The sequence below is a fragment of the Jaculus jaculus genome, chromosome 2 (assembly GCF_020740685.1).
Source record: "Jaculus jaculus isolate mJacJac1 chromosome 2, mJacJac1.mat.Y.cur, whole genome shotgun sequence".
Taxonomy (NCBI): domain Eukaryota; kingdom Metazoa; phylum Chordata; class Mammalia; order Rodentia; family Dipodidae; genus Jaculus; species Jaculus jaculus.
Genome location: NC_059103.1, coordinates 93,498,724 through 93,570,812, shown reverse-complemented (window position 1 = coordinate 93,570,812; position 72,089 = coordinate 93,498,724). Strand labels below are relative to the sequence as shown.

General features: G+C 42.0%; 2 protein-coding genes and 1 long non-coding RNA gene across 4 annotated transcripts in view; 1 reads left to right on the top strand and 2 right to left on the bottom strand.

Annotated features, from left to right (window-relative positions):
• Pla2g12a (phospholipase A2 group XIIA) overlaps positions 1-4,285 on the bottom strand; it is a 22,725-nt gene extending 18,440 nt beyond the window's left edge. The window contains exon 1 of the mRNA XM_004658622.2: positions 4,070-4,285. Coding sequence (XP_004658679.2) covers positions 4,070-4,274 — 205 coding nt within the window. The 5' untranslated portion in view covers positions 4,275-4,285. The remainder of the gene's footprint in view (positions 1-4,069) is intronic.
• Positions 4,286-19,790: 15,505 nt separating this feature from the next.
• On the bottom strand, positions 19,791-66,407 carry Cfi (complement factor I). Of its 2 annotated transcripts, XM_045143818.1 has the most exons (14): positions 66,303-66,392; positions 49,441-49,482; positions 47,100-47,379; positions 45,291-45,444; positions 43,495-43,676; positions 41,440-41,553; positions 41,075-41,185; positions 38,822-38,848; positions 34,827-34,862; positions 31,031-31,134; positions 30,750-30,853; positions 26,077-26,354; positions 22,241-22,345; positions 19,791-20,199 (listed from the first exon to the last, which is right to left on the bottom strand). In XM_045143818.1, exons 1-14 carry the CDS (start codon positions 66,357-66,359, stop codon positions 19,982-19,984), a joined length of 1,812 nt encoding a protein of 603 aa, XP_044999753.1. In that variant the 5' UTR covers positions 66,360-66,392; the 3' UTR covers positions 19,791-19,981. The 2 variants fall into 2 exon arrangements, with proteins under 2 accessions (XP_044999753.1, XP_044999754.1); XM_045143819.1 differs by lacking the exon at positions 49,441-49,482 and having other exon boundaries at positions 66,303-66,407.
• Positions 26,636-32,776, top strand: LOC123458737. The gene is made up of 3 exons (XR_006635764.1): positions 26,636-26,730; positions 31,192-31,255; positions 32,726-32,776. It is a non-coding gene; the product is annotated as an uncharacterized LOC123458737 (long non-coding RNA).
• Positions 66,408-72,089: the final 5,682 nt, after the last annotated feature.

The window sequence follows — 72,089 nt, the reverse complement described above, 5'->3', positions numbered from 1 at the left end:
AAGCCCTCTGAAAAGACGGTGCTTGCCAACACATAAGCGGATTTTCACTGAAGCAAATCATTCTTTAAATTCTCTCTCTCTCTCTCTCTTTTTGGTACTTTTTATGATGGAGACTTCATTCTAAACTCTTAAGTGGCAACTTTTTTAGGCTTGTGAAAGAAGGAGAGAGGTTAAGTAAAAGGAAAGGTTAGGGCTCTGCAGTTAAAGGCACTTGCTTCAAAGCCTGATGGCCGGCTGGGGTTCAATTCCCCAGTACCCAAGTAAAACCAGTGCTCAAAGTGGCACAGACATCTGGAGTTTGTCTGCAGTGGCAGGAGGCCCTGGAGTACTCATTCTCTTTTCTCTCTCTCTCTCTCAAATAACTACATATAAAAAATGGAAAGGCCCTTAGGGCTGGAGAGATTAGAGAGATGACTTAGCAGTTAAGGTGCTTGCCTGCAAAACCAAAGGACTCAGGCTTGATTCTGCAGTACACACATAAGACAGATGCACTAGGTGGTTTGCAATGGCTAGAGACCCCAACATGCCCATGCCCATTCTCTCTCCCTCTCTCTCCATCTGCCTCTTTCTTTCTCAAATACACACACACACACACACCTTTTTTTTTTTTTTCTTGCGTTCCTAATCAGGGTCTCACTCTAGCCCAGGCTGACCTAGAATTCACTATGTAGTCACAGGGTGGCCTTGAACTCATGGTGATCCTCCTACCTTTGCTTCCCGAGTGTTGGGATCAAAGGTGTGCACCACCACACTTGGCAAAAAAAAAATATATATATATATATATATATATACACACACACACACACATACATATACATACACACACATATATTTAAGGAAAGGTTAAAGCAGTCTTTTAGTAGGAATTTTTAATACTCAACTTCAGGTATATTTTAAATATAAACAAAATGTTTATATTATATTATATTATATTATATTATATTATATTATATTATATTATATTGGACTTGGGCACATTTTTGAAGACTAGTCCTTCCAAATCTTTCTTATCTTTGTAAATAACAGCTGCATTTTTCCTTTGGCTAAGGTAAAACCCTTGTTCATCCTTATTATTATGTTTTTTTAATGGAAAGAGACAAACAGAGAGACAGAAAGAGGGTCAGACACACATAAAGCAGACTTACTGGGCCAGTGCTCACCTGCCTGCCTTATCTGAGGCAGGCTTTCTCTCTGTGCTGTTCTTTGCTGTGCTGGCTGCAGGCATCGCGGACATTCTCCTGCCTCTGTCTCCCATCTTACAGTGGTGGCATTACAGAAGCCTGCTGTGGATTCTGGCTTTTTAGTCTGAAGATCAACCTCGGGTACCCAGACTTACCCACTGAGCACCTCCCTAACCCTTCATCCTGGATTGGCCTTTCTGGTGCTTTGTACTTGCTACTCCCCCTGCCTGAATGTTCTTTCCCCAGTTAGCATAGTCACCCTGACCACTGCTAGTTTCTTGTCAGATACTCTTTTATTCTCTTATATTTTTGGTTTTTCTAGGTAGGGTCTTGCTCTAACCCAGGCTGGCCAAGAAGCATTCCTCCTACATCAGCCTCCCAAGTGCTGGGATTAAAGGCATGTGTTACCACATCCTGCCTTCTCAGACATATTCTTTTTTTTTTTTTTTAAAGATTTTTTTTTTAAATTTATTTATTTGAGAGAGACAGACACAGAGAGAAAGACAGATAGAGGGAGAGAGAGAGAATGGGCGCGCCAGGGCTTCCAGCCTCTGCAAATGAACTCCAGACGCATGCGCCCCCCTGTGCATCTGGCTAACGTGGGACCTGGGGAACCGAGCCTCGAACCGGGGTCCTTAGGCTTCACAGGCAAGCGCTTAACCGCTAAGCCATCTCTCCAGCCCATATTCTTTTTTTTTTGTTTTATAATTTTAAAAAGAGTTTCCATATGTATTAGTTGAGGTGTAATAAACATCACAAATTGCATTTGTTTAAAGTCTTCAAAGGATAAGTTTTGATGTATAAATATATCCATGAAACCATAAAAATCAAGACAGGCAATATATCTATCCATCATCCCCCCCCCAAAAAAAAATCTCCTGGTGCCCCTTTGTCATCCTTCCCATTGCTTTCTTCCTTTCATCTTCATTCAGGCAAACAGTGACCTGCTTTCTGTGACTATAGGTTAATGTGCATTTCCTTGTGTATGTATATATATATATTGCACATGCATCTGAAGTTCATTTGCAGTGCCTAGAGGCCCTGGAGCATCCACTCTCTCTCTCTCTGCCTCTCTCTTTCAAATTAGTAAATTAAAAAATAAAATATTTTTTAAAAGGACAGACATGATCTAATGTAGCTTCTCCACTAAAATTAATTTTCCTTCAATTTCAGACATATTCTTAGTGAGTCTTCCCTGAGCAGCCTGTACAAAGAACCAACTGGTGGCAGCCACTGCTGTCTTGCTTATGTGAAGAAATTTACTGTTCTCAAAGAGCTGGCACACAGAAGGCCTGCAGACAGTCCATACATGGCTCACACGCTCTCATGCCAGGGATTTTGTCTATCCTAGCTCAGCCTCCGATTAGTGGGTCCACAGCTGACACACGGTCAGCACGAACGTTTGCATAAAGAAAAGACTAAGTTGCAGCTTTTGCCTCAGGAAAGGCTCTCAATGCTTACACTACTCACACATTTCTCCTAAGAAGCTTTACAAGCACAAAAACACTGCTCTTGATGCAGTAGTGGCAACATTTAGGCACCAGTTTCAGAGGCAATGGCCATGTTTAGAAACACTGGAACAAGACACAGTTCATTCCTTGCTTCATTAACACAAATGGTAGAGATAGGAATTGTTTAGACAATCACAAGCAGCAGGTGGCATTAAAGGAACATGATACAGATGCCCTTCAAGTTCACTAACGTCAGGGATTCCCCTGTTATTTTCCAGTTGATACCGTTAGCCAGACCAAGATCTTGGCTAATTTCACTGGGAACACTGATTTCTCAAGTGCTACGGTAGCATTTTGAATTTCCAAACATAAATCTACTTTTCAAAACTGTTGAAATATTTAAGCATTCAAAAAGACAAAAACTCTTAAAAAATATCTTTGGACTGGAGAAATGGCTTAGCGGTTAAGGGGTTTGCCTGCAAAACCAAAGGATCCAGGTTCATTCTCCAGGTCCCACGTAAGCCAGATGCACATGGTAGTGCATGTGTCTGGATTTCGTTTGCAGTAGCTTACAGAGACCCTGGTGCGCCCATTCCCACACTCTCTCTCCCTCTCCCTGTCTCTAATAAATAAATAAAATCTTTTTTAAAAAAAGTATCTTTGCCTGAATTTCTTCTACTATTATCTACACGACCACAGGGCAAGTTCTCGGATTTAAACAGAAAGTTAAAAAGAGAGAGAGAAGAAAATGTGGAAATTATATGAAAGAAAATTGTAAAGCTGTGGTGATGGCTCATGCTCGTAATTCCAGTACCTAGGAGGCTATGGCAGGAAGATCAGGACCTTAGGTCAGCCTCGACGCTATACAGCGAGTTAAAGATCAGACTCAGCTAGTTCAAGGCCAACCTGGGCTACATGGGAACCCCGTCTCTGAAAACTGCAAGTCGCTGATACACCACCAGGACTCCAGGACATCTCTCAACGCCTGGGGACCGCAGAAGTCTGTACAAAGGTCACAATTTATTTTCTGTTGCTTTGCAGGGAGGGGGGAAGAAAACAAATATCAAGTGATGACTTTAAAACCCTCATTTAGCTTTCCGTGTTCAGCTGACTCACTTACCAGCGCCCAAATCCAGAGCGCCAATCAAGTCCGTCCCACTTCATTCCCAGTACGCTAGGGTCAGGAAGGAAGTCCTCAGGCAACTTCGTGCCCGGGGGAGGAAGGAGAGGATGGCGTGAAGAGCCGCGGGGCGCGCACGCACTCGGGCGACCTCCTCTCACAGCCTCACCGGCTGAGGTTGCTCAATCCCCATGGCAAGAAGCTAGCGCTGGTTAATTATTTTTCCGCCCCCGAAGGACACCGTCAAGGTCTGCCCTGCACCTGTCACTCCCACCTCCCGGGGCCGGCGGAGCCCGGCGCCCCCGGGGCGCGCTCACCGTCGCTGCACTTGTACTGGCAGAGCCCGTCCTCGCCGCCCAGCAGGTCCAGGGCGGCGTTCAGGTACGTGTCGATCTTGTGGATGCCGTTCCGGATGGTCTTCAGCGTGGCCCTCCAGTCGGTGGTCTGGTCCTGCTCCTGGCCTCCCACGCCCGCGGCCAGAAGCAGCAGGAGCGCGAGCGCGGGCCGCGCGCTCGGGGCCATCGGCGGGTCCAGGTCCGGGTCGCCGCGCCCTGCCCCGCCCTCCGCGTCCCTAGGCCGCGGTGCCCGCCCGGGACCCCACGGCGGCCCGCTCCATGCCCACGCCTCCTCCCCGGCTCGCACGCCGACTCCCGCCGCGGGCTCAGGGCAGCTTCGGGAGGCGGTGCCTGCGCGGGCACGTGCGCGTCCTCGCCTGGGCGCGCGCACCGCCCACTTCCCCGCCCACGTGGTCGCCTCGGTGCGCGCCCTGAGCCCTCGGTCCTGGCTGGGGAAGAACCACCGGGACTGTTGCTTTGGTTCTGGACTGTATGACATAAATAATATATTTTTAAATTTTTATTTATTAGAGGGAGAGAGAAAAGTGGGCGCGCCGGGGCCTCCAGCCTGTGCGACCGAACACCAGACGCATGCGCCACCTTGTACAGCTGGCTTACGTGGGTCCTGGGGAGTCGATCTATGGTCGTTAGGTTTCGCAGGCTAACTACTAAACCACCTCTCCAGACCGGCATCGATATATATATATTTTTTCTTTTATTTTTGTTTGTTTATTTGAGAGAGAGAAAGAGGCAGAGAGAGGGAGAGAGAATGGACGTACCAGGGCCTCCAGCCACTGCAAACAAACTCCAGATGCATGCGCCACCTTGTGCATCTGGCTTATGTGGGTCCTGGGGAATCGAACGGAGGTCCTTTGGCTTTGCAGGCAAATGCTTTAACCGCTAAGCCATTTCTCCAGCCCCGATATATATGTGTAATTTTAAAGCCCTCCTGCTGTTGTACCTTGTAGTCACAGTGGAAGACGACCCCCAGAGGCATAACGTGATCTGTGGGATTCTGTTCGGCAGCTGTTCTGGGTCGCAGAAAAGAGCAGCAGGTCTCATTCTCCCCCCCCCACCCCCCCGCGCTGCCTGGGTTCCAGTACAGTTCTTGGTTGGAAAACAATGCGACTGTTGCACAGTGATCTGCCAAGTCTGGCTTTGTTATCTGGGTCCTCCTGGGAGCCTCGTGACCTGCTGGGACTCTTGCGACTCCCAGACCCATAGATGTTAACCTGTTGGGTGGCTAGCCAGGTATTAGCAGGCTTGGAAAGGTCATTGAGAATGGACCTCATTGTCTATTAGCTTTGTGCCCCTACTCCTGTTTCCCTGCAAACACTGATTTCAAGGAAGGGGAGGTGTCACACTTGTCCCTCCTTCTAGTTTAAAATTCAGTATGAGGGGCTAGAGAGGTGACTCAGTGTTTAAATGCACTTGCTTTTAAAGTCTGATGGCCTGGGTTCGATTCCACAGTACCCACATAAAGCCAGATATGCTTGTGTCTGGAGTTCATTTGCAGTGAATGACAGTTGGCAGTGTCTGGAGGCCCTGGTGTGCCCATTCATTTTCTGTCTCTGACTCTCAAATAAATAAATACTAAATTTCAGTGGGAAAGGATAAAGGGGAAGAGAATGGCTATAGGAGGGCTATGTTGAGGCCCATTAAGGGAAGGCTAATTCCTCCTGGCAAAGCGTGGTTATGTTTATAGATTTATATTTAACTTTTTAATTTGCTCTGTTATATGCTTTTTGGACAACCCAGAAGGGATCCAAGTTGTATCTGTGGCCCTAGGAGAGACATAACATTCTGAACTAAGAGGAAGATTGTATGAATACCTAGCAAAGGCTTTGTGGTAAAGAACAAGAAGAGAGTGCCCCTCCATTAAGAGCTAATCCAAAAGGGTCTGGCAGTCATTAGACAGGAAACTGTCCCTCATAAAGCTGTTGGTTGAGGAGTGTTTAGAAAATAGCATAAGGCTTCCCGGGCTGCAGAGACAACTAAGTAGTTAAAGGCCCTTGCTTGCAAAGGCTGTGGCCTGAGTTCAGTCCCCCAGTACCTGTGTAAAGTCAGATGCACAAAGCCATGCATGTGTCTGGAGTTTTTTGCAGGGGCAGGAGGCCCTGGTGTGCCTGTTTGTTCTGTGCCTCTTTTATTCTCTCTCTCTCACGCTGTCTCTTTCAAATAACTATATTTTTAAAAAAGCCCTTCTACAGCTGGAGATATGGTGCAGTGGTTAAGACAAAGCCTAAACCACCTGGGTTTGTTCCCCCAGTACCCTTGTAAAGCCAGTTGTACAAAGTGGTGTGCATTCATCTGGAGTTTATTTGCAGCAGCTAGAGGCCCTGACATGACCATTCTCTTTCTCTCTCTCTGTCCTTGCAAATAAATAAATGTTTTGTTTTGTTTTTTAAGCTTCCCTAAACATTTAGGTTGGCACAGTGGTCCCTTTGCCTATTGTCTGTTCTCACTCTGTCATCGTGTTTTCCTCTGTAATGATCCTTTGGCCATTATTCATTCTCAAGGTTGAGGATGCCTTACCTTATTCTGTAATAGACTCTGCCTGTGCATCATGGGTCTTGTCTGAATTCTTTCCACAAGTCTGGAGAGCAGAGGGAAGAACAGAGTGACATCCTGGCAGCAAACACAAGTCCAGGGCAGTTTCCATATTTAACCAGTGGTTTGATGGCAACACCCATCAACATTCAATCAATTCAAGCAGGGGCAGGGAGAGATGGCCCAGTCAGTAAAGTGCTTGCTTTTGCATGCATGAGGACATGAGTTTGTTCCTCAGAGTCCATATAAACAAAGCTAGAGGCAAGGCAGTGCTGGGAAGGTGTCCAGAGGTGTCCCTGGGGCTTGCAGCCCTCCAGCTAACATATATGGGAAATTCCAGGTCAGTGAGAGACTGTGTCTCAAAAAACAGAAAAAAAAGATGGATGGTACGTGAGAGGAATGATACCTTAGATTGTTATCTGGCCTTCACACTCATGCACCCCCCAAACATGTACACAAGCACAAAACTAAAGCAAACTGAGGATGAGGCAGTTTAGGATTAGCAGTCCCCCCACCCCCGCTGGAAGTAAACTCAAGGTGGCTAAAAGCAGGAAATGTCCTTGGGCCTATAAAAGAAATCTGGTTTTTCCTTTTGTTCCCTAAAGGAGTTATAGCCTTGCTGGAGGACAGAAATGTTAGAAGTTACTTCTTTTTCTGGAAGATTATCCCACTCTTAGAAATATAAATGGCACTAGGTATGGTGTCTCACACCGTTAGTTCCAGTACTTGGGAGACAGCCCTGTGAGGATCACCATGGGTTCAAGGCCAGCCTGGGACTACAGAGTGAGTTCTAGGTCAGCCTGCGCTAGAATGAGACCCTACCTTGAAAAACCACAAAAGAAAAAAAGGAATGCAAATGGCATTACTCTTTCTTGGAGAAGCACTTGGACACCTTTGGGGGGGGGGGGCTAGACTGACCAGCTCAGCTCCAGCCAGTAAATTCCCATAAAAGACCCTAGTAAGAGTCACCAGGCAGGCTTTCTTCACCTGAGCCCCTCCCACTTGGAAGCTTTCTCTTTACTTTCCTTAATAGGGTGTTTTTCATTTCCAGAGAGGATCCCCTTCTGCTTTGCAGGAGTTCTGCCTTCCTTCCTTCTCTGAAGCTGTGTAATAAAATCTTTTAAAATTCACCCTCTTTGCTCTGTGGATTTCATTCATTGGATTCATAAGACAAAAACCTGGAGGCTACTGACTCAGTAGAAGTTTTACATGACCATGACCGTGACTCCCCAGAACCCTAACTCCTGGGCTAAAGCCCAACCAAGAGTAGAGGATGGTTCTGTCATTCTCAAAGACACCCCAAATTCCCATATCTGGGGATAGCTTGGCAGGTAGGAGTGCTTGTTACATAGGTAGGAGGGCCTAAGAGGGTCTGATTTGCCATGCGTTCAATTCCCTAGCACCACCTAAGCGGCTGGACATGGCTATGCACACCTTTAACCCCAGTCTTGTGGGGATCAGAAGCCAGGGGATCACTAGGGATTGCTGGCCAGCCATTCTGACTGAAAAAACAAACAAACAAAAACAAAAACAAAAACAAACAAACATAAAAAGGTGTTCTGGGTTCAATGAAAGACTCCATCTCAAGGAAGCAAGTGGATGAGCAATAGAGAACAACTCACGACCTTCTTCTGCAGCCTCTACGCACACATGGGTGTGCATGCCACACACCACACACACACAAATCAGAGAAAGAAATGCCTTACAGAAACCACCATTCCACACACACGTATTTTGTACCTTGTTGGTTCTAGTGACATATCTATTTACATATCTACTGACAATCTCTATTTTTCCTAGGCATCATGCAAGATCCATAAATAACAATTGCAGTGCTTTTTACGAGACCTATAAATATCTGCTGATCTTATTATTGTGGCATTTTCCACGTGTTTTTATATTAGGCTCCAGGGTGACGTTATACAAGTGTTAGGAATTGGGGTGTTGCTTCTGCGAGAATTATGAAACAATTCTGATTTGGTGTTTCATGTTTGTTACACACTTCCTGTGTTTATAAGAAATATGCAGTACAGAATTCACAAGAATTACATCCCTTTGTGTCGGTTCCTGACTCAGGGCCATGTCCTGATCTCTCCTGGCTCTACAAGGAGGCAGCCTTTTGGGTCAGTCAGAAACAAGGAAGGGGTCATTCCACACAGATACATATATAACCAACCCTCGGCTGGGGTACTCAAGAGAGCAGCTAGACTCTCAGAGCCTCAATTTAGCTTTAGATATGATTAGCTTAAAACAGTGAAAGTCAGGTGAGGCTTTATTTACTCTTCACACATGTTAATTAGGTCAAGTTCCCTATTCTCCCATTCTCTCACCTAGTCCCTAGGTGCTCATCTGCTAAGACACTTGGTCCAAGGGTGGGGTTTGGGCCAACCATTCTCCTCCGCTGTCAGCCAGCTCCAACCCCGGGCTCCCAGGGGTTGCTTAGGTCCTGTGGAGAGTGACGTGGAGTCAGCCTCTCTGGGTTGAGTGACGGCTTCTTCAACTTTTTGTGGGTTTTTATACTCTTTTTGTCCAGTCCTTATCCACAGTTCTGATAACCACCTTAGGGTTAGCTTATTTGCATGTCAGTGCACAGCTGGCTGTGTCCCAGGTCTCTGGTTGCCATGGTGATGTCATCATTGCTAGTCCAATGCCTCATTTTATCTACACTAACTAGTTTACTAACTGGAGCTCCTAATAAGCACTTGGAAGGCAGAGGTAGGAGGATCGTCATGAGTTTGAGGCCACCCTACATAGTGAATTCCATGTCAGCCTGAGCTACAGTGGGACCCTACCTCAAAAAAATCAACAACAACAAACCACAATGGAAATGGAAGACTCTTCCCGGGGAGAAATTTTCCTCATTACCCTGTTTGTTTTATAGTGAAAAGTTCAGGGTAAGAAGTCATGTGACTATCCAGCCAAACTGAAGCATTTTCCAGTCTTCCCAAGATTGCCAAAGCTTGAGGGGAATTGTTTGTTTTTAACTTTTTTTATACAGCACCTTTCCATGCATTTAGAAAGAAAGCAATGCATAATTTTCTGTCCTTCGGCATATTAGTGTTTGCATAAAGAAACTGTGGACGTTGGGCTAGATGTCTGAGGTTCTACGCTGCTTCACCACTAGATTTCTTTTCTTTTCTTTTTCTTTTTATTTATTTGACAGAGAAAGAGGGAGAAAGGGAATGGGTGTGCTAGGGCTTCCAGTCACTGCAAACAAACTCCAGATGTGTGCACCCCCTTGTGCATCTGGCTAAGGCGGGTCCTGGGGAATTGAACCAGGGTCCTTTGGCTTTGCAGGAGAACACCTTAACCGCTAAGCCATCGCTCCAGCCCCACCACTAGATTTCTTAAGCAAAGCTTGGTGATTTCAGTGCTATTAGAGAAATTCCCTGGTTTAGAAATACATTTTCCAAAACCAAGGATAATATAGTACAGTAATATGGGGCCAGTTCTCAGTTAAAACCCAAAGCTATTAGGTTTTTTTGTTTGTTTGTTTGTTTGTTAGCGTTTTAGAGACAGGGTCTTACTATGTAGCCCAGGCTACCCTCTAACTCACTATGTATCCCAGGCTGACATTTTTGCTATCCTTCTATAACAGCCTTTCAAGTGTTAGGATTATATGCACAGGTTACCAAGCACAGTGGTTTTGCTTCCTAGTTACTGTAAAACCAAAAGAAGGACAGCCATAAAAGACATAAAAGAGTGGAAAGAGATTTATTGTCTGCAGCAGGCAAGGAGAGTATAGGAGTTGGTTCCAAAGCAAAAGGAGAGAGAGGGTTTTGTTTAGGTGGCCTTTACATATTCATATAGACGTGTGCTTTTTGTTTGTTTGTTTGTTTGTTTTGTTTTGTTTTCTGTTTTTTTCGAGGTAGGGTCTCACTCTGGCCCAGGTTGACCTGGAATTCACTATGTAGTCTCAAGGTGGCCTCGAACTCATGGCTATTCTCCTATCTCTGCTTTCTGAGTGCTGGGATTAAAGGTGTGTGCCATCACGCCTGGCTTTTTAGAAGTGTGCCTTTTTTAAAAATCTTCAAAAAATGTTTTAAAATTTTTATTTATTTATTTGAGAGTGACAGAAAGAGAGAGAAAGAGGCAGATAGATAGAGGATGGGCATGCCAGGGCCTCCAGCCACTGCAAACAAACTCCAGATGCATGCACCACCTTGTGCTTACATGGGTATTGGGGAATCAAACCTTGAACTGAGGTCCTTATGCTTCACAGGCAAGTGCTTAACCACTAAGCCATCTCTCCAGCCACAAAAATCTTTTTTTTAAAAAATTAATTTATGGGCTGGAGAGATGGCTTAGCGGTTAAGCGCTCGCCTATGAAGCCTATGGACCCTGGTTCGAGGCTCGGTTCTCCAGGTCCCACGTTAGCCAGATGCACAGGGGGGCGCATGCGTCTGGAGTTCGTTTGCAGAGGCTGGAAGCCCTGGCGTGCCCATTCTCTCTCTCTCTCTATCTGTCTTTCTCCCTGTGTCTGTCGCTCTCAAATAAATAAATAAAAAATGAACAAAAAAAAATTTAAAAAAAAATTTATTTATTTGAGAGACAGACAGAGGAAGAGGCAGACAGAAAGACAGAATGGGTGCACCGAGGCCTGTAGCCACTGCAGATGAACTCCAGACACATATGCTCCCTTGTGCATCTGGCTTACATGGGTCCTGGGGAGTCAAACCAGGGTCCTTGGGCTTCTCAGGTAAATGCCTTAATGGCTAAGCCATTTCCCCAGCCCCTAAAAATCTTTTTTTAATGGGTTTTATTTATTTATTTATTAGCAGAGATAAGAGAGAAAGAGGCAGAGAGAGAGAGAGAGAGAATGAGGATGCCAGGGCATCCTGCCACTGCAAACGAACTCCAGATGCATGACGCATATTTCATCTTGTGTATCTGGCTTTAAGTGGATATGGGAGAATCAAACCTGAGTCCTCTCCAACCCTTTTTTCTTTAATATCTTTTGTGTGTATGTGTGTGTGTAGTTTTTTGAGGTAAGGTCTTGCACTAGCCCAGGCTGACCTGAAATTCACTCTTCATTCTTAGGCTGGCCTTGAACTCATAGCAGTCCTCCTACCTCTGCTTCCCAAGTGCTGGGATTAAAGGCTTTTGCCACGATGCCCAGCGACATGTGCCATTTTTTAAGCATGCTCGTTTGAGGTTATAATTTTTTTTTTTTTTTTTGAGGTAGGGTCTCACTCTGGTCTAGGTTGACCTGGAATGAACTCTACAGTCTCAGGGTGGCCTCGAACTCACGGTGATCCTCCTACCTCTACCTCTCGAATGCTGGAATTAAAGGCATGTGCCACCACGCCTGGCTTGAGGTTATAATTTTTAAAAAAGATAATAGAAACATTTTTTTGTGTGTACAGCTAGCTCAATGTCATGGAGCACATATGTAAAAATTAAAATGACCAACAGAAATGCATGGTAAATTTGTATCATAAAATTTTAGCTTATTGCTAAAGATTCCACATGCTTGGGCTGCAAGGTCACTGAGAAATTAAGCTGGAGCTGAGCTGAAAACCTCCTCCCTGAGGACCAGCTGACAGAAAGCTATAGAAAGCTATGCTGCATGCAGCTCTAAGGGAGAGAAAAGTCATCAGTAGAGAAAAACAACTGTGGACACTGCAAACCTTCAGTTTGGTCAGCCAGGCCAAATGAATCAATGGATACAACAGTGGCATGTCTGTTATGGGGGAAACCAACCACTCACTAATTGAACTGCAGGCTGCTCCACAGAAGGGAATGGCATGCCTAGTACTAAAAACCTATGACGAGGGAAGTCCTAAGCTCTAGGGGTGTAACACCTGCTGGTTTCTGGTTAAATACATATATTGTGCTTACAAACTGCCCAGTAACCACTTCTCTTAATATTCATACTCATATATTAATGCTACTCTGAGCCTTCGGTTAGAGAAGCTTCTCTTTTCAGATGGTGGTGCCTCCTGGGATGACTCAAAGGGCACCATAGTGCAGAGAAGAAGTGACAGAGGAGTGCTCAGCACTGAAACATCCCTTTCACACCTTCCAAGGCTCAGAGTCCATCGCAGAAGAGGTGATGGAAAGAATGTAAGAGCCAAAGGAAGGGCAGGACTGCTTACAGTGCAGTTCTCCAGACACAAAATGGCCCATGACCTCGCAATGCCTGGTACTACCTACAAAGGATCCTTATAATAGGAGGAAACAATGATGACATCAAAATCAAAGAGAGACTAATTGACAAGGGGAGGGGATATGACAAAGAGTGGATTTGTGAAGGGGAAAGTGGGAGGGAGGGAATTATCATGGTTTATTGCTTTTAATTATGGAAGCTGTCAATTAAAAAAGGTAAAAAAATATTAGCTAACAGCACTGAGACATCTCTGTCACATCTTCCAAGGCTCAGGGACTCTTGTGGAAGAGGTGGCAGAAAGAATGTAAGAGCCAGAGGAAGGGGAGAAGTGCTTACAGTCCTGTATTCCAGAGTGGCATGGTATTCATGTCCTCACAGTGGCTTGAACTATCTACACAAGACCTGCATAATAGAAGGAAAAGAATTTGACATCAAAATAGACCAGTTGGAAAGAAGGAAGTCAATGGGGGGTGGGGGATGGGAGGGGGAACAGAGAGGATGATGGGAGGGGATTATGATCATGGTATATTGTCTATATGTACAGAGATTGTCAATAAAAACTTTAAAAAAAATGATGGTCTTCTCTGTGTGCCTGCCTTCTATCAACATTAGATTCAGGGCCCTACCTAAGTCAGGACAGTCACATCCCAAATTCTCCAGTGGTCTAAATTCTGGCATGAGGCTCTCCTCAGCCTATTCTCCCACACCCCAACTCCCAGCTCCTCAGCTGCTTCCTGGGTTCCAGAGACAATGAACTGTTTTTCTCTTCCACATGTGATTGACTCTCCTGTGCTTTATGACCTTTGAGTTTGCATTTCCCTAGAAAGCTTTCCCATAATCTGATTAATAAATTTGCCTCTTACTGGGGAAGCCCTGTTTGAAACTTTAGGCTGATTTCCTTTCAGTTTCCTTGCCACAGTTCCTGGCAGAGGGCAACTTCATACTTTATTTTCTTTGTGAGCCTCATAAGATGGTAAGCTCCAGGCCAGGGTCAAATGTAAGAGAACTCACATGCAGTGAGTTCTGCCCCTCGGGTGCTTTCAGGGAGGGCTGTGCTAACTGGCAGCTTTCAGGACCCAGCCTCCACCGTACCTGGACACTGCTGCCTGAAGTTGTGGCAGAAATCTCTGATGGAGCAGTCCTCCTGTGATTTTTGTGCATTATTCTTAGGTTTATGGACTCTACTCTAATCCTCAGGCTTTCTTGGAGATTTTGTGAACTCCATGGTATCTTTGAATTCATTTATTGTGTGTATATGCATGCCTATGTAGTTATGTGGTTGGGTGAACACATATGTGTGTATGTATGTCTGTGGAGGTCAGAGGGCAACTGAAATGAGAAGGGGAGGAGTTCAGCCCTCAGTGAGTTGTGCCAGAGCTAGTCTTTGCCTGGAAGGCGATAAAGCATTACAGTTCTGCACCACAAAACAATCACTGGCCAGTAGAATGTGTGTAATAGGTTTTATTAAACAGGATTCAGAAAGTTGAGGAAGAAACATCAGATAAGCAAGAAAGTATCCATTAACATGGACAGGAGCCCCTGAAAGTGGGAAACAAGTTAGGGCTAGATTCAGGAGGATTAAGAATGTTTGGTGGGCTGGAGAGATGGCTTAGCGGTTAAGCGCTTGCCTGTGAAGCCTAAGGACCCCGGTTCGAGGCTCGGTTCCCCAGGTCCCACGTTAGCCAGATGCACAAGGGGGCGCACGCGTCTAGAGTTCATTTGCAGAGGCTGGAAGCCCTGGCGCGCCCATTCTCTCTCTCTCTCTCTCTGTCTTCTGTCTTTCTCTCTGTGTCTGTCTCTCTCAAATAAATAAATAAAATAAAATAAAATAATTAAAGGACCAGGTTGACTTGCTTTAAAAAAAAAAAAAAAAAAGAAAGTTGGGGCTGCCTCTACCTATAATGAAAGTGTCCTAAACTGATTGCCTATTGAACGTTTAGTGGTAACTAGAAGATCTTTAGTGTTGAGAAGGGAACAGGTCAGGCTGATGGTAGAAGTAGTAATTAACTGCTTTGGCCAAACCATAATGCTTTTGGATGAATTCCCAGAATCCCAACCTGTCCCCTGTCCTCCCTGTCGTTTCTCAGTCTCATAACTATGTAATTCCCATGAGTGGATGATTTCTCCCTCACGACCATGGTTTTTCCTTAGATCTCATATGCTTAATTAAAAAAATATTTATTTGCCAGCAGAGAGAGATAGAAGAATAGAGATAGAGAGAATTGGTGTGCCAGGCCTTCTAGCCATTGCACAAAAACTTCGGATGCATGCACCACTTTGTGCATCTGGCTTTACATGGCTACTGGGGAATCAAACTCTGGTTGCTATAGCAAGTCCCAGACCAGAAATGAATAGAAGACCACCTGAATAAAATTAAAAAGAAGAGTCTTTATTAAGCTGGCTGGTGTCTGTCCCCTCACAGCAAGGAGGAGAACATCCCTGTCCTGCTTTTACAGTGAGTTTTTAAAGGCAAAAACTACAGTCCTTTACAATGAACTGCCCCTTACTGTTCAGTCTTCCCCCTGTACCCCAATTATCTTTTACAAGAGCAAGCAAGCATGATTTACAAAAGCAGAACTTGGACAGAGTAAACTCCAGATAAGGGCAAGACCAAACACCAGGTGAAGCTCATATGGCGTACCAGGACACCTTGACCTGGGCAAGACTGACATCAGATGGCTTTACTGGAATCATACCCTCAGGCTTGCAGTTACTGTTCTGTGTTAATCTTCACTCTCTTATGGCTCCTTGAGAATGTCAAGATGGCTGAGTGGCCTAACATGGCTTCTCTTAGGTCTGTTCACCAGAGGTTATTTTATTGCTAGGCTTTGCAGGCAGGTTCCTTAACTGATAAGATATCTCTCTGTTATGGGGTCCAGTGTCGCATAAGTAAAACCATAGACTCACAGAATGTAAGGCAAAGTTTTATTGGGTAATAAAGAAAGAAAGGAAAAAGAAGAAAGTCTGGTATATCAGGTCTGCACCCCAGAGTCGGGATCTCAGGATGCAGCCCAGAACTGTCAGCTTTCACTGGAAATAATCTGATGATGTTTATAGAAAACAAAGCAGGATAGGAGTTAAACCATAAATCACAATTCACATGTTAAGTTACAGCCATAAAAGTGATTTTAAACATAGTGGGGAATTCATTGTGTCTTAGAAGATGATAGGGAAAGGGAAAAAAAGGAACTTGTAAACAGGTCTGTTGGTCAGTTACAGGCAGTGCCTGGGGAATGTGAGGTAGGCTTGTAACCAGGAATCTCCCAATGTCCCACTTTTCTGCCCTTAAGGATTTTGCTGCTATTCAGACCAGCAGAGCCTCCTGTTTATCTACCATCTCCATCTGTTTACACAAGTGTTTCATTCCATTCTTTTATAAGCTCCTACAAGAAAGTGACTTTATTTTTCTCTACATTAGGTATAAAGAAACGTAGAGAAATATAACATTTTGCTCACTTTACACCCTCCAGCCCTCACATACTATTTTTTTTCAAGGTAGAGTCTCACTCTAGCTCAGGCTGACTTGGAATTCACTATGTAGTCTCAGGGTAGTCTCGAACTTGTGGTGATCCTCCAACCTCTGCCTCCCGAGTGCTAGGTTTAAAGGTGGTGCCACCATGCCCGGCTTCATCTTTTTTTAAAATAACCATTGGCCTGGAACTCAATGAGTAGGATAGATTAATTGACTAGTGATCCCCAGGGATCTACCCGTCTACCCACGCCTGGGCGTCAATGTCATGTTACAGGTGTATACACATGAGACAACTGCCTTTGCCTTAAGAATAATGATAGCAATGCTTTCAAAACTAATCATAATATCAGCTAATGCTCATTGAACACCTCTGTGAATGAAGTTCTGGAGAACAGCACCTGTCTTACATTGTAAACAGTGTGGAAAAGAAGAGGGCAAACCAATGAAGACAGGATATTTGAGAAGTACCTAATGTTACAGTGAGATTAAAACAGTGTGTTGTGAGGGAGACTGAGTGAAGAATCTCTGGAAGTGTGGTAGTGAGGCAGTTTAAGGTAAATGGACCCCACAAGTAAAAAATAAGAATGTCCTAGAGCCTGCCCTTGCAATCTGCACTTTGCTAGAGATCAGAGAATGATCTCTCATCTTCTTCTCTCTCTCTCTTTTCCTTTTGGCCTTTTGAGGTAAGGTCTTGCTCTAGCCTAGGCTGACCTGGAATTCACTATGTGCTGCCAGACTGACCCGGGATGGCCTTGAACTCATGGCCTCCCACCTCTGCCACCCTAGTACTGTGATTAAAGGTGTGTACCACCAGCTCTCCTTATCTCTTGACTAAAGGAGATACCTAGATGTTTTTCCATAAGTAACCTGAGCACCTTTGGGAAGGAGTTCCCCTTTCCTAGAAGTAATCTTTAAATCTGATCTTGGCATTGTGGTTGATCAAGCTCAGCCCCCAAATTTGGCACCATTGCTGGCCTCTTCCTGAGCCAGCCTCCCTGAGCCCAGAACAGTCAAGTGCCTCTCAGACTCATCTGAGCCTGAGGATAAGGCACACCACAATAAGATCATAAGTAGATGCTTACCAGGTAGCATTGGCTCTTTTTGACCATTCATTGATCCTGAAACATGAATTCCCAGGTCCCTGCTCTGGTAACACCCATTCTTCTCAGTTCAGCTGTGATGAGGGAGGAGGAAGGGATCCCTACTCCCACATTGGCTCTATACCCCCTCCTTCTACATGGCAAGAGCTCTTTGAACTTTCTTCTCTGTTTTTTTTTTTTTTTTTTTTTAGGTAAACCCAACAGACTGGCCTTTGTATGTGTGTGTGTGAGAGAGAGATAGAGATAGAGAGAGAGAATTGGTGCCAGGGCTTCCAACCACTGTAATTGAACTCTAGAATATATGTGCCACCTTGTGTGCATGTGTAACCTTGCGCATGCATCACCTTTGGAATCTGGGGACTTGAACATGGGTCCTTAGGCTTCACACAGGCAAGTATCTTAACTGCTAAGCCATTTTTTCTCCAGCCCTCTTTTCTTCTCCTAATCTAATAGTCTCTCTTTAGGCCTTACCCTCTGGTCTGTAGATTTTAATTTTTTTAACTCATAAGGAAAAGATCCAGCGATACCCCAACTTTATTGGTGCATTGGTGTATGTTGATGTATTGGCAAGGAACCCCGAGACTCTCATTATAGTAGTATCATTACAGAGGTGGTAGGGAACACATTGGGGGAGGAGAACTCATGAGTTTGGGGCTAGCCAGTTGTCTTTTTAAATTATTTTATTTATTTATTTTCAAGCACACACACACACACAGAGAGAGAGAGAGAGAGAGGAGACAGACAGAGAGAGAATGGGCACGCCAGGGACTCCAGCCACTGTAAACGCACTCCAGATGCTTGTGCCCCTTGTGCATCTGGCTTATGTAGGTACTGGGGAATAGAACCTGGGTCCTTTGGCGTCATAGGCAAGCACCTTAACTGCTAAGCCACCTCTCCAGCCTGCTACAGTTATCTTGAAATGGCATTTTTTTGTTTTGTTTTTTTGAGGTAGGGTCTCACTTTAGCCCAGGCTGATCTGGAATTCACTCTGTATTCTCAGGGTGTCCTCAAACTCACAGCAGTGCTCCTATCTCTGCCTCCCGAGTGCTGGGATTAAAGGCATGCACTACCACGCCCGGCTGAAATGGCAGATGTTTAATGGCACATATGAGTCTGCAGTTTTAGGAAAGACTAGGCTGTAGGTATGGATTTGTGAGTGCTTGGACTATGGGTCTCAATAAGGGCACCAGGGAAAAGGCAGAGCCAAAGAAGCAACAGAGGGGGCTGGACAGCAGTGAGGCTGGGAAGGAGGCTAAGGACACACAGCCAGGGAGACAATCCAGTGCTGTCAGCATGAGAGCAGGTAAGTGACTGTGAGGTTTGACACCATGGAGGGCTATAAAGAAGGATTGGACAAAAGGGTCAAGAACATGAGAATCAAAAAGTTAGAGGGAGCCCGGCGTGGTGGCGCACACCTTTAATCCCAGCACTCGGGAGGCAGAGGTAGGAGGATCGCCGTGAGTTCACGGCCACCCTGAGACTACAGAGTTAATTCCAGGTCAGCCTAGACCAGAGTGAGACCCTACCTCGAAAAAAAAAAAAAAAAATTAGAGGGAGCCAGGTGTGGTGGTGCATGCCTTTAATCCCAGCACTTGGGAAGCAGAGGCAGGAGGATCACTGGATGTTCAAGGCTACCCTGAAACTCCATAGTGAATTCCATGTCATCTTGAGCTAGAGTGAGACCCTACCTCAAAAAACAAAACAAAAAAAAAATTAGAGGAATGGGACAAGAGATATAATGCCAGTTATTACCCAGTGACAGACATTTTACATAAAGATGTGGTTTCATTTTTGTACAATTGCATGAGATGGATTGTATGGCTGTTTCCTCCAAATTAAACTATTTCCTCCTGGAGTGAGGACAGGGACTCATAAGACTCAGGCAGATTCACAAAGCCTATCCTCAAGGTAAGGTAAGCAGTAAGCACTTGCTGGAGAGTAGAAACTTCTCTTCAGTGGAGCTGCCTACAAGGTGTGCTGCAGGGAAGTGATGCCTGTGAGTTGTCACCCATGCTGAGATGGGTGCTCTGGTGATGAAACTTCACTGGAGTCACCCACAATCCTGTTAAATGACCCTGATAAATTCATTAGTTCACTGCTGGACTTGGGTGGAATCGCCTTTTGGTCTATCCTCCATGCCTTCTCAGGGGTAAATACATCTTTGTACATGTCTCCCCAGGAAAAGTCATGCAACTGATGGAAGATGAGACATAAAGAAAATAATAAGTGACGTTGGGTGTAAGATAATAGGTGATAAGAATTGTGATCTGCGCTCAGCTTTATGTGATTCCAATGTTACTTACCTATCTAAACCTTTCATATAGTCAATAATACATCATTCCTGCATGAAGAGATGACTTCATCAAATTTTTTGATAAAACTTATAGGCTGTGGGTATAGCTTAGTGGTGCTGAATACATGTGAGGCCCTGAGTTCAATCCCTAGCACCAAAAAACAATCTAAACAGGTATATATGCTTGGCCAGAATATTTATTTGGGACGTATATGGCAATATTCTTATATGACACAGACTTTGCATAGACCTTTAAGGATATCTAATAAGTTTTGCTTCATTTTTGCTCTAGAGAAATACTAATTATCATTTTATTTCAATTAAAGTGGACTCCTGAAAGACTAAGCACAGAGAGAAGGAGATCACAGTTTCAGACATTATATTGAGAAATAAGAGACCTTCCCACGTGGGAGCTAATCCAGTCAAAATAACTTGCCACTCTGGTGTAAACACCTGGGAACTTTGGTTTTCCACAGTTTTCACCCCAACTCACAATACCCCAAGCATAAGTCACATTGTTGGCATCCATACAGACCAAGGGGCCTCCAGAGTCCCCTTTGCAGGCATCAATGGAACCATCGTCTGTACCTGAGAAAGAGACAATCACGTGTTTTATTCCATTTGTCAGAGCCACCGGGCTTCTTCTTGTCTCCTGCCCCTTTGTGTGTGAGGATTCACATTCTTACACTTTCCTGACAGGAAATAACAGGAGCACTCCCTCCCTACACACCCTCCTGGGTTTTACAGAATTAGAGGAATGCTAGTTAGGAAATAAAGAATGTACTATTTATTCCTCTAAGTTGGGGTGTTCTTCCTGCTGTCCCTTCTACTTTTTTTTTTTTTTTTTTTAGGTAAGGTCTGACTGTAGCCCAGGCTGACCTGGAACTCACTCTGTAGTCCCAAGCTGGCCTTGAACATACAGTGATCCCCCTCCCTCTGCCTCCCGAGTGCTGGGTATATGCCACACATGCCCAGCCTTTTTGAAAGATAAATTTTAGGGTTGGAGAGATGGCTTAGTAGTTAAGGCATTTGCCTGCAAAGCCAAAGGATCCAGATTCAATTCCTCAGGACCCATGTAAACCAGATGCACAAAGTGGCACATGAGTCTGGAGTTCGTTTACAGTGGCTGAAGGCCTTGGGACACCCATTCTCTCTCTCTCAAATAAATAACATAATTAAAAAGAAAGAAAGAAAGGCCTAGTGTGGTGGTGCATGCCTTTAATCCCAGTACTCGGGAGGCAGAGGTAGGAGGATCGCCATGAGTACAAGGCCACCCTGAGACGAATACATAGGAAAACATAGTGAATCCCAGGTCAGCCTAGAGTGAAACCCTACCTCAAAATAAGAAATATATGTATAATTTATTTATTTACTTGAGATATAGAGAGACAGTGGGAAGATTGATATATTTATATATATGTATATGTATGTGTATATATATATATATATATATATTATGTATAATATATACATGGAGAGAGAGAGAGAATGGATGTACCAGAGCCTCGTGCCACTGAAGACAAACTCCACATACATGCACTACTTTGTGCATCTGGCTTTACGTGAAATGGGGAAATGAATCCAGGCCATCAGGCTTGCAAGTAGGTGTCTTTAACTGCTGAGCCATCTCTCTAGCCCTGTCCTTCCTACTTTATACTAGTGTATATGGAGATGAGATTATAACCTGAAAGCAGCAGAGTGGGAAAATAATATCTAAAAGCCAGGTGTGGTGGCACATGCCTTTAATGCCAGAACTCAGGATGCCAAGGTAAGAGGATCTCTGTGAGTTTGAGACCAGCCTGAAATCACATAGTGAATTTCAGGTCAGCTTGGGCTAGAGCAAGACCCTATCTAAAAAACAAAACAAAACAAAACAAAAAAAAACAAAAGAATGTCTTGTTCTCACTGAGGGTTAAATAAGCATTTGCCATTCATGGTTTTAATACTCATGACAGCTCAAAAGAATAAGTGTCTTTATTTCCCTCTTTTTATAAATGAGTCAGATCAGATACAAATGGGTTAACTAACTCATCATAAGTCACATAGCTGCCAAGGGACAGAGCCTACACTTGGATCTAAGCTACCAGATCTCAGAGCTTGTCTTCTTAGCTTGACACTGCTTCCCGGCAGGTTTTTCCCATTTAGTCTTGAGTTCCATTTCCAGATGGGAAGCCACTTTCTCCCCACACTTAGGACTTTCTAGTATGTGAGCTCATGTCGCGTATAGGTCGAGTTTGTTCTCCAAAGGGTTGTGTGCGTATGCTTGTCATCGGTGTGGATGTTACGAGGGAGGCCTCCTGGGAGGTTCTTGCGTCAGTGGAGGTGTGTTCACAGAAGGGTTATGGTGGCTAGTTCTTGAAAGAGGTTGTTATAAAAGGAGCAAGCCCAACCCCTGCCCTGCTCCTTGGCCTCTGTCTTCCCCTGTGATCTCCCACTTCCCATCATGCTCGTAGCATCGCTGTGCCATCACCATGAAGGCCTCACCAGACCTGAGCCCTTCAGTCTCTAAAGCTGTAAGCTAAGTAGATGTCCTTTCTTTATAAATACTGAGCCTCAAGTACTTCATGAAAGTAACAAAAGCTGACTAGTCCTATATATATATATCCCAGATTAATGACTTAGCACTTACCTGCACATTGCATTTCGTTTTCGTAATAGCGATTTCCATAAAACTCAGAGCAGTTACCTATTAGGTTAACTTCACCCCACTTAAGGGAAAAGACTCTTTGGTTATCTAAGCAAGGTGAGAAAACAAACAGGCATTTAGAAGCTACAGATGAGAAATCTAAATAAATGCTCTCATAACATAGTAAACTGTTAGGAGGATAAATGAAGCATGTATTCTTTAAAACATATGCAAACGACTGAGGGCAATTCCTCTGCCTGTGTTCTCTTCATCTTCCCAGTTTCTGAAAGAGTCTTTCTAAATTTAAGTGAGTACTCAAGGGAGATTACTGAACATGCAGCCTAAAGTCATGATCATTTAATACAGAGCTGACACCCCAAGATGAATGAGATAAAATCTTTCCCCTCCCATTGCTGAGTTCAGTATGGAAGTTGGATAAGAATCAGTGATAGGCTCTTTTCACATAAATATCTCTGATATCTTTTCTTACAGTCATTAAGCTTTTTCAAAGCACCATTTGAGTGAAAACATCCTATTAAGAAGATAGAGGGCCGGAGAGATGTCTTAGTGGTTAGTGTATTTCCTGCAAAGCCAAAGGACCCAGATTTGATTCCCCAGGACCCATGTAAGCCAGATGCACAAGATGACACATGCATCTGGAGTTTGTTTTCAGTGGTGAGACACCCTGGTGCACCCATTCTCTCTGTGTGTGTCTGTCTCATCTGCCTCTTTCTCTCTTACATAAAGAAATAAAATATTTTTTTAAAAAAGAAGTAAGAAAAAATAAAAGAAAATAACATGGCACATTAGCAATGTGGGTACATTTGTGTGCCTGGGGAAAGCTGCATCTCTTCAGTGATCTGAGTGATTGATAGGAGAGTTAGGATCTCCTGTATATTTAAGTATAAGTTTCTAGACTTGAACATGGTAGAAAGCGAAGGTCCAGGAACTGCTTACTGATAGATCAGGGAGAGTGAGAGAAACATATGAACACAGACATGACGTCTCAGGGACAAGGAGTGACTCTGCCTATCTCTCCTCCTTTTCATCACTTCACAGCACATTTCATGCTTCGGTTACCATTCAGGGTCAGTGTCGTCACTACCGGTGTTCCTTCTAGGAGTTTAGGCCTGACATTCTTCACCCACATCCAGAATCATCTTGCACAAAGTAGTGGCTGGATAAATACCTCTGTAGTTACTGAACATATGAACTCATGGTAACTTGGGCATTTTAGAAATGTTTTAGACCCAATGACTATTACTGCCTTTATCTTGGTGCAGTGGTGAGCAACTAGTTGTAGTCCTAGAAAGTAGGCAGAAATAAAAATCCACCTAAGCACATGGAAAATCAGGAAGGAGTTTCTTCCCACCTTTAGGCACTTTTCAAGTGTTTGCCTTCCTCCCAAAGAAAGTATTTAAGATAGCAGTTTAGGGGGCTGGAGAGATAGCTCAGTGGTTAAGGTGCTTGCCTGCAAAGTCTAATGCCTGGGATTCCATTCCCCAGCTAATATTTCTGTCTGTATTATTTATTTATTTATTTATTTATTTGCAAGGAGAGAGAGAGAAAGAAGGTGCATGCCAGGGCCTCTTGTCACTGTAAACAAAGTCCAGATGCATGTGCCACTTTGTGCATCTGGCTTTATGTGGATACTGAGGAATTGAACCTGGGCTGTCAGCCTTTATAAGCAAGCACCTTCAGCCACAGAGTCATCCCTCCATCCTCAAGATCTAATTATTTTATTTTATTTTTTCACATTTTTATTAACAACTTCCATGATTATAAAAATATTCCATGGTAATACCCTCCCTCCCCCCCACTTTCCCCTTTGAAATTCCATTCTCCATCATATCCCCTCCCCCTCTCAATCAGCCTCTCTTTTATTTTGATGTCATGATCTTTTCCTCCTATTATGATGGTCTTGTGTAGGTAGTGTCAGGTACTGTGAGGTCATGAATATCCAGACCATTTTGTGTCTGGGGGGAACACGTTGTAAGGAACAAGATCTTATTTTTATTTTTATTTTATTTTTTGGTTTTTCGAGGTAGGGTCTCACTCTAGCCCAGGCTGACCTGGAATTCACCATGGAGTCTCAGGGTGACCTTGAACTCACTGTGATCCTCCTACCTCTGCCTCCCGAGTGCTGGGATTAAAGGCGTGTGCCACCATGCCCGGCTAGATCTTATTTTTAAATGAGACATAATGGTCTGTTTTATGTTTATGTGGTTCATTGTGATAATACAATACATGTATATCATTTGTAATAATCAAATCAGGGTTATAAGCATTTCCACCTCTTCAAGCATTGGTCACTGATATGTATTTTGCACTCTTCTAGTCACTTTGAAATATATGAGATGCTTTAAACTATAGTTACCTTGCCATGCTAAAGAAGAAACACTGTATATCTGGTATTTCTTATTCAGTCACCTGCCGTCCCCAGCCCTTGTCCTTCCCACTCTCTAGGGATCACTATTTCATTTCCACTTTGCAACTCTTTTCCCATTCTATCCATATCTCTCCAGCAAATCCAAGAAGCCCATACTGTATGTCTCCCTATCTATACAGATTTTTAAATTTAATTTATTTATTTGAGAGAGTAAGAGAGGGAAAGAGGGAGAGAGAGAGAAAGGGAGAGAGAGGGGGAAAGAATGGGTGTACCAGGACCTCCAGCCACTGCAACTCCAGATGCATGCGCCACCTTGTGTATCTGGCTTACGTGGGTAATGGGGAATTGAACTGAGGTCCTTTGGCTTTGCAGGCAAATGCCTTAACCACTAAGCCATCTCTCCAGCCCCTATATAGATTTTTAGTGGCGAATGTTTCCTTTTTAATACTAACTTAGGATCATATGGCCCTCTAGATGACCATATAAGGATTGGTTAAATAACTTTTAGTATCTAGTGAAAAATGGAAACATAGGATGGGATTTCTCCAAAAATTATGAAACATTGGAGCTAGAGAGATGGCTTAGCAGTTAAGGCACTTGCCTTTGAAGCCTAAGGACCCAGGTCCAATTCCCTAGTACCTCCACATAAGCCAGATGCACATGGTGGCATATGCATCTTGAGTTTGTTTGCAGTGGCTAGAGTTCCTGGTGCATCCATTCTCTCCATCCCTCTTTCTCTCTCTCAAATAAATAAGTAAAAATAAAATACTTTTTAAAAATTATTAAGAATGGGCTAGAGAGATGGCTTAACAGATAAGCACATGCCTGTGAAGCCTAAGGACCCTGGTTCGAGGCTCGATTCCCCAGGACCAACGTTAGCCAGATGCACAAGGGGGCACACACATCTGGAGTTCATCTGCAGTAGCTGGAGGCCCTGGCATGCCCATTCTCTCTCTCTGTTGGTCGCTCTCAAATAAATAAATAAAAATAATCCCCCCAAATTATTAAGAGTTTCATGGTAGTAAGATCAGAGCAGTAAATCAAGCATGGTACCCTTCTTCATTTTTAATTTCTTTGAAACAGGGTCTCGTATATTCCAGGCTGCCTCTGGGGATGGCCCCGGACTCCTGTTTCTTCTGCCACTGTTTCTGGAATTACAGGCATGTGCTACCATAAAACGCTTTTTTCAGTGCTGGGAATCAAACCCAAGGACTTTCAGCTGATAGGCAACCACTCTATCAGAGCCACATGCCCAGTTTCATGCAGCTCTTTTGCTAATGGTGTGATGAGCAGATAAATAGATTGCAAGGCAGGCAGGCAGGCAGCCTTCACTGGACGCTCATATTTCTATCTATGCTGACATTATCTTTGAGTACTACAGTAGTTTCCATGAATTTCTTTACCAGTTTCCAACCCCCTGATACTGAGTACAAAATTATAAAGTATATACCTTTTTCTCGACCCCATCCAGAAACGATGCATTTATCCTTTGGTTGGAATAGATATGGAGACCATGGGACACAGGCAGGGACAGAATTAGAGAGCTCACACTCTTTCTTCCCTGGTTGTTTCCTCATTTCTATCAAAGCTATGTCATTTTGGTAGGTGGTTCCATTGTAGTTTTCATGGATTATAATTCTCTCTACTGATAGAGCCACTATCTTAGCATTAAGTCTTATCCAGCTTAGTAAGGATGTCCACACCCGGTAGTGGTGAACTTTACTGACTCTGCAAAGAAAGGAAAGGGAGATAAAAGATATGTGGAGTTCTGACATTTCATCTTTATATTCTTTCCTTTGTTTTATTTTACTTTATTTTGAGGTAGGGTTTCACTCTAGCCCTGTCTGACCTGAAACTCATACTGTAGTCCTGGCCTTGAACTCACAGCAGTCCTCCTAACTCTGCCTCCCAAGTGCTAGAATTAAAGGCATGTGCCACTGTGCCTGGATTTACTTTCTTAATTTTTTAAATTAATTTGTTCATTTGGTGGTTTTTTATTTTTTTTGAGACAGGGTCTCACTGTAGCCTGGACTGACCTGGAACTCACTCACTATAGCCCCAGGTTTGGCCTCGATTTCACAGGGATGCTCTTGCTGAGATTAAGGTATGTACCACTGTGCTAGCTTTATTCTTTCCTATAAAGGATATTATTCATTTTATGAATTTTTTTTTGTCATGATTAAATTTACTTAGGGCAGGATTAGGTCAGTGGTAATTGATGAAAGGAATGATCCATCTAACTGTACCTATGATCTCATTGTCTAGGCTTTCCAGATAAGTTTTCCATAAGCAACCAAAATTGAATAATTTATTTAAACATGTAAATAAATCTTCTTAAAATGTGTTATCCAAAAACAGGAAAAAATGTGTTATCTATATCCCTTCTTTGAAAAAGTATTATGTTATTCCTTCTGCTTCCTCAAACAGCTCAAACCAAACAGAATTTATCCTTCTATAATCACAAATCAGATAATCACACTCCAGTGAAACAGCAATGTCCTAGAAGAGAATGGGATATTTGGACATTTTTGTTAGTGCTTAGTGTTCTGAGCACGATGTTATCCACACTAATTTTGGTTGTATTAGAGGTTCAAGATCCTGAATACCGCTTGAAAACTAGTTCTGTTTATAGAACTTATGGAACAACGATGTAGTGTTTACCAACCACATATACATGATACTAGGTACTGGGACGCAGAAATAAGCAAACACAGAAATTATCCTACTTCTAGAGAGCTTGGTATCTGGGCAAAGATGTGGCGTGAAATGGATGATCACATTGACAAAGGTATATGTTCTGTGAAACATATGGAAAGTGGACAGGACATGGCTTCTAAGAGTTTACCAGGAAGGCTTGGATTGAGCAGGGTCACGGAAGATTTCCTAAGGAAGTAAAGGTTGAGCTAAAATAAAGGTTGAGTAAAGAGTGCCACTAAGGGCTGGAGAGATGGCTTAGCGGTTAAGTGCTTGGCTGTGAAGCCTAAGGACCCCGGTTCGAGGCTCGGTTCCCCAGGTCCCACGTTAGCCAGATGCACAAGGGGGCGCACACGTCTGGAGTTCGTTTGCAGAGGCTGGAAGCCCTGGCGCGCTCATTCTCTCTCTCTCCCTCTATCTTTCTTTCTGTGTCTGTCACTCTCAAATAAAAAAATTAAAAATTAAAAAAAAAAGAAAGAAAAGAGTGCCACTAATTAGGTTTAAAAAAAAAATAAAGGCAAGGAATATTTCAGGCAGAGGAAAGAACATATGAAGGTCCTTTTGCAGAAGGGAGCAATTGCTCTTGAGTAGCTAGAGACGTAATAGTGGAGGATCCCAGAGCAAGAGATGGTGCTATGGGGCAAGAGAGACCGGTAACAGTGAGTGAGTGAGGACAGGCCATGGCGGAGCTAGTGGTCCATGTTGGCCCTTTTGTTTAGTTTATTCTAAGAGGACTTCAAAGCCATTGAATTTTAAGTGGCAAGTGATTGAATCCTGGTAAGGAAATCTTGCAGTGCAGTGAGGACGGGCAGGGACAGCGGCTGGACAGCGGGAGTAGGTAAGGCAATTGGGAGTAAGTCATATAATTGAGATGAGGAGTGAAAGCAGGGCAAAGACGGAGGAGATAAAGAGAAAGTGACAATACTACCTTTGCTTGGTAAAGTACTGGCCGGGTTATGGGCTGTTTGAGAGAATGAAATATGCTGACTTAGATCTCTACCCTGTGTCACTACACAAATGAAGTTTGCTAAAACAGGAGACATTGGGGCAGGACCATATTTAGGGGAAGAGGCATATCATGAGCTTGATTTTAGACATTTTGAATATAATGTACTGTTTTGTTTTGTTTTGTTTTTTTGAGGTAGGGTCTCACTCTAGCTCAGGCTGACCTGGATTTCACTATGTAGTTCAGGGTGGGCCTTGAACTCATGCAATCCTCCTACCACTGCCTCCCGAGTGCTGGGATTAAAGGTGTGCACCACCATGCCTGGCTTATAATGTACTTTTTTGTTTGTTTGGTTTTTTATTTATTTGAGGTAGGGTTTCACTCTAGCCTGAACTCACTCTGTAGTCTCAGGGTGGCCTCGAACTCATGGCGATCCTTCTACCTCTGCCTCCCGAGTGCTGGGATTAAAAGCATACACCACCATGCCCGGCTTTTATAATGTGCTTTTGACATAGCCAGGTAGTGCGATGGGATGACAGCTGACTGTGGGATCAGTGGTTGGAGGAAAGGCCCAGCCTGCAGCTTCCAGTTAGTCAGCTTAGGCTGGGACTAGAGCGCGCACACAGAACATTAGGAAGATCAAAGGAGAAGAGGAGAAGAAACCAGGCTGAATGTCTCAGCAGAGCAATGACGCTGTAGCCCTGCGCAAAAGGAGAGACTGGCATAGTCAGCAGTGAAGGTGTGTCCAGAGAGGTGGAGGGAGACCAGGAGAGGAAAAGATCTTCAAGGAAGACAGAAGTGACCCATTGCTCCAATTCACGAGGACTTTTGCAGGTGACCCAGCCCTTAATCAGTGCACACATGTGCTCTCCCTCTCAGCTTTGGACCACTTGCATTCAGATTTGCTAAGCAACCCTTAATTTTAATTGCAGTCAAGTATGTCGAACTGGATGTTATCCTGACTCTGCTAGCTGACTGGTTATGCAGTGTTAGCCATGTCATTTAACTTCTCAGTACAGCAGGCTTATCATCCATTTTAATTGCAGTCAAGTATGTTGAACTGGATGGGAAGAGAAATTACCTTATAAGGCTGTTGAAATGAGATAACATGTGAAGGAACCTGGCCTAAAGTGCTCAAAAATTACATGTCATTCACTCTAAAATCAAACCAGAAACATGACCTCTGTTCTTTTCTAAGTAGACCTTGACTTATTAATCAAAAAATACCTTTGAGGTATTTTAGTTCAGTCATTGTTCTAGACTCAATTTGATTTGACCCATGATGAAGCCCTAAGCCCATAAGTGACTTTATCCGAGACAGCACTTTGAAAGAGATAATTTTGTTGAATTGAAACCACAAGAGTCAAGCTTTGATCCAGTAAGAGTCATGTCTTCGTAAGGAGAGAAAATACCAGAGGTGCATGTGCGTGGAGGAAAGGCCACACAGGGCCAGAGCCAGAAGGGAGCAGCTGAGAGCAGACAAGGCCAGGGACTGCCCTCATGGCACCTTGATCATGGAGCCAGGCCTCTGGAATTGTGAGAAAAGAAATCTCTGCTTTTGAAGCCACCCAGTCTATGCTGTAACATTTTTGTTAAGTCAGCCCTAACGTACTAATATAGACATTTGTTTCTCACTGTGTTGAACCTGCATCAAACTGTTTCTCATTTTCATGGACTTATGAGAAATCTTATCACTTGGCAATGCTAAGTGGACATCATGCCCCATCCCACTTCTCTAACCTAAGAATTTCAAAACCCTGCCAAAGGTTTTCAGTGCACAAGTTTTCTCCATCTTCTCTGTAAGCTCTCCAGTGATTCTCAGTTCATCAGCCAGAACCTGCTGAGGTCAGGGAACTTCCAAACAGCAAAACATACGAACACACGAGTGGTGCCCCCCACCCCCGGATCAAGTGCCTTACGTCCAAAGTAGCTTTGAATCATGGGCCCCTGTCAGTAAGTTATCCATCCTTACAGGGTCAGTCCACGCAGGAGCAGCAACATGGGAGATAATTAGCAATGAGTTTGAACATTTCCTTTATAGCCTAGAACATACATTTCAAACCATGAAAGTTACATAGCTTTGGAACGGATGTGTGTTCATTGGAGTAAAGTTAGCTCTCTGATTTTTTTTTTATTTATTTATTTTTGTGGTGAAAAGACCAGACAAAATGTCAGGTTAGTATTACCCCTTCAGAAACTCTCAATTGTAAACTCCTCCAAGCAATTTGGTCCTAACACCATGCAGATGAGCTGAGTAGTTTGGTGCCTACTGTGGCCACGGAACCAGCAATTTGGTGTGCGAAGAACACAAGAGGTTCTGAGGACTGGCCCCTGAAGTCCTGGTCATCAATACCAGAAGATAGTTAATGCTTAACAGCAGAACTTCTCAGATATGCTTTAAGTTGCCCTTGACTACAGTATCCACTATTCATTTCCAATGTTTCAGGAAATCTAAAGCACACTAATTTTTTTTTTTTTTTTACCTGACACAATGTGCAGCAGTCAGAACCCAACAGCCACCAATATAGATGCCACCACACTTGATTGTGTCACCTTCCTTAATGGCCACCTGCCAGGGGAAGTCTCCCTGTAAAAGACATCCGCGTGGTCATCGCTGTTGTGCCCTCTCGTGGTGTGAACAGGCCACCCCGAGATCATTCCACCTGAGATTCCTCGCAGCCACTTGCCAACACATCACCCCCTCACTTGTTCCGAGACTGGCCGATCCTGGGAAGGGGGCCTTGTGATCTGCATGCCGGCTTACCGCTTGTGCCAGCTTCCCTCCGACCACTCGCTTCCTTCGGGCAGGTGTGGTCCTCTTTACTCCACAGGCTATTGTAGGCAATAAAGACTTGATTCGTTTTCTTTCTTTAGGAAAGGGAGAGATGGGACCGTTATTAGCTTGTTCCTATTGTCTTTGGACAGATCTTCTTGAATATCTGGGCCATGAGAGTAAGTCACAACAAAGACGAGCAGGCCACGTTCCTTGGTATGTATGGTTTGTATGTTAAACTGTGCTGTTTACCTTATTTGGAAATTCTGGCTCAATATTAAAATTGGTTTGATTCTTTGAAGTCATGTTTAAAAGTGGACTTGGGATAGCAAGCTGGTCAAGGGGTTAAACATTCACTGGCTTCTGACAGGTGAAAGAGGCAAACACGTTCAGGCCGTGAAAACTTAAGAGCAGGTCACAGTTTTGAAATCAGAGTGAGCTGATCATTCCCTCAGATGTGTCCTTTCATGGTCACACTTTTCACTTTCTAGCAGCTGGTTATAGGTACTCTTTTCAATAAAATTAAAATTCCTACTATTAGATTGAGTACTTGTAGGTGTAAAGGCTTACACCAAGACCTATTACATTAATCCTGAGACATAATATGCCGGCAACCCTGGACAACACCTGACATTGTTTTCCTTATCAGTAAACACATAGATGTGGGGAATTTATCTTGGGGTGAGGGTGGGAGGGGGGGCAAAACATAGTCGAGCAAGAACGAAGACATGAAATTGCAAGGGAATTCATGGGAAAGGAAGAAAGTAAGGGAAAATTCCAACAAATGTGTTTCTTATCCTCAAATGAGAAAGGAAACAATTTTACTGTTAATTACTTTGGGCCTACCAATAGGAAGAAGGCACCTGAGGTCTTGAGAGGTTTGAGTGAATGTAGATGGACACATTTTCTTGGTCTCACCTACCTAAAAACTGGGCTGGGGGAAGAGTGTTAGCTAGTAAGTCTAAGTTTTCATGTACACATTACAGGCCATTGCTGAGGTGCTTGGTTTCCTACCAGAAATAAATGCTAAGACCCTGTTGCTGAAGACTGCACATTCCTAGGCTGTAGGTCACTGAAAAATCAAGCTGGAGCTGACCTAAAAATCTCCTCCCCTGTAGAACAGCTAGCAGAGAATTGGAAAAAGCCAGGCGTGGTGACACACACCTTTAATCCCAGCACTTGGGAGGCAGAGGTAGAAGGATCACAGTGAGTTTGAGAGGCCACCCTTGAGACTACATAATGAATTCAGGTCATCCTGAGCTAGAGTGAGACCCTCACCTCACACCCCCACCCCCCACCAAAAAAAAAAAAAGTTGGAAAAAGCTACACTGCATGAAGCTCTATGGGAGAGAAAAATCATCAGTGGAAATAAACAACAGTGGACACTGCAAACCTTAAGTTTGGCTAGCCAGGTGAAATGAGCCAACAGGTACAATAGTGACATGTCTGCTATGCAGGAAACCAACTGCTCTGTAATTGGATGGAAGGCCCACTCCACAGGAGGGAATACATGCCTGGTGCTGAAAACCTAGTCAAAAGCCTGTGAGAGAAGAGATCATGAGCCCTAGGGGTGTAATGCCTGCTCCTGTCTAGCTAAATGCATGTATTATGCCTACCACACTGCCTGGTAACTACTTCTCTTAATGTTCATACCCATATATTAATGCTACTCTCACTTTTGATTAGAGAAGCTTCTCCTTTCATATGCCAGTGACTTCTGGGATGACTCAACAGGCATCATAGTGCTGAGAAGAAGTGACAGAGGAGTGATCAACACTGAAAGAAACATCTCTATCAAACCTTCCGAAGCTCAGGGTCTATTGTGGAAGAGGTGGTAAAAAGACTGTAAGAGCCAAAGGAAGTGTAGGACTGCTTATACTGCAGTCTTTCAGACACAAAATGGCCTGGATATCCATGACCTCGCAATGCCTGGTACTGCCTATACAAGACCCTCATAGTAGGAGAAGAAGATGATGACATCAAAATAAAAGACTAACTGAGGGCTGGAGAGATGGCTTAGCAGTTAAGGCTCTTGCCTACAAAGCCTAAGGACCCATGTTTGACTCTCCAGATCCCATGTAAGCCAGATGCACAAAGATGAGGCAAGCATAAGGTCGCATATACCCACTAGGTGGCGCAAGCATCTGGAGATCAATTTCAGTTGCTGAGGCTCTGGCATGCCAATTCTCTTTCTCTTTCTCTCTCTTTCTGTCTACAAGAAAAATTTTTTTAAAGCAGAAATAAATAAAAAAGACTAATTGAACATGGGAGAGGATATGATGGATAGTGGATATGTGAAGGGGAAGGGGGGACGAAGGAGGGAATTATCATGGTTTATTGTCTATCATTGTAGAAGTTGTCAATTAAAAAAGTTTTAAAAAATTGTTTGAGGGCTGGAGAGATGGCTTAGTCATTAAGGCATTTGCCTGTGAAGCCTAAGGGCCCAAGTTTGATTTCCCAGACCCATGTAAACCAGATGCACAAGGTGGTACATTCATCTGGAGTTTGTTTACAGTAGCTGAGGCCCTGGAACACCCATTCTCTATCTGCCTCTTTCTCTCTCAAATAAATAAACAAACAAGTAAATAAATAAATAAAATATATTTTTTAAATGTTCATTAATTTTGAGGCATGGCAACTAGAAATAAGTCTTACATGAATTACATTTAAGAATCTCTGTTAGCCAGGAACCTCTAAGATAGCTGAGAAAGTTGCATAGCTAAAAAGTAACTGAGCTTACTATAATTTTGGATCTTTTGCTAATAAGTTTAAGATAGAATTAGTGACAGAACTTTAGGAATTTCAAAGAATCTGTATTGAGATTTCTTAAGGTTTTAGATATTGTGCTATTGATTTTTTTTTTTTGTTCTGGTTAAAACTATGCATTCAAAATTGCTATGTTACTATTTTATATAACTGTTAGTTATAAAGTAAATAATTTGTTAAGAGCCTTAATAGTTTGATGTGGTTTTTGTATTAAGTGATATTTTCTTCTATATGTAAACTTTCTCCTAATAGCTCTTCCATTCAGAGCCTTTAATGGACTAGTCTGTATGATGTTCATGTAAAACTTAATGAAGTGAGATGAAGCTCCCTGTTGCCTTTGTTATTAAGATAACTGTCAAAATAGTAAATCTGCAACTTAATTCAGCAAAAATTAAAATTGTTTTCTAAGAAAAAGTGAGTTAAGTTTAATAACACTCTTTCCTGAAAGTTCTAATAAATTACTTCCTTCATCAGGACTTAACATCTTAACTGAATTTGGCCATAAGTACATCAATGGCCAAGCCACGGGTCTTCTAAGGCTTCCTGGCATCATGACTTTTACTGTACTGCCAGAGAACAGCTTGATTAATAACATCTGCCAGTTTCAATTTCAGACGATGTATCATAACTCATGGTTGAAATATGATTATCTTTGATAAAATAACCTGAGGAAGCCCATATCAGGTAGAAAACTAGAACTACAGCATTGATCCACTTCGAAATCATTAGTCATATAAGTTAATCCAGCTTTTAAACAAGTCCCCAGAATCATTCATGCTCACTTTTTTTTTAAAGCACAAAATGTCAGAACTTTTGTTTTTATTTATTTCTAAATTTCATTAAAAGGTGATAAGAAAAAAGAATAAAAATGTTATATTTTTAGTTAAAATTATATCAAAATTATTTCAATAGTTTATATATGTACTGCATACACATATTTATTATATATACACATGACATATATATACATATATATTAAAATACAAGTTGAAACCAGTTTACCAGTAAAACATTAACCTACCTGCATTCATATTAGGAGTCAGAATGTCTATTCCCACTGTGAGAAAACAGAACAAAATAAAAAAACAATGCCAATGTTTAAAGTTGAATCTATAGTGAAAATTAAATCATTAAAGTCACTTAAACTTTAAAAAACACATCTTGTCTTAAAATATACCTTCCCAGCTGGGCGTGGTGTTGCATGCCTTTAATCCCAGCACTTGGGAGGCAGAGATAGGAGGATTGCCATAAATTCGAGGCCACCCTGAGATTACATAACAAATTCCAGGTCAGCCTGAGCTAGAGTGAAACCCTACCTTAAAAAACCAAATATATATATAATAATATGTATTTTATATATATCCCTTCCCTTTAAAAAGGACTACACAAGCCGGGTGTGGTGGCGCACGCCTTTAATCCTAGCACTTAGGAGGCAGAGGTAGAAGGATTGCTGTGAGTTCAAGGCCACCCTGAGACTCCATAGTGAATTCCAGGTCAGCCTGGGCTAGAGTGAGACCCTACCTCGAAAAACCAAAATAAATAAATAAATAAATAAAAAATAAAAAGGACTACACAAATCCCCCAAGCATATCATCTTATTTCCTTCCTATAGTTGGACAACTGTAAATGTATGAGATGGACTCTAGAAATGCTTGCTAGCACGGACTGAAGGTGCGTATTGGTGCAAATGATTGGTGAGGGTGAGACACAAGCTACAGCAAACAAAATGCTCAGGTCAGAGAAAGAGCAGGAGAGCTTCGTCCTCAGCCCTCTGAACTCACAAACTCTCTACCCAGGGAAGACAATGGATATTGGCACTGCCTTTGGATCCCTGAAGGAAGGCTCTTTCCAGGGTCTGGGGAGATGGCTCCATACAGCACAAGCATGAGGACTTGAGTTTGGATCCATAGCACCCACGTAAAAAGCCTCCCTATGATTCCAGCACTGGGGTGGCAAAGACAGGAGGATCCCTAAGGTCTGTGGTCATCTACTCTAATCCAGTCAGTGAGCTTCAGGTTCAGGAGAGACACTGCCTCAAAAAGTAAGGTAAAGAGTAGTTGAGGAAGACTCTATGATTGACCTCTGGCCTCCACATGCACACACGAGCATCCTGTATGCACAAACATGCAGGCACACAAGACACCCTCTCTGCGCTCACAGGTCATGCATATAGAGACAGCTCATTGATTTTAGCGGTAGAAATGTTTTGAGGGAGGGTCTCACTGTAACCCAGACTGACCTGAAATTCACTATGTAGTCTCAGGGTGGCCTCGAACTCACAGTGATCCACTTACCTCTACCTCCCAAGTGCTGGGATTAAAAGTGTGTGCCGACACACTCAGCTTAACTCTTTTTTTTTTTATTATTTTAATTTTAGAGAGAGAGAAAGACAGACAGAGAAGATTGGTGTGCCAGGGCCTCAGCCACTGCAATCAAGCTCCAGAAGCATGTGCCACCTAGTGGCCATGTGCAACCTTGTGCTTACCTCACCTTTGTGTGTCTGGCTTACATGGGATCTGGAGAGTTGAACATGGGTCCTTAGGCTTCAAAGTACCTTAACTGCTAAGCCATTTTTCTAGCCCTTAACTCTTCTTTTAATAAGTGAGATTACAGGATGACTCCAGAGGTGTCTTGGATGGGGTTATGATCTAATAAAGTAAAACCAGGAGCCACAAGGATTGCATTAGGGGCTTAATACACATCCTTTCCCTATAAAGAGATTTCTGATGAGACTCCTAGACAATTGCAGATTTGCAGCTGGGTAAGGGAGAAATCCTTAAGCAGCTGGAATTCTCTGTTGGTGAGAGACTTCAACCAGACTCCTGGGTGTAGCAGCTAGGTGGGATGGGGTGGGGGTGAAGGTTCCTTTCTCTTTTCATGTTCCCAAAATTGTCTCCATCTTTCTATTCTCCCTCATTGCTAGAAGTGATAACTGGCACAAGACAACTTTGTCAAAGAACATACCGGCACTCGTTGTCAATTAGGGAAATGCATATCCCAAGACTTAATAATCCCTTGGGTGAATGTCTAAAAGAGATTTTCCCATGCATCCTTAAGAAAAAGATAAAGAAAAGGAAAAACAGTGTGGTTAGGTTCAATGCTAGTAAAATAGAATAAATTGGGAAAGATGAATATGTCACACTCTCTTTAAAAATTTTTTTTGTTTATTTTTATTTATTTATTTGAGAGTGACATACAGACAAAGAGGCAGAAGATAGAAAAAGAATGGGCGTGCCAGGGCCTCCAGCCACTGCAAATGAACTCCAGATGTGTGTGTCCCTTTGTGTGTCTGGCTTACTGGGGAATTGAGCCTCAAACTGGGGTCCTTAGGCTTCACAGGCAAGCTGTTAACCACTAAGCCATCTCTCCAGCCTTTTCTCTCTTTTGAAAGATTTATTTATTTATTTATTTATTTACTTGAGAAAGAGAGAGAGGGGAAAGAGACACAGAGAAAAAGAGGAGAGAGAATGGATGTGCTAGAGTCTCTACCACTGCAAGCAAACTCCAGATGAATGTGCCAGCATGTGCATCTGGCTTATGTGGCACCTGGAGAATCAAACGTGGGTCCTTAGGCTTCACAGGCAAGTGCCTTAACTGCTAAGCCATCTCTCCAGCCCTCCTTAAAAATATTTTATTTATTTATTTGTTTGTTGGAGAGAGAGAGAGAGAGAGAGAATGGGCGTGCTAGGGTCTCCAGCCACTGCAAAGGAACTCCAGACACATGTACCACATTGTGCACCTGGTTTATGTGGGTTCTGGGGAATTGAACCTGTGTCCTTTGGCTTTGCAAACATCTTAACTGCTAAGCTATCTCTCTAGACCCCCTCTTTTAAAAATATTTTTATCTTATTTATTTATTTGACAGAGAAAGAGAGAGAGAGAATGGTTGTGCCAGGGCCTCCAGCCACTGCAAATGAACACCACCTTGTGCATCTGGCTTATGTGGGTTCTGGGGAATCAAACCTGGGTCCTTTGGCTTTGCAGGCAAGTGTCTTAACTACTAAGCCATCTCTCTAGCCCCTCTCTCTTTAAAAAAAAATTATTTTCATTTATTTATTTGACAGAGAGAGAGAGAGAGAGAGAGAGAGAGAGAATGAGAATAGGCGTGCCAGGGCCTCCAGCCACTGCAAACTCCAGACTAGACTTGTGTGCCCCCTTGTGCATCTGGCTAACATAGGTCCTGGGGAATCAAACTTGGGTCCTTTGGCTTTGCAGGCAAATGCCTTAACAGCTAAGCCATCCCTCCAGCCCATTTTTTTTTCTCTAGCCCAGACTAACCAGAAATTCACTGTGTAGTTTCAGCTGGCCTTGAAGTCATAGTAATTCTCTTACCTCTGCCTCCCGAGTGCTGGAATTAAAGGCATGCACCACCACACCCAGAAAACATGTCTCTTATGCACTACCTAGAAGTAATAGGGTAAATAGTGACATGGACTGATTTTTATTAAGGCTTTGGAAAGAAAAAAGAAAATGAGGAGGGGGGCTGGAGAGATGGTCCAGTACTAAAGTATGAAGGCCTGAAGGGCCTGAAACCACCTGACTTTGAATCTCCAGACCCCATGTAAACGGCTGGGCATGGCCTGTAACTCCAGTTACATAAAGGGATGCAGAGACAAGGGACTCTCCCTGGCTCATGACAAAACAGCAAGCTCTGGTATCAGTTAAAAGACTCCAGCTCAGAGATAGCTTAGTGGTTGAGGCATTTGCCTGCGAAGCCAAAGGATCCTGGTTCGACTCTCCAGGACCCATGTAAGCCAGATGCACAGGGGGTCCCTGGTGTCCCCATTCTCTCCCCCCTTCCTCTTTCTCTCTCAAATAAATAAATATTTAAAAACCTTTAAAATAAAAACAAAACAAAACAACAACAACAAAAAAGACTCCAGCTCAAATAAGAACTGACAGAAGAGCTATGGAACCAGATACCTGACCTTTGGCTTAGTAAGCACCACCCCCAAACCAGAACACCTTATTTTTTTGCATCATAATATAAATTTCCTATTACAAAAATACACTTACCATGACGAATCGCAGGTTGTTTCACTTCTAAAAACAAAACAAAACAAAGCCTTACTATAGCAAAAAGATACTTTTTATTTAGATAAAATATATTCAAATTTTTATTTTAAAAATAGTATCACAATTTAAAATCAATAGTTATAAAAGGTAAAAGAACCAAACAATGCAGATTAATTTTAGTTCTGAAAGATAACAACTGCCAACCAAGATTACTTTATCCTGCAAAGCTATCTATCCAAATTGTTGGAGAAATAAAGACATTCCACAACAAAAACAGGCTAAAGGAATTAAACCAGCTCTACAGAAAATACTTGAAGGAATTCTTAATGCTGAAGAGAAAGCAAAACACACACAGGAGGAAATAGGAAAAAATAAACCATGTTCAAATAACAGTTAAAACAAGTAAAGGGAAAATAGGAAACCCTACAAAATAAGAATGGCAAGAATAAATGCATACCTTTCAATAATAACTCTTAATATCAATGGCCTCACTGAACCATCCAAAAGACACAGGCTTGCAGACTGGATTAAAAGGCAGGATCTTGCCATTTATTGCCTCTAGGAAACTTATCTCTCAATAAAAGATAGACACTGCCTTAGGGTGAAAGGATGGAAAACAGTATTTCAAGCAAATGGGCCTAGGAAACAAGCAGGGGTTGCTATCCTAATATTGGACATGATAGACTTCAAACCAACATTAGTGAGGAAAGATAATACGGTCATTTTATACTGATTAAAGGAACACTCCAGAAGGAGGACATTACAATCCTAAACATATATGCACCTAACATGGGGGCTTCTAGTTTCATCAAACAAACACTATTAGACTTAAGGTCACAGATAACATCAAACACAATTGTAGTGGGAGACTTCAATACCCCACTCTCATCAATTGACAGGTCATCCTGGCAAAAAATAAACAGGGACATCTGAATTAAATGATGTCATGGAACAAATGGACCTAACAGATATCTACAGAACATTTCATCTAAATGGTGCAGAATAAACATTTTTCTCAGCAGCACATGGAACATTCTCTAAAATAGACCATTATGTTTTATTTATTTTGTATTATGGCTCAGTTAAAAGACCTTGGACTATGGGTATGTTTGAACATCATTGGGATTGATAAAAATTATGAGGACTTTTAAAGTTGATCTGTATGCATTGTATTTAATATCACATATGGTTATCAGTTTATGGGAACCAGGGGCAGAACGTGGTGGTTTGATTCGGATGTCTCCTATAAACATGTTACCTGAATGCTAGGTACCCAGCTGGTAGCAATTTGGGAATTGGAGCCTCCTGGAGGCAGTGTATTGTTGGGGGCAGGCTTACAGGTGTTGTAGCCAGCTTCCCCTTGCCAGTATTTGGCACACTCTCCTGGTGCTGTTGTTCACCTGATATTAGCCAGGCGGCAATGTCCACTCTCTGCTCATGCCAACATTTCCCCCAGTCATCATGAGGCTTTCTCTCCAGTCTATAAGCCAAAATGAAATCTTTCCTCCAACAATTAGCTTGTGGCCAGGTGTCTTTTGCCAGCAATGCAAAGTTAATGGCAACAAACATATTGACTCAAAAGAGATATTTTTTGAGAAAGGAAAATCTGAATATGGCTATTATTAAGTAATGTTGGGGAAATTATTTTCAAGGATGCTTATGAGAGGATGTTGACACACACACACCCGCGCGCTTGTGTGCCTTTTTTAGAGGTAACTTTTCAGTGATAAGATATCTGAAATCTGTGAAGAGAAAGGAAGGGAGGAGGGTACTTAATAGGTTGGTGTTGTATATATGTAAGTACAATGATTGAGATGGGGAGGTAAAATGATGGAGAATGGAATTTCAAAGGGGAAAGTGCGGGGGAGGGAGGGAGGGAATTACCATGGGATTTTTTTTATAATCATGGAAAATGCTAATAAAAATTTTAAAAAAGATATCTGAAATTTGTTTTTAAATACTGCAAGGCTAGAAGAGAGATGAATAAGTCTAGAAAAATATCAGCAACTGTTAGAGTTGGAAGATGAGTTCATAACGTCTGTCCTTTTTTATATGCGAGAATTTGTTTAATAAAAAGTTCTGAAGTAGCAAGTACATCTAAGGAGAGGGGCACCCATTGCTCTTCCAGTGATACCGCTGCTGCTGTCACCCATGGTCCTCAGGATTGGAACTGTCCTGAAGAAAACTTTCAGAATCTCTGGACTAATAATGGAAAACCATAGAAACAAAAATCACCACAGAACATTTGATTACCTTCACAGCCGATTTCATCGTCCCCTGTAACGCAGTCCACTTCACCGTTGCACCTGAACTGGTTTGGAATGCAAATTCCTGACTTACAATGGAAGCCTTTACCTTGGCACCCTGTGCAAACATGAGTAGAAGTTTTTTCACTATTTAAAATTGAATGAGGTGGGGGCTGGGGGTGTAGGTCATTGGTTGAGTGCCTGCCTGACATGTGAGGGGTCCTGGGTTCATTTCTCAGCCCACGCAAGCGTGCACATGTACAAGCACACACACACACACACACACACACACACACACACACACACACACACACACGTCTTAAATTCAACGCTGACATTAATCTGGGATTTAAAAGGGAGATGTGTATCAACCTTTACAGCACAGCTCATCACTTTGATCTCCACAGTCGTTGACACCATTACAGGCTTTCTGCTGAGGAATGTGTTTCCCATTCACACACTGAAAAGATGGACCTGTTGGAGATTCTGTAAAGCAGGAATTATCTTTGTGAATTTTTTTTATGGATTTGTGACATAACATTATTAATACACTTTGGGGATAAGGAGGCCATTAAGATTGAAAAGTCAGATTTTGAGTAATGACCTAAAGGATGGGGTTGATGATGTAACTCAGTTGGTGGAGTGCTTGCTTAGCATGCGTAAAGCCCTGTGTTTGGTCCCCAGGACACATTAAGCGGGCCTGGAGGTAAAGTGATACATGCCTGTAATCCTACCACTTGGGAGACTAAGGGCAGGAGAATCATTGCAAATTTGATGCTAGCCTGGGCTACATGGCAAGATGCTGTCTCAAAAAAACCCACAAAATTATGAAAAAGAAATCATATAAAATGCATTGGTAATATTAACAGCATATATGACTAATAAGGAGACCCTTTCATTATGTCTGACAACCAGCATTTACTGCAGAAGTCTGTAGTTGCTAGGGGAGGGGATTCAGAAGCCTAGTGTATTAGTTGAGATGGCAAAATACTACCTTTATTCTCCTGCTACTCCACTAACCTCAACTCCACTCCCAGGACTCACACAGGCAGTGCCATTTACATGTTCCTGGTACTTTTTACTTATTTTATTATTATTATTATTATTTTTCTGAGGTAGGATCTCACTCTAGCCCAGGCTGACTTGGAATTCACTATGTAGTCTCAGGGTGGCCTTGAACTCAAGGCAACCCTCCTACCTCTGCCTCCCGAGTGCTGGAATTAAAGGTGTATGCCACCACGCCTGGCCACTTTTTATTTATTTATTTATTTTCAACTTTTTTGTTATTTTTAAATTATTTGAGAGCAAAAGACAGAGAAAGAGGCAGATAGAGAGAGGATGGGTGCACCAGGGCCTCCAGCCACTGCAAACAAACTCCAGACGCATGCGACCCCTTGTGCATCTGGCTAACGTGGGTCCTGGGGAATCCAGCCTCAAACCAGGGTCCTTAGGCTTCACAGGCAATCACTTAACCACTAAGCCATCACTCCAGCCCACACTTTTTATTTTTAATTAATTAATTTGGGAGAGAGAGAGAGAGAGAGAGAAAGAGAAGTAGACAGAGAGAGAGAGGGAGAGAATGGGCACGCCAGGGCCTCCAGTCACTGCAGACGAACTTTTGATGCATGTACCACTTTGTGCAAGTGGCTTATGTGGGTTCTGAGTAACTGAACCTGGGTCCTTTGGCTTTTCAGGCAAGTGCCATCTCTTCAGCCCATTTTTCAAATTTTATTTTATAAACATTGGAAAGGGTATGGCTTTGATCTTTACACCAAATATTTCAAAGTTACTATGGAGGGGAACTAGAGAGGTGGCTTAGTGGCTAAGTGCATGCCTATGAAGCTAAGGATCCTGGTTCAAGTCCGGTCCAGTCTCCAGGACCCACGTAAGCCAGATGCACAAGGTGGTGCATGCATCTGGAGTGTGTTTGCAGTGGCTAGAAGCCCTGATACGCCCATTCTCAATCTCTCTCTCTCTCCCTCTGCCTCATTCTCTCTCTGTCTGTTGCTCTCAAATAAATAAACAAAGTTAGGATGGAGGGGTAAAGTGGTAGTGATGGCCAAGAAACTGAAGCATTTATGTGGCCACTTAGACACTGTAAGGAATTGCATATAAGTTGGCATGCTCAAAGGAGATAATGCTTAACTTATTTGTCTGTTATAGTGACTTGAATCCTGATGTGCATGGGAGCAAAGTGAAAGCAGGTAATTTTGCTTTTATATGGGTACCAGGATAGAACTAATATTTGTGACAAAAGAAACAATGGGTGGAAAGCTCCAGTTTAAGCTCTAAAGGCCAAAACCTAATAGACACCATATCATCAGCTCCTTGACTGACCACTGGGTATCAGTCTCTGTTTATTTACTATAGAAATTTTGTGAAATATCCTTGAGGGAAGGGACAGCTTCAGGCAAGTATATCACCAACCTGCATTCTGTGGGTAACACACCACACCTGCAAAATGTTGGGAATTCATAGCTCTTCTCTTGGCAAAAGTGCACTCAGCCAAACTGGTCTCAAAACCCTGACACCGTATATGTAGACACCCACTGCCGTTTGCATGGAGATCTGGAGGTAAGGGAAAGTTTCTCTGAGTATCAAGAGCACCTCTGCAAATAGAACAGGGAACACGTGTTTGTAGTTTGATTGTAGGAAGTAAAGGCCTAACTAATTTCCTCTCACTTTCTAAAAATCATTCAAGAAGATACTAACTTTCTTTGGGCCTTGAAACCTTCACCTGTAAAAGGAAATATAATTACCTACTGAGTTGTGTCAAGATTAACTAAAATAATGTGAACCAACAAGTCAGGGTTTGAAACATGTTGAGCACTCAGAAAATATTGGTTTCTTCACTCCTATTTCACATTAATGAGGCATTTTGATATTCCCTCCCAACCTTAGGAGTACCATTCCTGGCCTATCCTTATCACTGAATTGATTTTCTCTCCATGAAAGAGAGTGGGTTCCCTTAACTAGAGGGTTTTGAAGTATAAAACAAGTATGCCCAACTCATATTTTGCTTTTGGGAATTTTTCCACATGCCCCCTGCTTAATAAGCCTTATCTGGTTGATCTCACTATAGGTTATGCAGGGGTTACATTGTCTTTATTCTAGTAGTTCTGTTTTGCTTTCACACTAAAGTACATCTTCAATTCAGCCTTGATCATATTAAGTTGGAATTTTGGCATCTCTGCCAGTGATGGTTCATTTGGATAGTCAGTTTTGATTGGAAGATCCTAGGAGATTTGCAAAGCACACCTCTTTGATGTGTCTGTGAGATCATTTTCAGAGATGATTAGAGAACTTAAGGGCTCTGACCTAATAAAGGTTTAATCCCTCCATGGGTTCATCATATGAAGGCATTTTTTAGAAGTGGTGAAACCTAAGATGTAGAGCTTAATTAGAGGAAGTGGGTCAGGGGGTTGGGTCCCTGAGACTATATCTTGCCTCTGGTCCTGTCTGGTTCATCTCTTTGCTTTCTGTCCACCATGAGGTGAGTATCTTCTGTCATATACTTCCAGCAACGTGACGTGCTTCTCCACAGACCTAGACACAATGGAGCTGGCCATGATGGACCAAACCCTCTTACATTGTGAGCCAAGATAAATCTTTCCTCCTTTTAAGTTGTTCCCTTGAATATTTTGGTCACAACAATACAAGAGTAACTACTACTAGGCCATTTTTTGGACTTCTCAGTGTTCAGAATTTGTTAAGGGAAACCTTCTCAGTTTTGCAAGGGCCCAGAGACCACGACACTCAGTGAATTACTCTCCCGGGACATTCCGATGCTCTCTGCTTCTCATTAGAAGGAAATGAAGAATAGGTTAAATATAAAAAATGAAGCAAAGATACATCAGACAACTAGAAATACAAAAACCTAACTGCATATGAAGAACATTAATTAGAACGAAAGACAAAAATAATAAAGGAGGTTATTTCTGGCTAGTTTGGATCCATAATAAAGATGAATAGTCATGAAATTGTTCTATTTGTAATATGAGATATATCACAACCTAATTTACTACCCTTAAGTAAATCTCCATTGGCTAATATCAAAGAACTTTCCATGAACTTATACAACCTATGGCAAGAGAAAAAATAATGAAGTTGAAGACAGTTTGCTATCAGATAGAAAAAAGGTTGCAGGTCACAAACTACTGAAAAGCAGAAATATACTGTGGCTCAAGAAAAATTTAAGAAAACTCTTTGATGCAAGCACTCACTGTGGAAATCCGAGGTCAAAGCAGGCTATATTGGCTTCTGCCATGCTCCATCTGTTTTTACATATGAACATTTTCTCATCTTGGTCCACAAGTTTTACTTCAACAATCCCCTCTGAACCTGTACTTCCGTAATTTAAGGTAACACTAAATTTTCCTAAAGTAAAAAGAAAGAATGAGCAGCATTTAGGCATCCACTTCGTTCCCTTTCAAGTTTTTCATAAAATACATAATTTCAAATTACCTTTGAACAGCATGATGATTTTTAACAAACGGTGAGCAATTGTGTGAGGGCTTATTATGTGTGCATGGCTGTGCCACTGAGTTACAAAGATCACTGAATCCTTACATTAACCCTGAAACATTAAGTTATTTTTAGCCCCATTTTCAGATTAAAGTTACTTGCCCATATGGTGATGACAAGAATGGGCACATGCTCTACTAATCTGACTTCCAAATCCTCAAGTACACCTAAAGCCAGGCATGATGGTGCACGCCTTTAATCCCAGCACTCGGGAGGCAGAGGTAGGAGGATCACTGAGAGTTTGAGGCCCTGAGACTACATAGTGAATTCCAGGTCAGCCTGAGCTAGAGAGAGAATCTACCTCTAAAACCAAAACAAAACAACAACAACAAAACAAACAAACAAACACAAAAATCCAGAAAGTAAGCCAAAGAATTAAGAAAAACAGCAATGATTTATGTGTTCTCTCAAATTTAAAGTACTGAATTCTCTCATGCTGACCACTTCATCAGTGGCCTTCCTGCCCTTCAACGGGTGGTGGACATTGGTTCAAGTCTGGAGCTTTAGTTCTCTTTTTCATAGTACCTCACCATTTTAACCTAACATCACAAAATTACTTAGGCTACGGTGGCCTGGTGTTTGTCAAGGTACTTTTAAGAGGAACATTTTAAGCATTTAAGACACTTTAGAAGTGCCTGTGATAATTTGATATAGGAACACAGTGAGCCTAAGTTTTGTTGTGATGGCTAAACTTTATGTATATATTTAAATTTTCATTTAGTTATTTATGAGTGAGAGAAAGAAAGAGAAAGAGAATGGGCATACCAGGGCCCCTAGTCCCTGCAAATAAACTCTAGACACATGCATCACCATGTGCATTTGGGTCCTGGGGTGTTGAACCTGGGTCCTTAGGCTTCACAGGCAAGCACCTTAACCAATAAGTCATCTCTCCAGCCCATAATAACTAAACTTTAATAGATACTTTCTGTGTGTCAAGCGGTTTGCATACATACATCATTTTAGTTAATTTTCCCAGGAGTCTTATGACTTAGGAACTTCTATTATTCATACTTTATAGAGGAAGGAAATGAGGCATAGATCACAAGGCTTGATGGTCACTGAGGTTAGCTCAAGCAAGCTTAAAACTAAATTTAAAAACTCATTTATTAGAGAGAGAGAGAGAATGAGCACACCAGGACCACTTGCCACTGCAAATGAACTCCAGATATATGTGTCACTTTGTGACTCCGGCTTTTTAAGGGTACTGTAGAATCAAACCCAGGCCAGCAGTCTTTGCAAGAAAGTGCCTTTGACCACTGAACAAACTCTCCAGCCCTTGAAACAAAATGTAAGAGCAAAATTCCTAATGTTAAATACTCCATTGATTTGCATGTCAGGTCCCTGCATCCTCATTAAATTGGTCATCAGGAGGGAGTGTAAGCAAGCTTCCAAGTCTGATGTCCATTGCTTTTGTTAAGTATTTTGTCCAGCAACAAGAAAGATAACTACTACAGATGATATACAATTGCCCTGTTATCACAGAAACTTGACAAGCAGGTTTTTCATACCATCAGTCATGCATGTTCCATCATGTAAAAACTTTGCCTCTGGACGAAGACATTCAAAACTCTTTTGGTGACAGTAAGTTGGATAGCTTTTCCTGTCAGTTGAGCACACAGAGGTGCCATTCTTTGGGCATTGGTAAGGGAGTTTACACACACAGGTTCCATCAATGCACTTCTGCCATGGTTGACAGAAGACTTTATTACAGGAGCGATGTGTGTATTTTTTCAGTAAGCACTTTTGGTCCACCAAATTCTCTTGAGATGCATCCATTATTGAAGAGATCTGTGAAACAGAATAAAAGCATTGATAGCCAACTAGTGGCTTTAAAAGTAAACTGAAGGAAAAGAACGAAACACACCCACTCCAAAGTACAAACCAAGAAGGTGTGGTTTGCCGGTTTTAAGCTCCAGACCAGTCTGGCTTCTACACTGTTTGGGGGTACACTGGGCAAGTTACTCTCATAAAATGTAAATTTTCTTATCTTTACAATGTGGATAGTACCTCTGATTTTTGCAGTTTTATTGTGAAGATTAGAAGTAATATTTGTGCAGTTGTTGGCAGGTACTAGGCATAGAATTAACTGTAGCTCTTATCCCAAGGCTGACATAGAAGTCTGCTTCTGAATAGATCAGTGAATGTCACAGTCATGTTAAGAGGGAACAGTCTCGGCCAGGGCATGGTGGCGCATGCCTTTAATACCAGCACTAGGGAGCAGTGGTAGGAGGATTGCCTTGAGTTCAAGGCCACCCTGAGAGTACATAGTGAATTCCAGGTCAGTTTGGGCTAGAGCAAGACCCTACCTCAAAAAAAAAAAAAAAAAAAAAAAAAAAAAAAGAAAAGAAAAGAAAAGAAAAGAAAAGAAAAGAAAAGAAAAAGCTGGGTGTGGTGGTATATGCCTTTAATCCCAGCACTTGGGAGGCAGAGGTAGAAGGATCATTGTGAGTTCAAGGTCACCCTGAGACTATGTAGTGAATTCCAGGTCAGCCTGGGCCAGAATGAGACCCTACCTCAAATTAAAAAAAAAAAAAAGAGGAGGAGGGGGAGGACAAGGATTTGGAGAGGAAGGAATACAGTCTCATGCCATGCATTTCATGCATGGTTTTCATTAATTCTGTTATTAAATGAAAAACCATGCAGTGAACTCCTACTACATGCAAAATTGTGCTGAGATGAGTTTGAACTTGATATCTAGCCAACAAGAGAGAACACACATATTAGTGGGGCATGAGGCAGATTGTGGTCTGTAGTAAATTTGTGTTTCCAGGTCTCATGGAGGTGGTAGCCCTTGAACAAGGACAGGTTGGGTAGCGATAGCCGCAAGAAGACTGCTGGAAGCAGGAGGAGCAGTGCACAAGGTATTGGGGTGTGGCGAGAAGCCCTGACACTGGAGCAGAGTACCGAGCGCTTTGGGTGGGCGTGCACTAGTGACAACTCCAGGGAGGAAGAGTCAGCATACGTGGGGAACAGTAAGGGTCTGAAAAGATACTTAAGCGAGGTAAAACAATAGATTCAATACTTTATTTTATTTATTTGAGAGAGGGAGAGAATGGGCACACCAGAGTCTTCAGCCACTGCAGATGAACTTGAGATGCATGTACCACTTTGTGCATCTGGCTGACGTGGGTACTGGGGAATTGAACTTGGGTTCTGAGGCCTTAACCACTAAGCCATATCTCCAGCCCCAGAATCAACAATTTAATCCATGTAGGAGTTGAAGATGGTTTCTGAGTTTCCCTGTGGAGTGAATGAATGATCCTGAGTCAGCTCTTCCCTCCAATTAGCTCAACCAAAGACTTTGGAAGGTAGGCTTTCATCTAATATCAAAGATGGCTATCTCCCTATGTATTGACTATGCATGTAGTTCTGTGAGGTATCTTTTTCAGCTGATATGTCATTAAAAGACAATGAAAACTTCCAAAAGTCATAACATGGAATGAATAACATTCCAGGAAAGATTAACAACCATATTATGAAATAACATTTATATTTGAAGTATGAAGGCATATAGCAGTGTGATTCTTACTTATAAGTAAAGATATTCACATATCCTAGGAATACATTCTCAAAACTTTCAATTACTAATACAGCCCTGTCATCCACCAAACATGACTCTATCTCCTTTCGCTATTGCCTCTTCTCTGTGGGGAGAATGTGGGTGGGTCTTCTCTTCCTCTCTTAATCCTTCCTTTAATATTTGTAGTGATGTAGCAATGGTTGTGGACTTTGCCCCTGTTTTTTAATCAGGAATACAATGAAGTCATTTTAGATAGCCATTAAGGACAAGAAACCAAACCATCTCCTCTTCTTGGCTTTATCAAACCCTATACACACAGAGAAACTTACCTCATGTTTTCTTGTTGCTTTGGTTTGTTTTTCACCTTTATTCTGTAAGCAAAAAAAAAAAAAAAAAGGAAGAGAAAGAAGAAAAAGGCTGCCATTCCACCCCTCAACTTCTTTTTTTTTTAATTTAATTTATTAGTTTTCTTTTCAGCCAATACAGGCAGTTTGGTACCATTGTTTAGGCTCATCCATGATCTACGCCCTCCCATTGGACCCTCCTTGTTGATGTAAATGGGTCGTGCATTGTGGAGTTAGCCCACAGTTATTGGTACGATAAATGTCTCTGCATATCATGACCCAACATGTGACTCTGACATTCTTTCCTCCCCCTCTTCCACAAAATTTCCCTGAGCCATGTTGGTTTTTTGGTCTGCTTCAGTGCTGTGGTGTCCCTCAACCTTCTTTAAATTATTTTTTTGAGAGAGAAGCAGATAGATTTGGTGCACCAGGGCCTCAGCCACTGCAATCAAACTCCAGACACTTGTGCCACCTGGTGGGCATGTGCAATCTTGTGCTTGTCTTACCTTTGTGTGTCTGGCTTACATGGGATCTGGAGAGAGATTAAAAAAATGGGTCCTACATAATGAAGGCAGTCCTAAGAGGGAAATTTATAGCTTTAAGTGACTATAATAAGAAATTAGGAGAAATGCAAGTAAATAACTTAATGCTTTACCTTAAGGCCTTTGGGAGGGGGAACAAGACAAACCAAAAATCAGTACATGGGAAGAAATAATAAAAATTAGGGCAGAAATTAATGAAATAGAAACCAAAAACCAATCCAAAGAATCAATAAAACAAAGAGTTGATTCTTTGAAAGGATAAACAAGATAAACTCTTAGCAAATATGACCATAAGGAAGAGACACAAATTAAAAAGCTTAGAGATGAAAAAGGCAGCATCACAACACATACCAGAGAAATTCAAAAAATCACAGGGATATACTATAAGAATATATACTCCACTAAGTTTGAAATCCTGAAAGAAATGGATAATTTCTTTAATTTATGTGGCCTGACAAAATTAAATCAAGATGAGATTAACCACTTAAATAGACCTGTAACAAGTATGGAGATCCAAGAACTTATAAAAAGTCCCCAAACTAAAAAAAGTCCCAGAGCAGATGGATTCATTAGTGAATTTTACCAGACCTTCATGGAAGGACTAACACCAATACTTTTCAAATTTTTCTATAAAATAGAAAAGGAAGGAATCCTACCAAACTCCTTCTACGAAGCCAGCATCACCATGATACCAAAACCAGGCAAAGATAAAACAAAGAAAGAAAATTGCAGACCAATCTCCCTCATGAACATAGGTGCAAAAATTCTCAACAAAATATTGACAAATAGAACACAAGAATATATCAGAAAGATCACTCACCCCAACCAAGTAGGCTTTATCCCAGAGATGCAGGGATGGTTCAACATATGCAAATTGATAAATGTAGTACATTATATAAATGGACTGAAGGACAAAATTCACATGGTCATCTCATTAGTTAAATGCAGAAAAACCATTTGACAAAATCCAGCATCCCTTCATGATAAAAGTCCTACAGAGACTGGGAATATAAGGAACATATCTCAACATAATAAAGGCTATTTATGACAAACCTATAGCCAATATAATACTAAAAGGAGAAAAAGCTGAAGCTTTCCCACTAAAATCAGGAACAAGAAAAGGGTGTCCACTGTCCCCACTTTTATTTAATATAGTTCTGGAAGTCTTAGCCATAGCAATAAGACAATAGACACACATAAGAGGGATACAAATTGAAGGGAAGAGATCAAGTTATCATTATTTGCAGATGACATGATTCTATACACAAAGGACCCTAAAGACTCTACCAGCAAACTGTTAGAGCTGATAAACACCTATAGCCATGTAGCAGGATACAAAATAAACACAGAAATTGTTAGCCTTCCTACATGCTAACAACAAACACATAGAGGATGAAATCAGAGAATCACTCCCATTTACAAGTACACCGAAAAAAATAGTACCTTGGAATAAACATAACCAAGGAAGTGAAGGACTCTCTACTATGCAAACTTTAAAACACTCAAGTGACAAATTGCAGAAGATACTAGGAAAGAGAAGGACATCTCTTGTTTTTGGATTGGAAGAATCAATATTGTGAAAATGGCAATCTTACCAAAAGTAATCTACACATTTACTGCAATCTCCATCAAATTCCAATGGCATTCTTCACGGAAATAGAAAAAATAATCCTAAAATTCATTTGGAAGCACATAAAACCTCAACAAAAGTAAGGCTGATGGTATCCCCATACCTGATTTTAACTTATATTATAGAGCCATAGGAACAAAAACAGCATGGTACTACCACAAAAGCAGACATGTAGATCAATGGAACAGAATAGAGGACCCAGATGCAAGTCTGGGTATCTATAACTACTCAGTCTTTGACAAAAATGCTAAAAATACTCATTGGAGAAAAGATAGCCTCTTCACCAAATGAGCTGGGAAAATTGGATATGTATCTGTAGAAGGATGAAAATAGATCCTTATCTCTCTATGCACAAGAATTATGTCCAAATGGATCAAAGATCTTAATATCAGACATGAAACTCTGAAACTGCTAGAGGAAAAAGTAGGGGAAACCCTTCAACATATTGGTCTGGACAAAGACTTTCTGAATATAACCCCAAGTGCTCAGGAAATAAAACCATAGGTAAACTGCTGGGACCTCATGAAATTACAAAGCTTTTGAATGGCAAAGGTCACTGTGAATAGAGCAAAGAGGCAACCTACAGAATGGGTGAAATTTTTTTCTAGCTATCCATCTGATAGAGGATTAATATCTAAGATATACAAAGAACTCAAAAAGGTAAATAATAAGAAATCAAACCACCCAATTAAAAAATGGGCTAAGGAACTAAATAGAGAGTTCTCAAACGAAGAAATACAGATGGCATATAAACTTCGAAAAAAAAAAATGTTCTACATCCCTAACCATCAGGGAAATGCAGATTAAAACTACATCGAGATTCCATCTCACTCCTGTCAGATTGACTACTACCATGAAAACAAATGAAAATAAATGCTGGCAAGGATGCAGAAAAAGAGGAACCCTTCTACACTGTTGTGGGACTGCAATCTGGTCCAGCCATTATGGAAATCAGTGCAGTGGTTCCTGAGACAGCTATAAATAGATTTACCATATGACCCAGCTATACCTCTCCTAGGCATGTATCCTAAGGGCTTGTCTTATTACCTTAGAGATACTTGCTCAACCATGTTTATTGCCACTCTATTCACAATAGCAAGGAAATGGAACCAGCCTAGATGTCCTTCACCTGGTGAGTGGATAATGAAGATATGGCACATTTATACAATGGAGTTCTATTCAGCAGTAAAGAAAAATGAAATCATGAAATTTTCAGGAAAATGATGGATCTGGAAAGGATTATACTAAGTGAGATAACCCAGGTCCAGAAAGCCAAATGTCACATGTTCTGTCTCATATGTGGATCCTAGCTACAAATATTGGACTTCTATGTGTAAAGGAATAAAACTCAGTAACAGAGGCCAGTAAACTAGAAAGGGGATATAAAGGGAATAGAAAGGGAGGGAGGGGGAGGACTTAATAGGATGGTATTGTGTATATGTAACTAGAACAGATTAATGTGCCATAGTAACAAGTAAGGGTAAAATGGACTAAGTGAGATCAGGGGAGTAAAGGAAAGGTGGAGGGCTAATCAAAATCTAGGAGGATATAAATAAGTCATATGGAAACCTACTTTTTTGGACAATGGAACACTGAGAAGTCATAGATTGTTACAAGAAAATTTTCAGTGCCAAGGATAGGACACCTCCCAGTGAGTTGTTGGTCAGGGAGGTCTAGGATACCCACAAAACATAGGCTATTGCTGAGGCTCTTGGCTTCCCACCAAGAATAGATGGTCAGACCTTATTGCTGAAGACTCATCATACTTGTGCTGCAAAGTCATTGAGGAATCCTGCTGGAACTGAGTTGAAAACCCCCTCTATGCACACCAGCTGACAAAAAGCTTTAAAAAGCTATGCTGCATGAAGTTCAATGGGAGAGAGAGAAATCAACAGTGGAGATACTTTACAATGGACACTGCAAGCCTTAAATTTGGCCAGCCAGGCCAAATGAGCCAACGGGTGCAATAGTGGCATGTCTGTTATGGGGGGGGGGGAGACCAACCCCTCTCTAATTGGACTGGAGGCCCACTCCATGGGAGGGAATACATCCCTGATAGTGAAAACGTATAACAGGGGTAGTCATGAGCCCTAGGGGTGTAATGTTGACTGGTGTCTGGCTAAATGTATGTACTATGCTCACCAAACTGTCCGGTAAGAACTTCTTTTTTTTTTTTTTAATTTTATTTATTTATTTATTTGAGAGTGACAGACACAGAGAGAAAGACAGGTAGAGGGAGAGAGAATGGGCGCGCCAGGGCTTCCAGCCTCTGCAAACGAACTCCAGACGCGTGCACCCCCTTGTGCATCTGGCTAACGTGGGACCTGGGGACCCGAGCCTCGAACCGGGGTCCTTAGGCTTCACAGGCAAGCGTTTAACCGCTACACCATCTCTCCAGCCCCGGTAAGAACTTCTTAACGTTCATACCCATGTATTAATACTACTCTCACTTTTGGTTGGAGAAACTTCTCTTTTCAGATAGCAGTGACCTTGGGATGACTCAGAAGGCACCATGGTGCTGAGAAGAAGTGACAGAGGAGTGCTCAGCACTGAAATATCTCTATCACACCTTCCAAGGCTCAGGGTCTAATGTGGAAGAGGTAGTGGAAAGAATGTAAGAGCCAAAGGAAGGGCAGGACTCCTTACAATGTGCTCTCTCCAGACACAAAATGGCCTGGATATCCATGACCTCACAGTGCCTGACACTACCTACACAAGACCATCATAATAGGAGGAAAATATCATGACATCAAAATAAAAGAGGTTAATTGAGAGGGGTAGAAGGTATGATGGAGAGTGGAGTTTCAAAGAGGAAAGTGGGGGTAGGGAGGGAATTATTATGGGTTATTGTCTACAATTATGGAAGTTGTCAATAAAAATAAATAAATTAAGCTGGGCATGGTGGTACATGCCTTTAATCCCAGCACTCGGGAGGCAGAGGTAGGAGAATCACTGTGAGTTCGAGGCCACCCTGAGACTACATAGTTAATTCCAGGTTAGCCTGAGCCAGAGTGAGACCCTACTTCAAAAAAGCAATAATAATAATAATAATAATAATAATAATAATAAAAAGAAGGGTCTTAGCTGGGTGAGGTGGTGCACACCTTTAATCACAGCATTTGGGAGGCAGAAGTAGGAGGATCACCATGAGTTCAAGGCCACCCTGAGACTATGCAGTGAATTCCAGCTCAGTCTGGGCTAGAGTGAAACCCTACCTCACTTATCTGCTAAGCCATCTCTCCAGCCCAGTGCTTACATGCGTGTGCATATGCGTGCATCAGGGCCTCTTGCTGCTGCAAATGAACACCAGGTGCTCAAACCAATATTTGCACCTAGCTCACATGGGTGGCTTGCAAATCAAAACCATTCTGGCAGGCTTTGCAAGCTAGCACCTTTAACCACTGAGCAATCTTCAGTTTCCTCTTTTTTTAAAAAAAAATGGGATTGGGCTGGAGAGATGGTTTAGTGGTTAAGGCACTTGCCTGCAAAGCCTAAGAACCCAGGTTCGGCTCCCCAGAACCCATGTAAACCAGATGCACAAGGTGATGCATGCGCCCAGGTGGTAGACGTGCACAAGGTGGTGCTCATGTCTGGAGTTCGTTTGCAGTGGCTGGAGGCCCTGGCGTGCCAGCTCTCTCTCTCTCATAAGTAAAAAAGAAAAAAAAAGAAAAAAAGAAAGAGGATTGGAGAGATGGCCTAACAGTTAAGGCGCTTGCCTACAAAGCCAAAGACCCAGGCTCAAATCCCCAGGACCTACGTAAGTCAGATGCACAAGGTGGTACATGCATCTGGAATTCATTTGCAGCTGCTGAAGGACCCATTCTCTCTCTCTCTATCTGCCTCTTTCCCTCTCTTATAAATAAATAAATAAATAAATAAATAAATAAATAAATAAATAAATAAAATGGCATATGAACAGGAGGAGGATGGAAGCACTAGGACTTATAAAAAGAAAAGAATATCACAGTACTGTGTTGCTCAGGTTGGCTTTGGGCTCCTAATCAGTGTGACTGCCTCAGCCTGTCAAGTAGCTGGGACAGCTTTTCTCTTTGGGACACATTATTAGAAAGTTCCCCTTCTGCTGCTAAGTAGCAATGTCATCATGGGTAAATAGCTTTACCTTTGTCATGTTGTTTCCTGTTTCATAAAATGTGGAACATAAAAATGATGTCCTCACATAGTTATTGGATCAAATGAAAAAATTCATGAGGAGCTACGAATAGACATCTAATATCTGTGTAAATGCTAACATGATGATGATTATAGCCCCAGTTTTCTTTTTAAAAATGTTTTGTTTATTTTTTATTTATTTATTTGATAGAGACAGAAGGGAGAGAGAGAGGGAGAGGGAGAGGGAGAGAGAGAGAGGGAGGGAGGGTGGGAGGGAGGAAGAGGGAGAGAATGGGTGCACCAGGGCCTCTAGCCACCACAAATGAACTCCAGATGCATGTGCCACTTTGTGCATCTGGCTTATGTGGGTACTGGGGAATTGGGCCTTGATCCGGGTCCTTAGGCTTCACAGGCAAGCACTTAACAATAAGCTAAGCCATCTCTCCAACCCTAGAGCCCTACTTTTCATATCATTCCTTACCTGGGAGGAAGGCTATTTCCATATCCCATATGGCTTGCTCTAGCCAATAGTAAGTCATCAGGTGTGATCCAAGGGATGTTGGGAAGCTACTGATGCAATGAGGCTAGTCCTTGTATTTCTCTGCCATGGTCAGGCCATCAAAAATATGAAGAGAAGACCATCCCACCTGAGGCTGTTATAGATGACCTGGACCCTGGCCAAACTACAGATTTGCAGACTAAATAAAGTTGCCTTTGGGCTGGAGAGATGGCTTAGTAGTTTAAGTCTCAGTAACTTTCATTTTGATAATAGTTTACAATGTATAAGGACCCATCTGAACTTATAAACATGGTACCTGTTTTATGGCTGCAATCAACTTTTAACTATGAAAATTAGGAGTATTGCAGTACTTGGTTGCAAATAACTTGCCATCTGGAGTTGGGTCAGAAAATGCTATTTCATTAGTGCTGAGAAAGCAACCAAACATGAAGCAATTCCTGACAATATCTACTAGTCGTCTCTCAATATGTTTTCTTCTTTTCAGTCTGAAAACCTAGATTCTACTTATCCCACAGATGGCAGGTTCTGGTACATCTGAGCATTGCCAAGCTCTAGAACATTCTTTAGAGCTTGAGGATTCTGGTGCAGCTGGTTCAGACAGGACATGAAAGGCCTGTTTTGATGGGCTCTGTAATTAAACATCCAACTACCCTCTTTTCATCAGATATAAAGAGAAAAGTTTTGATTTTGTTTGAACATTTAGGAACAACTTTCTGGAACCCCAATTCAGGATCAACAAGTTCTTGGACATCTTCAACCTTTCTGAGGGCATAACTTGGATCACGTGGCAGAACCAACACAGTCTTTCCTTCCCCAAACTCTGCTGCCACCCGTTCTCTTTTCCCGCCCACATATTTAATTCCCTCCAGAAACCTGTGGTGATAGTGGGCATGTTGCATTTCATCTTCAGGGCTGGAGGCAGTATCGATCATGCCACAAGATTTACACATAGTCGTCCCAAAATGTTTCTGACGTGCATCAATGAAGAGCTGGTCTTTTGTTTCTTTATTTGAATCTCTGGTATTCACGATTTTCTGTACATTGGTTTGTTTCAAGAAGTCAGTACATGTGACAGAACCCACAGGAGACTGCTCTTCCACTAGAGATCTTTTTGTACTGACTGAAGATACACTGAAGATGGGATACACAATGGACTTGGAAGAAATCATCTTTTTCCCATCAAGCAATTTCTTGGAAGGAAAATTATTGGAAACTTCTGCATCTGATGAGTCCTATCACCATTTAATAAATGTTGCTTCCTCTTCCTTGGCATAAAAGTTGCCATGTTTTTAAAGTGAATTCCTCCGCGTCCAGGGCTTCCCACAACGCTCCAGCCGCAACCCGCGCCCCAGGAGCCTTCCCCCGTCAGCCCCGAGCAGCCACAGCTCCATCTCCTCAGAAGCGCCAGGCACCCCGCCTAAAATATTTTTATTTATTTATTTGAGAGAGAAAGAGAGAGAGAAAATGGGCATGCCAGAGCCTCCAGCCACTGCAAATGAACTCCAGACATTGCAAATGAACTCCAGACATGTGCGCCTCCTTGTGCATCTGGCTAAGGTGGGGCCTGAGGAATTGAACCTGGGTCCTTTGCTTTGCAGGCAAACACCTTAACCGCTAAGCCATTCCTCCAGCCCTTAGTTTATTTTTTTAAACATAAGATATATGTCTGAGATTTTAGCTTTTCATTTTAATTGAGTTTTGAATAGGAAACATCCAGACACAGCCCAGCACTCAGGAGGCTGAGGCAGGAAGATTACAAGTTCAAGGCCAGCCTGAGCTAGAGAGTGAGATGATATCACAAAAAGAAGGAGGAGGAGGAGGAAGAGGAAGAAGAAGAAGAGGAGGATGAGAAGGAGAGAATAAAGGAAGAAAAGGTTATATTTTCTTCCATCCCTTATCTTCTCAATGCACCCACCACCTGAGAGAATAGTTGCTGAACAGCTCTGAGCGAGTCTTCTCAGAGCTCAGCAATGTGTCAGCCCGAATTTTAATCTCCAATCCTCACAAGCCAGTGCAATTTGTAACTAATGGCCACATAACCAACCTCCCAAAGGGAATTTAGATTGTTTCAGTGTATTATTTTATAATGATGCTATAATGAATTCCCTTATATAAAGCACAGCATTGTCCACATACACAGATTATATATATCAGACACCTGGAAGTAAAATTACTTTATCAAAGGAATGTACAACTTTAATACTGAAAGAAATAAAGCATCTTTACATGGCTTCAAATGCTTTCATTTGCATTTCTGTCATCAATGTGATGAGAATGCCTAGTTTTCATAAGTGACGTAGAGTATACATCTCATTTATCTGCCAATTTTATGTGCACAAAGGTTATTAGAGTATACTTTATTTTCCTTTTTCCTACGAATGATGTTGAATGTCTTTCAGTATGCTTAAGTTTTAAGAGAACTGTTTTCCCCATGTACTAACTATATCTTTTGTTGATGTAAATTAAGTTTTCTTGTTTTTGTAGGAGCTATTTATATATTATAGAAACTAGCATTCTGTGTATAACAATATGTTACAAAAAATTCTATTAACAAATGGTGAATTCAGAATAATTGTTACACAAAGCACATGACTTTTTTTGAGGTAGGGTCTTGCTCTGGCCCAGGCTGGACTAGAATTCAGTCTCAGGTTGACCTCGAACTCACAGTAATCCTCCTACCTCAGCCTCCCAAGTGCTGGGACTAAAGATGTGTGCCACCATGCCTGGTAGAAAGAGAGAATGGACACACCAGGGCCTCTAGCCACTACAAACAAACTCCAGACACACATGCCATTTTGTGCATCTGGCTTAATGTGGATACTGGAGAATCAAACTTGGGTTCATAGGCTTTGTAGGCAGTGCCTTATCCCACTGAGCCATTTCTCTAGCCCCAGAACACATTCTTTATGAACAGTTTTTCCCACAAAACTATTTTCAGTAAAAATAATGAAGCTAAAGAAATAATGAATTATTCAGAAAATACAGCTATTATGAGTATTCTATTTTATGGAAGTTCATATATATATAACCATGTTATAAAACATAAAAATAAAACAGTACAATACCATCAGGAGGAGAAGAATATTTCCTACATGAACTATAGCTTGCACTCAGCAAATGAAAGCATTGCTCCTTGTTTCAAAAATATTTTTATTTATGGGAGAAAGAGAGAGAGCGAGCGAGCTTGGGTGCACCAGGGCTTCTCACTGCTGCAAACAAACTCTCGACACATGTGTCAAGCTGTGTATCTGGCTTTACATGGTGGGTGCTGGGGAATTAAACCTGGGCCAACTGGCTTTGCAAACCCAAGCCTTTAACCAAGTTGTACCATCTCCCCAGCTCCATTATTGTTTCTCCAAGTCTGCACTGTTTGGCTATTTTATATTTTATTTTTTATTTATCTATTTTTTTTAATTTTTTTTTCATTTTTTATTTATTTATTTATTTGAGAGCGACAGACACAGAGAGAAAGACAGATAGAGGGAGAGAGAGAGAATGGGCGTGCCAGGGCTTCCAGCCACTGCAAACGAACTCCAGACGCGTGCGCCCCCTTGTGCATCTGGCTAACGTGGGACCTGGGGAACCGAGCCTCGAACCGGGGTCCTTAGGCTTCACAGGCAAGCGCTTAACCGCTAAGCCATCTCTCCAGCCCTTTATCTAATTTTTAATTAAATTTTTTTTCACCAGCCTCCGGCTCAGACCACCCCAGCTACCCTTACCTCAGTGTCCCTGCCACCTCACTCCTGGAAGTTTCCATCCCTGGCACTTCCACCCGCACCCTATTTTATATTTTAGGAACAAACTCCAAATGGCCACTGGAATGATAAAGCTGAATAACTCAACATCTGTTTTTTTATGTTTTTTATTTTATTTTTATTTGAGAGAGACAATGGTTATGCCAGGACCTTCAGACACTGTAAACGAACTTCAGATGCATGCTCCCCCTTGTGCATCTGGCTTACATGGGTCCTGGGGAGTTGAACCTAGGTCCTTTGGCTTTGCAGGCAAATGCCTGAACTGCTAAGCCATCTCTCCAGCCTAACTTCTGTTTCTTCATCTTTGCAACTGTTGGGAGAGTTTACATTTTGAGTCTACTATTTAAATTCAGAAAAAGATATAATTCTGTAATATAAATGTGCACTGAAAGATAAATAATTCTTTTTTTTTTTTTCAAGGTAGGTTGGAATTCATTATGTAGCCTCAGACTGGCCTTGAATTCACAGTGGTCCTCCTACCTGGGCCTCCTGAGTGCTGGGATTAATGGCATGTGCCACCATGCCTAGTGATAAATAATTTTTTTTTTTTTTTTGGTTGTTTGAGGTAGGGTCTCACTCTGGTCCAGGCTGACCTGGAATTAACTATGTAGTCTCAGGGTGGCCTTGAACTCATGGTGATCCTCCTACCTCTGCCTCCCAAGTGCTGGGATTAAAGGTGTGCGCCAGTGATAAATAATTTTTAAAGGACTCGTTTGAAGTATATATTTGCATTTCAAAACTCCACCACAACACCAACACCTCTTAGCAGATCTATACAATAAGTACTAATAAAATGTGCATTTTAAAGTTTAATTATAATTAAATTAAATTGAAATTCTGTTTCCAACCAAGACAAAGTAGAAGGGACCAGAATCACCTGCTTAAAATAATCAGTAAGTGGACAAAACAGAGAAAATGTTTTAATCATTCTGGACATCAGGCAATGAAGAGCATTGACCCCTGAGAGTTGTAAAACAAATGAGGTAGGCTCTGCCATTATCTCATTTTATTGCCTTAAGAGAGTTTTCTACTGTGGATCAGAGATGGGGAACTTGAGCCAAGCCCAAGGGACTCTGGGTTGGGGATACAGAGCTATTCAACTAAGGTTTACAGAAGAAAATTGTACAGAGAGAGAACTTAAACTTGGCTGAAGATCCTGTTGGAGTGGTCAGCTGAGTATTTATTTATTAGCACCTGTGTAAAGAAATTACTAGAAGCTGAGGAGTAGAACACTAAAAAATGTTTGGAGTCATACTGCTCACACTGAAACAGGGTTGTGAATTGTAATTTATTCTCACTGTTCTAACTGGAAACCTTGTGGTTGCTTGAATGTATGACCCCATAGACTCAGGTGTTGTATTAAATTTGTAGCTTTCACAGATGACTGGGCTTCTGCGTGAGAATGAAAATACTTAGTAGCAGAGGCCAGTAAGTTAAAAAGGAGACATAAAGGGAAGAGAAAGTAAGGGAGGAGGGTACTTAATAGGTTGATATTGTATATATGTAATTACAATGATTGTAATGGGGAGGTAATATGATGGAGAATGGAATTTCAAATGGGAAAGTGTGGGGGTGGGGAGGGAGGGAATTACCATGGGATATATTTTATAATCATGGAAAATTTAAATCCAAACCTGTGTCATGCCTGTGTGCATACCCAATTAAACACTGGAAATAAAAAATTGTTTTGGTGAAAAAAAAAATTAAAAAATAAAAAAAAATAAAAATAAATAAATAAATAAATTTGTAGCTTTCGCCCCGAGCAGATAGACTCCTGCTACCGAGGGTGTGTCTCTGGGGCAGATATGAAATCCAGCCCCAAGGTGTGCAGATGTGTTTGAGCTCTGAGGGTCCTGCTTGCTGCATGCTTGCTGATTTTTGGTGTTTTTTGGGTATTTGGTTGTTTCTTTCTGTTTAAATTTGTGAAAGGGGACCAGCTTCTTCTGCCATTGATAAAACTTCCCTTGGATCTGTAAGCTGAAATAAATAAATCCCTTCCTCCTGTAAGCTATGTCTGGCTGGATATTTGTGCCAGAATTATGTAGATCTCAACTACACTTGTCACTGGTGGGGCAGAGAGAGGAGTGCAGAGAGAGATCTCGCTTCGGTGGGATGGAGTCATCTGGACTAAGCAGTATTCTCTTTCCTAAGAAAATTGAAGAGCAAGATGTCAAAGGGTAACTTGTTTCCAAGTGAATAAACCACATCCCAGAACAAAGCTCAAGGCATTTATTCAATTATGCAGCATCTGACAAGGCGATGACCTGTCATCCACTCAAAAATACTACAATGCAAAGAAACTGGGGAATATGGCTCATGATGTGGAGCAAAATCAATCCGTTGAAATATGCCTAGAATAGTGATGCAGATCAGCAGGCCAAGATGCTGAAAGTTAATGCAAGTGTAGTGCTGTCCAAAATGTGTGTCCAGAATGTGAGATACATGCAAGGTATGTAAAAAACCCAAAGTGAAACGTAGGGATATAAAAAATATAATACCTGAAATGAAAATAATGCATTACATCAAAAGAACATAGATTAGAGGTTACAAAAGGAAAGTCTGGCAGACTTAAAGATCTCTCAGTAGGATATGGCTTAGCGGTTAAGCGCTTGCCTGTGAAGCCTAAGGACCCCGGTTCGAGGCTCGGTTCCCCAGGTCCCACGTTAGCCAGATGCACAAGGGGGCGCATGCGTCTGGAGTTCGTTTGCAGAGGCTGGAAGCCCTGGCGCGCCCTTTCTCTCTCTCTCCCTCTATCTGTCTTTCTCTCTGTCTCTGTCTCTCTCAAATAAATAAATAAATAATTTAAAAAAAAAAAGATCTCTCAGTAGGATCTGAGTAAAACAGAAATACTGTTGTCTCGGCAGAAGTTTCTTGAATGTGACAACAAAAGCACATTCAACGAAGCAGACTGGAGGTGGGGAGCTGCAGGAAGCTCAGTGTCTGTACAGCAGGGGTTTACTCAAAGGGTAAAAAGTGTCAGTTCTTCATGGAGAACAATCCCAAGTGACCTCCTTTACGGCAGTGTCTCAGTAATACTGTATTACACAGGGTCTTGCTACATAGCCCTAGAACTCACTATTTCAATGAATATCAACTAACATTTCTATGACAATGTTAAATAATCTATGGATATATACTTCCATTCAGTCTATTATCAGTAAATGCTTTATTTTCATTCATTCTATATTATAAGTATTACTACCATGGTAGCAGGAATGTAAAATATGTAGTCCTGATTTTTCTAAGTTACTTTTCTTGAAATAGTTTCTTTTACAAGCCGGTATTTTTGGAATAATATCTCAAAGTGCTTTGACCACCAAGGTTGACAGTTACCAATAGCTATTTAAAAAAAAAATGTTTAAGCTGGGCATGGTGGTGCACGCCTTTAATCTCAGCACTCGGGACGCAGAGGTAGGAGGATTGCTGTGAGTTTGAAGCAACCCTGAGAGTACATAGTGAATTCCAGGTCAGCCTGGGCCAGAGTGAGACCCTACCTCAAAAAAACAAAAAACAAAAACCCACCCCCAAACAAACAAACAACAACAAAACAGTAACAACAACAAAAACACGTTTAATCATAAGAGCCAATGTGCCATTTCAGCTTTAATTTCTTGAGGGGCTCTGATGGAAAGCATTCTGATGAAATGGACATGCCTGTCTGGAGGAGCCTGACCCCTTGCTGCCCCCCCTCCAGCAGCACCACTCCCAGGGTGAAAGGGAAGGGCAGGAGAGCATTAGTCCTCACCACAGATCAAGTCTAACTTAGAATTACAGGTTCATCTTAAATCTCATTTGTTCCATAATCTGGAGGATTTCTCCTCTCACCAAAGTCCTTTGACCATTTGGGGCAATTAAGTATATATAAGTACAGATTTATAACTGTTAAATATATATTTAAACTTTTAAATTTGCAATTAGAGAGAGAATAGGTGCACCAGGGTCTCCTGCCACTGCAAATGAGCTCCAGATTCATGTGCCACTGTGTGCATCTGACTTTACGTAGGTACTGGGGAGTTGAACCTGAATTGGCAGGTTTTGCAAGCAAGCAGGTTTTAACTGCTGTGCCATTTCTCCAACCTGGATTTATAATTTTTTTTTTTTTTGAGATAGGGTCTCATTCTAGCCAAGCTGACCTGGAATTCACTGTGTAGTCTCAGGGTGGCCTCAAACTCATGGTGATCCTCCTACCTCTGCCTTCCAAGTGCTGGGCTTAAAGGTATGCACCACCACGCCCAGCTTGGATTTATAATTTTTAAAAGCATTTTTAGGGCTGGAGAGATGGTTTAGCAGTTAAGCGCTTGCCTGTGAAGCCTAAGGACCCCGGTTCGAGGCTTGGTTCCCCAGGTCCCACGTTAGCCAGATGCACAAGGGGGCGCACACATCTGGAGTTCGTTTGCAGAGGCTGGAAGCCCTGGCATGCCCATTCCCTCTCTCTCCCTCTATCTGTCTTTCTCTCTGTGTCTGTCACTCTCAAATAAATAAATTGGAAAAAAAAGTATTTAAAAAAAAAGCATTTTTATTGATAACTTCCATACATATTGATATTATATTATGATTGGATCTGTAATTTTTGAAATTTATTTTAAAATAATTTTAAAACTTTTAGTTTATTTTTAATATATTGCACACTGCTCATATTTCCATCAGCTTATGCTCTTATGTTCCCTCTTCCCTGCCCTCCATTCCACTGGGGGCCCTCCTCAGTGGGGTTATGGTTAATCAATATGGGGTCATGAATGCACCAGTCAGTCACTGTCAGGAGGGGACAATGCCTCAGAATATACCTGCCCACCCTGTGGCTCTTACAGTCTGTCTTCCCCTTCCTCTACAATGCTTCCTGGGCCTTGGGGCACATGTTACAAATCTTCTTTATGTTGAGCTCTCAGCAGTCTCTGCTTTTCTGCTTTGATTAGTTTTGAGTCTTCTCAGTGTCTACTACCATTTCCCTTGTGGAAGATTCTCAGGCTAACCATGAGAGATTTTTTTAAACTTTTTAATAAAATATATTTTTTAATTTGTATTTATTTATTTTACAGCGACAGACAGAGAAAGAAGGAGGCAGAGAGAGAGAGAATGGGTGTGCCAGGGCCTCCAGCCACTGCAAACGAACTCCAGATGCATGCGCCCCCTTGTGCATCTGGCTAATGTTGGTCCTGGGGAATCGAGCCTCGAACCAGAGTCCTTAGGCTTCACAGGCAAGCGCTTAACTGCTAAGCCACCTCTCCAGCCCTTTTTAAACTTTCAGTGATGGTAAGGGAGCATACACGTTGAGGAAAAACACATTGGGTTTCTTTGCTCGGGCTAGCAATACATGGTTGGACACTGTTGAAATACTGGGAGTTGGTAGTGACCGCAGGTCCCAGTCAGCCTCAGGATCAGCAGAGCATCAGCATTTTCTTGCTGGTGTGTTCTGGGTATTGTGCTTTCACTAGCCATCCATGTCAACAACACCGCTAGCACTTTCAGAACATCATTTGACAAGCTACATAAGATAGTCATCACTTCAGTTTAAAAGTATCTTGGGCTAGGTGATTTTGCCCAGTTACAGGCTAGTGTGCTTTGAGCACTTGGGTGACAGTGTGTTCAACTCTGAGATATATTTTGATTCAACAATATTTCCAAGTTATGATGGGTTCATAACAACGCAACAACACTGCAGGTAAGTAGAGTCTTTAACATTCCCTTCTTTTACATTTTCTAAGTTAGTTTAAATCTTGCTTATTTCCCCACTGGCATATCATCTTTCTACAGTTTAATTAAAAGACTACTGAAGGATCAGATCAGCTTTGCTACTCTCTTAACAATGTATCTTACATGTCGAAGGAACTTGGCAAAGGTTTTCATTGATTTAATATGGCACTAAGTTATAGTGATGAATTAATCAAATTCTTCTTCAGTTCAATGCCTATGTATATACATAAGCATATTAGAGCTGTTTCCTTAATCTTATCACATTATTAATGTAAGACACCTGTTACTACATAATAGCATTCTTAATAATGGACCTTCTGCGTGATAGAAAAGATGATGGCCTCAAAATAGAAGAGAGACATCAAAACAAAAGAGATTCAGTGGAGGGAGGATTTTGGAGAGGGAAAAGGGAGGGTGATGGGAAGGGATTATGATTATGTTACATTGTTTATATTCATGGAAGTTATCAATAAAAACGTTTTAAAAATAACAGCCTAATGTAACATGTAAGTCAAGATTAGGTTTTAAGATTTCCCTACATTTTTATAATCTTTGAAATGTCTCCTTGAAAGATTATGCATACAGATTAGACTACTTACCCCCCACACCGCAGAGCCAAGGCACAGGACAAACAGGGCAGTGGAGATGAGTTTCATGGTGGTGCTCCTTCTTGGGTCTCTGCAGGGACTGTTCACCCAGAGAGCCTGGCGATTTAATTTTTAACCTCTGAAGAAATATTTAAAAAGAGAAATCCTCCTAAAGGGCTTTGTACTTTTGAACTCTTAAAGGATTTGGCTAATATCCAGAGTTTTACCGTAACTGAAACCAAAAACTGCCTTCCCAGTTAATAGCATCTGCGGTCGACCAATAAGGACTGTTTGCACCAGGAAACTGTGATTGCTCCACCTTGGTAGTGACAATGCCTCAATTTTGTTGTCCAGGATGAGAAATTACCCTGGAGGAAAATGCTTATGTCTTTTGGTGAATAAAATTGTATTTATTTGGGGTGGAGAGATGGCTTAGCGGCTAAGCGCTTGCCTGTGAAGCCTAAGGACCCCGGTTAGAGGCTTGATTCCCCAGGACCCGCGTTAGCCAGATGCACAAGGGGGCACACGCATCTGGAGTTCGTTTGCAGTGGCTGGAGGCCCTGGCGTGCCCATTCTCTCTCTTTCTCTGCCTCTGTCCCTCTGTCGCTCTCAAATAAATAAATAAAAATATTTTAAAAATTTTTATTTATTTATTTGCTTAAGGTTGAAGGCTAGGAGATGTTAAAAATATATTAAGCTGGGTGTGGTGATACATGCCTTTAATCCCAGCACTTGGGAGGATCGCTGTGAGTTGGAGGCCACCCTGAGACTACATAATGAATTCCAGGTCAGTATGAGCTAGAGTGAGATGCTACCTCGAAAAACCAAAAAAAGAAAAAGAAAAAAATATATATATATACATATATATACATATTAAAATATATATTATGTTGCCGTATATATGCACACATATTCATAGGCACTTGCACATGCACACATGTGCCCACACACATAACAACACACACACACACACACACACACAAAACCCCATATATTACATTGAAAACTACGCTAGGGCTGGGGAGATGTTTCAGTGGTTAAACACACACATAACAACACACACACACACACACACAAAAAAAAAAAAACAAAAAACATATATTACATTGAAAACTATGCTAGGGCTGGGGAGATGTCTCAGTGGTTAAAGACATTTGCTTAAAATGCCTGCTGGCCCTGATTTGATTCCCCAGTACCCACATAAAGCCAGATGCACAAAGTTGCACATCTATCTAGAGTTTGTTTGCAATGGCCATAGGCTTGGCTCTCTCTCTTGACTCACCCTGACTGCAAATAACTTAATAAAATATTATATATAATATATATATATATTATGTATAATATATATATATATACACATACACATACACATACATATACATATATACACTAAATAAATGAAGAACTCTGAAAATAAAACAATAACCAACTCTGTCATGCATTAGTTTTTAGGCTGAAGAGATGGCTTAGCGATTAAGGAGCTTGCCTGTGAAGCCTAAGGACCCAGGTTTGATTCCCTAGTACCCATGCAAGCCAGATGCACATAGTGGTACATGCATCTCGAGTTTTTTGCAGCAGCTGAAGACATTCTCTGTGTGTGTGTGTCTTATAAATAGAATATTCATGGGCTGGAGAGATAGCTTAGTGGTTAAGGCGCTTGCCTGGGAAGCCTAAGGACCCAGGTTTGATTCCCCAGTACCCACATAAGCCAGATGCACAAGGGCGCACATCTGTTTGGAGTTTGTTCGCAGTGGCCAGAGGTCCTGCTGTGCCTATTCTCTTTCTCTTTGTCTGTCTCTCTTCTCTCTATCTCTTTCTGCCTATGGACAAATAAATAAATAAATAATAATTAAAAAATTAATATTCTCTGGCACAAGATACTTTTTAAAGCAACTGTTTTTGTCTCAGTACAACCTATAGTGAAGGATTCATTTGTATGTATTGAACAAATTTGTGTCAGCAAAGATGCTATCAGATTGGATTCTCTAGAAGCAGTCTGAGACAATTTGGGGTACATGGTGCTTGTCAGCGATCAACACCTATAAAAAGGAAGAAGAATAGACAAGCAAGAGAGAACAGAGGAGAAATAGAACTTCTCTGCAGGTCAGCAAAGCCTCAGCCTGCCCATGGAGCATTCTAGAGAAATGTTAGCTGTCAGTGTTCCTGTTTCCAGCAGCAAAGACTGGTCTGTCACACCCTGCCTTGCCAGTTGTCTAGGCACAGCAGCCTCGCAGGTGACTCTGATCTCTGTGTCTGGGGTAGACACTGAAAGGTCTGGCCATTGTTTGCTATCAGGAGGTATTTTTCTGACATCTCTTTGCACAGAAAGGTGGCAAGATCTTCCTTGGAGGGGCACCTGAGAAACTTACCTGTGTCTTTCAGTCCACTACTTGCAGCTTTCTGAGCAACTCCAAGAACAGTAACTTCAAAGTTCCTGAGGTCTCTTCCTGAGAGAAGACATTGAAGGGGAAGTTAATGGTAGAAACACAGACCTTGCAGTTGATGTTGGGGCTACAGTTGGTACTGTGTTTCGTACCATCAATTCCATATTCCTTTCATTCTGAACTTCCACCTCACTTACCTGATGGCATAGTCTACAGCCTCATCTCGGAATGGGTTGAGTCCCTGGGTGCTATTCCTTTGTTTTACTGTCACAACAGCCATCCCAGTAGATCATGAGTATGGATTTCACACATATTCCTTCCAGTCCCCACTGTAATAACAGCAGCCCTCCTTCCCCAGAACAGCAGAGTTCATTAGCCCCATCAAGATGGTGTCATCTCTTCTTTCCAGCTGCTCTCTACATGCAAGTAGCAATATGTGCTTGCCCATTTGTTCAATGGGATTTAATATATATATATATATTTTTTATTCACTTATGGAGTGGTTGGGGGAGCTGCACCAGCATCTCTTCTGCAGACAAATGCCAGACTCTTGTATTACTTCTTGCATCCGGCTTTGTGTAGGTGCTGGGGAATCAGACCTAGGCTGACAAGTTGTCAGTGGCCGCGCTCCTCCCCGGCGGGCAGGTAGTGCTGAAGGAAGGAACAGGCCCGCTGGTTCCTCCCGAGGGGTTAGGAGAAGGATGAGCATCCGACGACTCAAAACCTCTCCTAGTCACCAGAGAAAAACCACACTGAGTTGGGAGTCTTGTGGAAGCAGGAACTCACAGGAACTTGCTTTTTTGTTATAAGCAGTTGCCTATATAATGTTGGGAACGAAGGTGGGGATTTTAGGATGGGGGAAGAGGTAAGGGCCAATAGTAAACTGTGACTATTGAAATGATCATTTCAACTCCTGCACGGAAGCAGCAGGTAAGAAACCATTAGGCATCTTGCTGAATCCTAGCTGGCCAGAGACAGGTGGCAAACTTTAGCTAGACTCAGGAAGTTCCATTAGGCCTCACAAGGCCCAATAGCCAGCAAGTGCCTTTAATCAGTAAGCCGTCTCCTCCCCAGCTTTTTTTTTTTTTTTGAGATAGGGTCTTGCAATGTAGTCCTGGCTGGCCTAGCACTCACTGTGTGCAAGAATGGCCTTGAACTGGCAGAGGTCCTATTGCTTCAGTCTCCTGAGTTCTGGGATTAAAGATGTATGTAACCACACCTGGTTTAATAGGATTCTTGCTGTGCCCTTGGTATACTGGGGATCTGAACTCTAGTTGGAAGGTGTGTATAGCAAGTGCCTTTAATCACCAAACCATCTCCCAGCTCTAGGAGTGGAAGTTCTAAGCTTAGGAAGAATAGAGGAATACAAAAGGAAAATACATTCATATATCCAAACTGTATTTAAAAAAAAAAAAAAATTTTTTTTTTTTTTTGGTTTTTCAAGATAGTATCTCACTCTAGCCCAGGCTGATCTGGAACTCACTATGTAGTCTCAGGGTGGCCTTGAACACATGGTGATCCTCCTACCTCTGCCTCCTGAGTGCAGGGATTAAAGGCATGTGCCACCATGCCCAGCTCTATATTCAAATGTTTACAACAAAATTATAATTAAAAAATTTTTACAACAAAAAAATGAAATGAACTAGTTTCACAGCTGAGGGTATTAAAATTTTAAATGAATTAATAATAAAAGGAAATAATAAAGATACCATTGATAGTACATAAACCAAAAAGTAAGAAGGTGTAGGCTCAATAAATAAATAGTCATTTTGAGAAATAAAAGAATAAGCCAAGCCTAGTAGTGTACATTTTTAATTCTAGCACTCAAAAGACTGATGTAGAAGGATTGCCATGAGTTTGAGGCCAGCGTTTGCTACAGATAAGGTCCAGGTCAGCCTAGAATGAGACGTTGCTTTTAAAAAATGCTCTTAGAAAATGAAATATATTTTTTTTAATTTTTAATTTATTTATTTGAGAGTGACAGACACACAGAGAAAGACAGATAGAGGGAGAGAGAGAGAATGGGTGCGCCAGGGCTTCCAGCCTCTGCAAACCAACTCCAGACTCGTGTGCCCCCTTGTGCATGTGGCTAACGTGGGACCTGGGGATCTGAGCCTCGAACTGGGGTCCTTAGGCTTCACAGACAAGTGCTTAACCACTAAGCCATCTCTCCAGCCCAGAAAATGAAATATTATTGAAAATATCTATTTGTTAGTTTTCAGCAATTGATGGTGCTTTGTTGTGTCTGCTGGAAGTCTACTGCCATTATAGGGATTCTCATTATCCTCCCTGAGAAACTGTTTGTTCGCTTCTCTAGGTATCTGAACAGTCTGTTAGTGATGATAGCTTCTGTAAGGGGTCTACTGTGAGCTTCCTGTAAGGGGAAAATGGGCTGGTTATCAGAAATACTATTGAAACAGGGTGGGCTGTGGGTGGAGGGGGTTGGGTATTTGTCTTGAGAATTAAAAACTATGAAACACTTTTGTACACAACTGATTTAAAAAATTTTTAAAAACACATTTTTAAAGATGCTGAAAAAAAATGCTCTTAGAATGGACTTTTTTAGGGGGCTGCCCAACATTCAATAGCTTTAATAGGTTTCCAATTTTCTTTGGGGAGTTATTTTTTATTTATTTATTTAGGAGAGATTGAGAGAGAGAAAGAGAGCGAAAGAGAGAGAATGGGTGTGCCAGGGCCTCTAACCACTGCAAGGGAACTCTGGACACATGCACCACCTTGTGTATCTGGTTTATGTGGGTTCTGGGGAATTGAACCTTGGTCCTTTGGCTTCGTAGGCAAGCACCTTAACCACTAAGCCATCTCTCTAGGCCAAAGCCTCTCTCTTGCTATGTCTTAATCTCGAGGTCTTAAGGACTAGACCAGAAAAGACATGTACGAAGTGCTTACCATGGCAGTGTCAGCACCTGCTTCAGACTGATTCAGCCATGAGGTAAATGAAGTTCTTTCTCTTGTCCCCACCTCTTTTTTTTCTTCAATTCTTATTAACATCTTCCATGATTATAAAAAATATCCCATGGTAATACCTTCCCTCCCCCCACTTTCCCCTTTGAAATTCCGTTCTCCATCATATCCCCTCCCCATCTCAATCAGTCTCTCTTTTATTTTGATGTCATGATCTTTCCCTCCTATGATGGTCTTGTGTAGGTAGTGTCAGGCACTGTGAGGTCATGGATATCCAGGCCATTTTATGTCTGGAGGGAGCACGTTGTAAGGAGTGCTACCCTTCCTTTGGCTCTTACATTCTTTCCGCCACCTCTTCCGCATTAGACCCTGAGCCTTGGAAGGTGTGATCGAGATGTTATTCAGTACCATGATACCTTCTGAGTTGTCTCAAGGTCACTGCCATCTGAAAAGAGAAGATTCTCTACCCAAAGTGAGAGTAGCATTAATATAA

Coding starts and splice junctions, on each gene's coding strand:
- Cfi (XM_045143818.1), bottom strand. CDS start 66,359: ATGAAACTCATCTCCACTGCCCTGTTTGTCCTGTGCCTTGGCTCTGCG. Junction 43,677..45,290: donor TTTGACCTCGGATTTCCACA/GTGAGTGCTTGC, acceptor TTCTATTTGCAG/AGGTGCTCTTGATACTCAGA. Junction 34,863..38,821: donor ACAACCTGCGATTCGTCATG/GTAAGTGTATTT, acceptor GTTTTCTCACAG/TGGGAATAGACATTCTGACT.